The sequence below is a fragment of the Solanum stenotomum genome, chromosome 9 (genome assembly GCF_019186545.1).
Source record: "Solanum stenotomum isolate F172 chromosome 9, ASM1918654v1, whole genome shotgun sequence".
In the NCBI taxonomy this organism is placed as follows: Eukaryota; Viridiplantae; Streptophyta; class Magnoliopsida; order Solanales; family Solanaceae; genus Solanum; species Solanum stenotomum.
The window spans coordinates 20,078,191-20,139,731 of NC_064290.1; the positions used below are offsets into that span (position 1 = coordinate 20,078,191).

General features: G+C 33.9%; 2 protein-coding genes across 2 annotated transcripts; one reads left to right on the plus strand and one right to left on the minus strand.

Moving 5' to 3' along the window:
• The first annotated feature begins 14,901 nt into the window (after positions 1 to 14,901).
• On the plus strand, positions 14,902 to 15,324 carry LOC125877350 (LOB domain-containing protein 23-like). The gene has a single exon (XM_049558673.1). The coding sequence runs from the start codon at positions 14,902 to 14,904 to the stop codon at positions 15,322 to 15,324; it is 423 nt and encodes a 140-aa protein (XP_049414630.1).
• Positions 15,325 to 43,057: 27,733 nt separating this feature from the next.
• Positions 43,058 to 44,607, minus strand: LOC125877351 (uncharacterized). Its single transcript, XM_049558674.1, has 2 exons — positions 44,071 to 44,607; positions 43,058 to 43,981 (listed from the first exon to the last, which is right to left on the minus strand). Exons 1-2 carry the CDS (start codon positions 44,605 to 44,607, stop codon positions 43,058 to 43,060), a joined length of 1,461 nt encoding a protein of 486 aa, XP_049414631.1.
• Positions 44,608 to 61,541: the final 16,934 nt, after the last annotated feature.

The window sequence follows — 61,541 nt, forward strand, 5'->3', positions numbered from 1 at the left end:
ATAACTGGCGATCTTTGAGAGTTTGCAGAACAACTCTCAAATGACTCGCATGTTCTTCCTCATTCCTAGAGTAAATGAGGATATCATCAATAAAGACGATAACGAACAAGTCCAAGTACTGCTTGAACACTCTGTTCATCAAATCCATGAAAGCTGCAGGAGCATTGGTTAGTCCAAATGACATAACTACAAATTCATAATGACCATACCGAGTTCTGAAGGCTGTCTTCGGAATGTCACTATCTCTGACTCTAAGCTGATGATAACCTGATCTGAGGTCTATCTTTGAGAAATGACTAGCACCCTGAAGTTGGTCAAACAAGTCATCAATCCTGGGGATAGGATACTTATTCTTGATTGTGACTTTGTTCAACTGCCTATAGTCAATACACATTCTGAGAGAACCATCATTCTTCTTCACGAACAACACTGGTGCACCCCATGGCGAAATACTAGGTCTGATGAAGCCCTTATCTAGAAGGTCTTTCAACTGCTCTTTCAATTCCTTAAGCTCAGTTGGATCCATTCTGTAAGGAGGGATAGAGATAGGCTGGGTATCTGGAAGGAGATCAATTCCAAAGTCTATTTCCCTTTCGGGAGGAACTCCAAGAAGATCTTCTGGGAACACTTCTGGAAACTCATTAACCACTGGAACTGACTCAAGAGTTGGGGTTTCGGAACTAGAATCCTTAACCCAAACTAGATGATAGAGATAACCCTTAGAGATCATCTTTCTGGCCTTAAGGTAAGAATTGAATCGACCCATAGGCGCTAAGCTACTACCCTTCCATTCTAGAATTGGTTCGTCTAGAAACTGAAAATGAACAATCCTAGTTCTACAATCAACTGAGGCATAACATGAATGTAACCAATCCATACCTAGAATGACATCGAAGTCTACCATTTCTAACTCTACAAGATCTGCTAAGGTGACTTTCTGAGAGACTGTGACAGGGCAATTTCTGTATACCCTTCTAGCTATAACTAGGTCACCGACTGGAGTAGAGACTGAGAAAGGTTCTGAAAGGGTTTCTGGGCTAACACTGAGTTGGACTGCTATATAAAGAGTTACAAAAGACAAAGTAGCCCCTAGATCTAACAATGCATAAACATCAAGATCAAAGACTCGTAACGTACCAGTGACTACATCAGGAGAATCTTCTTGATCTTGACGAGCCTGAAGAGCATAAAGCCTATTTTGGCGCTGTCCACCACCAGTACCAGAAGAGTTGCCCTGCTGAGTCGGGCGACCTGCTGGTGCTGCTGAAGTTGTAGACTGAGCTCTACCATTATTTCTTCCTTGACCTTGTCTTGAAGGACAATCCTTCAATCGATGACCAGACTGACCACACCCAAAGCATCCTTCCTTACCTACAAGGCACTCGCTCGGATGGTTCTTACTACATTTCGGGCAAGTTGGGTAGGTTTTGGTGCCTGAAACACTACCTTGAGACTTAGAGCCTGACACCCTACCTTTCTGATCATTACGGAACCTGGGGGATGGAACACTAGCTGATGAAGGTGCTGGAGTCAAAGACTTCTGCTGAAACTGCGAGCGATTTCCACCACCCGATTTTTGTTGGGAATACTCATAGTTACCTGTTCTTGCTTTCTTAGTCTCCTTAGTCTGTTCCGTAGCTTATCACCCTCAACCTGCTGAGCATGAGTCATGAGCCTACATATGTTCATGTCTCCCAACAACATAGCATTCCTGCACTCTGTCTTCACTAAGTCTGACACTCCATATAGAAACTTATTCACTTGTGCCCTGAAATCAGTAACCATGTGAGGAGCATACCTGGAGAGTTGGTTAAACTTGAGCCCATACTCTTGGACAGTCATGTTATCCTGCCTCAAGTTTATAAATTCTTGGGCCCTTGCTTCTCTCAACTCTATGGGGAAAAACCTATCCAGAAAAGTTTCCCTGAAACAGTCCCAAGTAATAGGAGCGGCATCTATACCCCTGTTCTCCTTCCACTGAGTATACCATATATGAGCCACATCCTTAAGTTGGTAAGATGCTAACTCAACCCGATCATTCCCAGTGACCTGCATTACCTCAAAGATCTTCTGGATCTCATCCAAGAAATTCTAGGGATCTTCACCAGTTTGTGATCCTAAGAAATCAGAAGGATTCATCCTAACAAAGTCACGGACCCTTGCTGCTGCTGATCCACCATTTGCATTCACAGGAGCTTGAACCCGCTAATTGTTCTGGTTAGCGACACTCTGAGCCAACATTTGAATGGCATTCCTGAATTCAGCATTTGAGACTTCCTGATCTGGAACTGGAGGAGCTGCGTTTCCATTCCTGGCATAAGCTCTACGAGGAGGCATGATCACTGAAACGTAGAACGTCGAGTTAGAATGGAATTAGATCATACCTTACGCACGATAAGAGTAACAAGAAAATGAAGTTTTCCTAAATTCACTTTGTAGCCTCCTTCTCATTAGATGTGGTGCACTTCACACCCATGAAAAGGACTCTACTTAGTGCGGCTTTTCAGACATCCTAGGACTCTTAAATCTAATGCTCTGATACCAAGTTTGTCACGCCCTGAGCTACCCCCGAGACGCGGACACGGGACCTAGAACCACAAGTGATCCCAAGCTAACCCTGCTAGCATGATCATGAGCATACTAAAGATAATAAACCGATGCGGAAGCTAAATCATAAATAAATCTGAAAAGATAGGGAATACCCATATACTATAGCTGAATATATCATATCTGAGAATTTAATACAAAAGATATATCAAACTCAAAACACTAAATTGAATCTAACTATGTCTAAAATAGGCCTCTAAACTGACTAGAAATGTTGGGACATGCCCCAACTAGATCTAGCAAAACTGTAACTAAAGACTAAAAGCGATAAAGATAAACATGTCACCAGTCCTCGAAGAATGACGACTCACCACTAGTGCTGCTGAACTGAAGACTGGGAACCGATCTAAGCGTGATCTGGATACTGAGAACCTGAACCGACATCACAAGAAGATGTAGCGCACGTATGCGTCGGTACTTGAAAGGTACTGAGCATGCAGGATAGAGTAAAGCTGAAATAACATATAATTGAACAAAGCAATAAAGCAATGAAATAATCTGAACATGATATAGATACTGAATGCTGAGCTAACTGAATGCAATGACCAATTTATAACATGTTGAGACTAAATACTGAATATACTGATAAATAGTCAATGCAATAGAATCTGACTAAACTGTGGGAGCCACTAATAACCGACATAAAATCACATGAGATAAATGTGGAGTCCGATGTATACGCCCCATCAAGAGGACCTAATATACCCTGCCAGAGGTATAAATGCATGCTGGCGTGATCACTAAACTGATGTTGCCCACATAGGGGACTTACACCTACGTGGCTCGTAGTTCTAGGACTATATGGGTACGCTGAACCCTAGTCCAACTCGGTATTATGCTACTCCCAATGAATTAAGTGGTTAACTGGTTATGACTGAATTTATGTACATACTGGATAGCTCGATTTGAACATGCAAACTGAGAATGCAACAATTAATCTGATAATGATGCATTCATAAACTGAGGCATGTATAACTGAATACTTAAATATTTGACCTAGCATGTGTAATTCAAGAACTAAAGAAATACATAGCTAAGGTTCTGAAATTCATGCGATAAACTGAGCAATAACATGATAATCTGATTTGGAACATTTAAATAACTAAATCATGATAATCTGTTCAAATTTTAGAAACCCTAGGTCTGTTCATAATCATAGAATCAAGAATCTGACTGAATTCTAGGGACCTAATGGGTGAAAGGAACCCACTAGTGAAATCCCACATACATGGTGACGAATTCCACGGAGAAATCTTTCGATTTTGGGGCTGGAACTGAAGAAACCTCGCTGCGTTCTTGAACTAGGGTTCTTGACCTTTTTCTCCTTCTTGATTCTAATTTTCTAAGTTTTGATTAATGATTTTGACTAAGGTAAGTTCTAATTATGTTTCTAGGCTTAAACTGATTAAAACCTCATGATTTAGGATCTAAACGACGTATCTTAGGGATTAAATGAAATAGGAAAAGACCAAAAGACCCCTGAATTAGCTGCTGTCGGAGTGACTGACGGACGGGACTAACGGTCCGTCAATCAATCGACGGTCCGTCGATTGGGTCCGTAGGTCGAGTCTGCCCGACAGGTTTCACTAAAATGGGCATAACGTTTTACTCGGAGGTAGGAATTTAGCAAACTTGGTGGCGTTGAAAAGATAATTCAATTATCTATCTAACCATAGGTCATGGGACACATAATTAATTTTGTGCTAAAAGTTATGACCATCTGAAGTTGACCCATCAATATTTTTCATCTAACTAGCTGCTAACCTCATCTACGGTCAGACCTACGGACCGTGGATCGAATGACGGTCCGTGTTGGTCGACCGTAGTTTGTGTCAGAGGCTGGTAAGGGAAGTCTCGATCCACGGACATAGACCACGGACCGTGGTCTGATCTACGGACCGTGGGTCTGTCCGTGAGTCGGGACTTAGCCAAATTTTCTGACTAAGTTCTGGGGAAGTTTTCTGTCATGAACCACGGACCTGCAGGACGGACCGTGAGTCCATCTACGGTCCATAGATGGTGTCCGTGAGTGCCACCTGTAACACCAGAAATCTGAAATCTCTATTTTCGGATACGGGGTGTTACAGATCGGGTGCATTTTGAGTCAGCCAGGGTTTGCATTTCTCAAAGTCGAGTCTGAACTCACAGTACTTTGCTGGTAACCTGCAGACTCCACAGTATAGTACCTGAACTGGCTGGGGCTTGTCCCCCATTTGAGAACAGCTCAACTTGAGTTGAGCAGCTATTCCAGAAGATTCTGAGGCTAAGCAGACGACGACGTAAGGAGCGTCTTTCGTCCAGTTAGTGAAGTAAATTATGGGAAGAATTGAAGAAATAGAATCGTGAAGGTCTAAAATACCCCTCAACTATGCGAATTGGTACAAAATTACCTTCTTCTACCTTTTGGGCCTAAAATGTCCTTCACATTAATATTTTAGCTCTATTTTGTCCTCATCTTTAACAGCGCAAATTCATTAATGACGTGTCACTATTTTATTGGTTACCCTAACAATTAATTTAACTAATTTAAAAACTCATATACCCACCCAAAAAAGCCCTACCCGTTTTAAACAACTCAACTTTGATTTTCTCTGCAAAAAAAAATTAGGAAAAATATTAGCTTTAGGAGAAGCAATTCCTGAAAATGGAGGTACTGATGAAAAAGAGGAAAAAAACAGAGGAAGAACGAAAAAATAAAACTTCAAGATGATGAAAATGGCAATGATGAAGAAGAAGAAGAGAGACAGAATGAAGAATCGGAATAACGTGAATCATCAAAATTCTGAACAAAATGAAAGTGGAAATCAAGAATCAGGAGGAGATGAAGGCGGTGAAGATGGAGAAAATGATGAAAATCAAGAAGAGAATGATGACAACGAAGAAGAGGGGGAAGAAGACAACAACAAACAAGAAGAAGAAGATGGCGAGAACGAAGTAGATGACGACAACGAAGAAGAAGAAGAAGATGAAAGTTGGGTTAAAAGATTTGGGTTAAAAACGGGTGGGGATTTTTTGGGTGGGTATATGGGTTTTTAAATTAGTTAAATTAATTATTAGGCTACCCAATAAAATAGTGACACGTCATTAATGAATTTGGGTTGTTAAAGATAAGGGTAAAATAGAGCCAAAAGGTTGACGTCAAGGGCATGTTAGGCCTGAAAGGTAGAAGAAGGGTAATTTTGTACCAATTTGCATAGTTGAAGGGTATTTTAGGCCCTTTTCCGAATTCAAAAAAGGTAAAGAAATAAAGATTCTAATCAAATAGATGTGTTAAATAGGCGGGTGGCATGGGTATTCTTGGGTCGGTTTGGATCTGTTATTGGTCAAAATCAGAACCAAACTAAATTAATGGGTTTTAAAATTATCAAAATCAATCTAAATCAAATATAATATACATTTATCTGTTTCGATTCGGTGTGGTCGATTATTCGATTATTAACCATATACAAAATAAAAGAAACAATTCATTCAAAATGTGAAAAAAGTGACAACAACCCAATCAAAATAAAAAAAAAAAGTTAGAATGATTGACATTATTGAACTTTCGATCAATGGATTTACTATGAATAAAGTTTCAAAATTTATTATTTTGGCCTAGAAAGGAGAGATAGTAATATTTTCAATCACACAAAGAATTGTGATAGACAATCATACATGTGAAACCAACAAGATATATGTTCTTACATTGGGCATTTTGCTTTCATAAGTAAATTATAAATAAATTTTGATAAAAACATATATAAGATCTTTAAAATTGTGTATAAAAATTAAGAGAAAATACATAATTACTCCATCAAACTTAGACCTTTTATTGAAGAAGACACCTTAAGTTTGTGGAGGTCCTATTACCCTACGAAACCATTTAAATCCACAATAAATACGACATACCTCAATTTATTTGTACCTTGATAAGCTCCACGTCTTCTACCTCCTCGTTGACCATGGCCACAACCTCTGAATGACTGGTGACTTTTATCTTCATTGTTGAATTTATTGGTATAACTTTTCCTCTTCCACGACCTCCACGGCCTTGCCATAGTACATTTCCTTTGTAAGTTTTCTCACCTTCAAATCATTTGAAGGATGCCTAAGTTTTAAGAAGTTGCTCTAGTGGCTCTTCTTTTCTCCTTTTCATTTTCTCTTTGTGGGCTAGTAAAGAACCTTCAATTGTATACCGTCATAGAGTCTAAATCTTTAGACTTTTCAATAGCGCACACCACATAATCAAATTGAGGTGTTAAAGAATGAAGGATCTTTTCTACCGCATGCACATCATCTACTTCCTCTCCGTATCTTCTTAGTTGATTTACAACAACCATCAAACTTGAACAAAAATTCGAAATGGATTCAGATTCTTTCATTTTTAAAACTTCAAAGTCAGCCCTTAGAGTTTGAAGATTTATCTTCTTTACTCTATCAACTCCTTTGAGAGAATTTTGTAAAATCTCCCAAGCTTCTTTTGAAGTGGTTGCATCAGTCACCTTCTCAAACACGCCATCATCCAAACATTGATGGATAAGAGTGAGGGTCTGTTGATCTTTCCGTTGTCTTTAATAAGACCTCCTTTTCATTTGAGGGAAAAGTTTCCTCATTAACGGGTTTCATATACCCTTTGTCTACAATGTCCTGAACATTTTAAGAACCAAGAATGGCTTTCATTCGTAGATACCATTTTTCATAATTTTTTCTTGTGAGACGGGAGTACTGAAAGGACAACGAACTATTATTTGTCATGGCTTTGATAACATGTTGTTAGACAAAATGATAATCACACCCAGGATAATGTCCACACTAAATAGCACTAGGAAGATAGTAACAATGACACCAAATATTAAAATGGGTGAATATGATACTCGAATAAGTAATATAATAATATTAATGAAAAACTTGGTAGTGTCAAAAAACTACTACTCAACACTATTTTATTTCTTGTAACTCACAATAATATTACTTCCACACTATTTTCTCACAAAGTAAGAAATAACTTGTGGATTACTCTCTATACTCTCTATTGCTTCTCTCAATTTTGGTGTGTCTTCAAGTGTTCAATTACTACTCTATTTATAGAGTTTTTGAACCTATTGATTACATCATTAGTGACATAAATGTGGCAGCCAATTTTCACAAAGTTTGGCTGTCAAACTCTACCAAACTTTGACTACCAACTTCCACAAATGTGGCTGCCAACTTTCACATCTGTGGCAAGTAATTTCAACAAATGTGGCTGCCAAATTAGTTAGTGCCAAGATTTTATTCCCACAAGTACCGCTTAGACTATGATCGAAATTTCAAAGACACATCATAACTAAACTAAGGTCTTGTTACTCCCGAACTCATTTTTTTTTGTAATTTTATACACCTTCTAGCTTACGTGGCACATGTTGTGACTCACATAGTTGAGGCGTGTGAGGAATGTTTGGATGCCAAGTAAGCCAAAAAGGTGTACAAATTATTTTTAAAAACTAGGTTTGGGGGTAATGAAACCTTAGTTTGATTAAGGTATGTCTCTGAAATTTCGATCATTGTCTAGGGGTACTTGTGCTTATCCGTTTTCCTTTTTTGGTTTTCTGTATGTAATAGTTTTTATAGTAAAATTTCAAATATAGCAATGTGATATGACGATTTGAAGAGAAAGTTTAAAAATAAATGAAGAGGTCATTAATTCACAGCAGTAAAAAAACTTTACTCACTCGTATTTGAAAAGGCATTTTTTTAAATGTAATACACTTTTATAGTTTTGTCTAGTAAGTAGTCCTTTATTCCGTTGGAAACATAGGTGTTTTTGCACCTATTTTGGGATGTTAATATCACTTTTGGTATAAATGAAAATTTGTTTACCAAGAAGAATTTATTGGATATTATGGTGTAGACAGTAAATTTGCGTCGAGATAATAATAATCAGGAACGGGAATTTATCCAACAATCATTTAATTGATTCAAAGTGTGAGTGTTACAATCTCTATGATTCCTCTGAATTCGCCTTTCGGATATAATTCAAAGGCTCTTGAGCTTGATCTTGAATTTGTCTTAAACTTGATCTTGATCTTGATCTTATCTTGAACTTGAACTTTATCTTGATCTTAATTTTGAACTTTATGTTGATCTTGATCTTAAACTTGAACTTTATCTTGATTTTGATCTTGAACTTTCTCTTGATCTTGAACTTGAACTTTATCTTGATCTTGAACTTGATCTTGTATTCAAAGGCTTTGGAGCTTGTTCTTGAATCTTCGATGAACTTGAACTTGGTCTTGGATTCAAGGGCTTTGGAGCTTGTTCTTGAATCTTCGATAAACTTGAATTTAAACTTTATCTTGATCTTGAATCTGGTGGTTTTGATCTTGATCTTGGATTCAAGGGATTTGGAGCTTGTTCTTGAATCTTCGATGAACTTGAACTTGAACTTGATCTTGGATTCAAGGGCTTTGGAGATTGTTCTTGAATATTCGATAAACTTGAATTTGAACTTTATCTTGATCTTGATGACTTCTAGTTGAATTCAAGGGCTTCAAGCTTGATCTTGAATCTGTTCGTCTTGATCTTGATTGTTCTTGAACTCTCAAATTCTTGAACTTGTAGAGAAATCTGTGGCTTTTGATCCACGAGCTTTCTCTAGCTTCTTGTTAGAATTTTTGAACTTGTAGAGCAATATGTGGCTTTTGATCCACGAGCTTTCTCTAGCTTCTTGTTAGAATTTTTGGTTGTCTATTCTGAATTATGAGGACCCCTATTTATAGTTTTAGAATAGAGGAGTTGTGATACAAATAGGATTCCCTTCGGCCGATCAGATTTAAGTGGCATAGCATATGGACTTTATGGAGCAGGATTTAATTAAATTCATATTTATTGGATTTAAATAATTAACTCAATTATATTAATCCATAATATTTATTTGGACCAATATATTCATGAATTTAATATAATCCAAATCATTTAATAAATTTTAAATGAATACAAATGCCCCCTTCTTCAAGTCTTGTCGAGATATTTTATCTTTCAAAGACTAGGCTTGAAGAATTTGAAGACTTCAACTTGCAGACTCTTCAACTTGCAAACTCTTCAACTTGCAGACTTGAAGAATTTGAAAACTTCAACTTGCAGACATGGAGTATTTGAAGACTTCAACATGCAGGCTTGAAGAATTCAAAAACTTCAACTTGCAGACTTGAAGAATTTGAAGACTTCAACTTGCAGAATTAGAGATTTTGGAGAACTCAAGTTTTGAAATAACTCATATTCATATGGGTTTGCCCCCATCGAGTGACCACCATTTGGGGCAAGTCTGAAGTATGATGAGAGATTACTCGTAGTTTTAACTTTCATCAGACATATCAAGCAGGAATATTTGGGTTTTTGGCACTCATGCAACTGAACTTAGAATATGGTTTTAAGTGCCTACGTACCTCAATGAAGAGGATCAAGTCACAATATAGTTCTGGGAGAGTGTATTTTTTTGTATTGTACACAGTTTATACTCTTGCGGGCCAAGAGTGACATGCAATTTAGACTCGTACCTTAATGATCATTTTGACTTGAAGATTTAGCTCAAATTTAAAGAGTTTTATGATATATAGTTTAGGCTCGTGTTCAAGAAACATTTTAACTTGAAGATTTAACTCAAATTTAAAGAGCTTTATGATATACAGTTTAGGCTCGTGTATCAAGGAGCATTTTAACTTGAAGATTTAGCTCAAATTTAAAGAGCTTTATGATATACAGTTTAGGCTCATGTCTGAAGAAGCATTTCAATTTGAAGATTTAACTCAAATTTGAAGAGCTTTGTGACATAAAGTTTAAGCTTTCAACTTGAAAATTTAGCTCAAATTTAAAGAGTTTTATGATATATAGTTTAGGTTCGTGTCGCAAGGAGCATTTCAATTTGAAGATTTAACTCAAATTTGAAGAGCTTTCTGACATACAGTTTAAGCTCGTGTTTCGATGAGCATTTCAACTTAAAGATTTAACTCAAATTTGAAGAGCTTTGTGACATGGAGTTTAAGCTCGTGTTTCAAGGAGCATTTCAACTTGAAGATTTAACTCAAATTTGAAGAACTTTGTGACATGCAGTTAAAGCTCGTGTTTCGAGAAGCAGTTCAACTTGAAGATTTAACTCAAAATTGAGAAGCTTTGTGACATACAGTTTAAGCTTGTGTTTCAAAAAGCATGTCAACTTGAAGATTTAACTCAAATTTGAAGAACTTTCAAACTTAGAGATTTAGCTCAAATTTGAAGAGCTTTCAAATTTAGAGATTTAGCTCAAATTTGAAGAGCTTTCAAAAACTTAGAGATTTAGCTCAAATTTGAAGAGGTTTATGATATACAATTTAGGCTCGTGTGTCTAAGAGCATTATAACTTGTAGTTTAGGCTCATGCGATGAGGAGCATTATCACTTGTAGCTTAAGCTCATGCGATAAGGAGCATTGTAACTTACAATTTAAGCTCATGCATTAAGGAGCGTTTAGATATACATTGACTTTCAAAGTCATCTTCGGATGCAGACTTTCACCCCACTTTGGAGTTCGTCTATATCTTCATCTTCATGAGGTCCATAGACAGGAGATCGTTGATCTTCTCTTAAAGTCATGTTTAATTCAACATGTGCACGAGTTGCCAACTCTTCGAATGTATGGGGCTTTAATCCTTGCAAAATGTAGTGAAGACCCAAATTCATGCCTTGGATGCACATTTCAATGCTAGAAGTTTCACTAAGGTGATCTTTGCAGTTGAGGCTCAGACTTCTCCAGCGATTGATAAAGTCAACAACTAGCTCGTCTTCACCTTGAAGAACCTTTGTAAGTTCAATCATACTAATGACACGTCTTATGCTATAGAAAAAAATGAGGAACTCTTGCTCTAACCGCTCCCAACAATTTATAGAATTAGGTTCAAGATCTGTGTACCAATAAAATGCATTTTCTCTGAGAGATCGAACGAACTCTTTAACAAGACAATCATCATATATCCCAGCATCATTGCAAATCTCGATAAAGTGCGCTATATGTTGTTTGGGATTTCCTTTGCCATCAAATTGTTGAAGTTTAGGAGGTTGATAGCCCTCATGCATTTTCAAGTTATCAATCCTTTGTGTGTATGGCTTTGCATATGTGGGAGAAACTTTGAATGAAGACTCAGATTTGTCTTCGGTAGCCTCTGTGATAAAGTCATTCAATTGATCAATTGGAATTATCTTTGTTTTCTTTACGCAAGACTCTCCTTCGTCTTGAATTTTAGGAAGCTTCAAAGATTCTTGAATCGATCTTCTTTCGATCATGCTATCCATCTTATTTGTTAGCTTGGAAAGTCTAGCATCTTATTCGTGAGCACACTTCGCCAAGCCTTTAATTGCTTTAGTCAAGCTTGCTAGTCGTTCTTCTATAGTGGAAGACATTTTAATTTTATTTGATACTTGAAAAGTTGAGATGAGAGGTAGAGATTGTCCCACTGGGCGTGCCTTAATTTGTAAACAGTAAATTCGCTTCTAGATAATAATAATCAGGAACGACAATTTATGCAACAATCATTTTATTGATTCAAAGTGTGAGTGTTACAATCTCTATGATTCCTCTGAATTCACCTTTTCAAATATAATTTAAGGGCTCTTGAGCTTGATCTTGAATTTGTCTTGAACTTGAACTTGATCTTGATCTTGAACTTAAACTTTATCTTGATCTTGATCTTGATCTTGATCTTGGTCTTGAACTTTATCTTGATCTTGATCTTGAACTTGAACTTTATCTTGATTTTGATCTTGATCTTGAATTTGAACTTTATCTTGATCTTGAACTTTATCTTGGATTCAAGGGCTTTGGAGCTTGTTCTTGAATCTTCGATGAACTTGAACTTGAACTAGAACTTGAACTTGGATTCAAGGGTTTTGGAGCTTGTTCTTGAATCTTCGATAAACTTGACTTTGAACTTTATCTTGATCATGACTTCTAGTTGAATTCAAGGGCTTCGAGCTTGATCTTGAACTTGATCTTGGATTCAAGGGCTTTGGACCTTGTTCTTGAATCTTCAATGAACTTGAACTTAATCTTGGATTCAAGGGCTTTGGAGCTTGTTCTTGAATCTTCGATAAACTTGAATTTGAACTTTATCTTGATCTTGACTTCTAGTTGAATTCAAGGACTTCGAGCTTGATCTTGAATCTGGTGGTCTTGATCTTGACATTATTGATCTTGATCGTTCTTGAACTCTCAAGTTCTTGAACTCTCGAATTCTTGAACTTGTAGAGAAATTGGTGGCTTTTGATCCACGAGCTTTCTCTAGCTTCTTGTTAGAATTCTTGAACTTCTGGAGCAATCTGTGGATTTTGATCCACCATCTTTCTCTAGCTTCTTGTTAGAATTCTTGAACTTGTAGAGCAATCTGTGACTTTTGATCCACGAGCTTTCTCTAGCTTCTTGTTAGAATTCTTGGTTGTCTATTCTGAATTATGAGGACCCCTATTTATAGTTTTAGAATAGAGGAGTTGTGATAGGAATAGGATTCCCTCCGGCCAATCAGATTTAAGTGACATATCATATGAGCTTTATGGAGCAGGATTTAATTAAATCCATATTTATTGGATTTAAATAATTAACTCAATTATATTAATCCATAATATTTATTTGGAACAATATATTCATGAATTTAATATAATTCGAATCATTTAATAAATTTTAAATGAATACATATGGATTTAAAGAAAATAATATTTACGGTAATAATTATTCATATAGCTTATCCCGACTAATTTAGGATGGAGGTGTAATTATTGTACACACTATAATTGTTTACCTATAAACTAAAGTGAGTTAATATCTCAAAAGGTCACTCAAGTTTGAGAATTTATCTAGCGAAGTCATTAAACTTTGTTTTGTATCAATAAAATTACTCAACTTAAGTCTTTGTATCAATAAAATCACTTAACTAAATTTATCATTTAAAAAATAACATGAAAAAATAATTTTTTTAGTGTAAGTTTAAGCAGGGGCGGCTCAACGTAATCGGAGGCCTAAAGGGAAATCTTAATTAGAGGCCTAAAATATAAATAAACTTCACATGCATTTATTTAAAATTTATTTTTCTTACATTTTTAAATGCAAAGTATTACTTAATATTTTTTTATATATAAATGATTTATTCGATTTCTTTTTCAATTATTAGTTTAAAATAAGATTTATCAATTCAACGTTGAAAATATAATTTTACTCGGGCAATCATTATATGAATTGTTAACATAGTTCTACAAGTAATAAGTTGACAAATTTCAAATAAGTATAAGAGTTAGAACCATAGCTTTGATGAAGTTGATAATTTGGTTACCCCACATTTTACTATGGTTGTTGTAATGCTTGAAAGTCTAAGAAGAAATGGAAAAAGAATTTACAATTCACTTTGTTAAATATTTTTCAACTATTAATTGATATTTTTGACAGAATATTTCTCTAACTTATCAAAAATTATATAAAAAAAAAGAGTGTAAAAGGAGTTAAAAAGAATAAAGTAATGTGAGTATTAGTGGAGAGAGTGTAAGAAATAAAACAATATTTTCTTGATTTCTTCTATTTGAATGAGGTTGAAGAGAATAAAATAATAATTTTAAATTTAGACTTTTTATCATAAATAATCAATATTTTTTCTATAAAAAATTAACATATAATTTATTCTTGGTAAAAAATTGAGGCCCCCTAAAATTGGGGGCCTAAGGCCAATGCCTTATTAAAGTATGCATAGAGCCGGCCTTGAGTTTAAGATTATGTTATATATCAAATTATAGATTTTTAAAAGGTTTAAGATTCTGTTATCGATTGTCCTATAATTGGAAAAACGATTGTCCTATATTATTTGGAAAAAATAAATTATGATTTTTGAAGAAAATTTAGCATATTCGATAACATAATCTTAAACCTTTAAAAAAAAATCTATAATTTGAACTCTTTTATCATTTGAACAAAAGGCAAGTAACATTTAATTTGTTTTGCTAATATTTCATTCTTTTTTTCTCTCAATTACACACTCTATATTGAACTTAGTTTGATCTATAATAATGTCATATGAGTAATTAACTTAGTATGAACATATTTAGTAACATGAAGGACTTTCCTACTAAACATATCTCTTATTTTTATGAATGAAATCTTTGATTAACATGATCAAATCTTGTTACCTACTTTATATAGAAGTAGTAAATAGTTATATCCCTATATATTTTTGTATATTCACAAGAAAATCATTAAACAAAAAAAGCTTTGGTTATTTTCATTTTCAATCAAGTATTTAAGATTAATTCTCAATTGGAAGGCAGGCATATGAATGTTGATATGATGTTTATTACTACATGTGCAGCGTGCAAGCACCAAAGGAAAAAATGTGAGCCAAATTGTCAGTTAGCTCCATATTTTCCTTCTACTAAAGATGAAGATTTTCAAAATGTTTATAGACTTTTTGGAGTAAATAATACAATTAAGCATATTAATTCTGTTGCTGATGATCAGAGAGCAAAACTTGTTGAAACTCTAATTTTAGAGGCTAAGATTAGGACGGAAAATCCTGTACATGGTTGTCTTGCAATTGAAAGAAAGTTGAGGGCAGAAATTGAAGCACTTGAGAAGGAGCTTGAAATGGTACAAAATAACATTTCGTTTTGTAAGAAAATGTCCATGTTGCAAATGACAAAACAACACTTGGAGGAAGAGCTTGATAGATCTTCCTTAGCTTTGGTTTCTCCATAGCATGACCAGGTATTTACTTCTTTTATTTTAGGGAAAATTTCATTTATGTTTATTTGTTCACAATTAAAAACAAATACTTCATTCACTAATAGAAATTTATTTTTTCTTGGATAAGTGATTAACTTGTTTATATGAATGATTATCGAAATATAGAAAATTGAATATTTTTTTTGGATAAGTGATTAACTTGTTTATATGAATGGATTACCTTGTTATTGCTATATAGTAGTGCTCATAAGGCACTAACCATATACAGACAATCCTCAGCCAATATCGTGCTTCTCTAGTAAAGCAAGTAGTGTGATGGATGTCCTGGTAATATACGTCAACAGACATCTCAGTCAAGGTACTAGGATCGCCTAAAGAGGGTTCTTAATTTGCGGCATAATCTATTAACATTAATCTTTACATGTCAGCCTGGAGTAACACACTCATCGGGCTCCACCAATGGTTATCAGTTAGCATATGACTACCTCACTAGGCTCAAGTTGAATCTGAAAAATATGAACTGCAGCTCCATATTATGTACTCTAACTCAGATATTTGAAAACTCTGCCCATAGTCTTGCTTTATATGTCTTTGCCTCAGGGAGAGAATGTTTTGAACTATTTCTTCCCCTTTATTATCATCCATACTTTTTATGCACTACTTGAGCATCTGGTTTAGCAGGAGCGGCTAGCTGAGCCTGAGTCCGAAGCTTAACTTGTGTGAGTCCATTTTCTATGTTACTCATCAGTGGCCTTTCCCTTTCCGCTAGTTTGGAAGGGATTCTCCATTGTACTATTTTTTGAAGAGTTTTAATGGAGGAGGAGGGAGTATTTTTGAGTATGGGAGAGAAAAAAACAGAAGAGTTTTGGGGGGGTTTAAGAAGTAGAAGGGGGTGTGGGACCTTTAATGGCGAATCTTCCAGGGTAATTCATCTTCCTCAGCAATCTATTTTGGATCCAAGACGAGCATTACTCTGTCATAGCTAGCATTGCATACTCTTTTAGTCTTCACTTAATTGCTGGCCGGCCGGCCACTATATCCTTCAAATAATGGAGAATGTCATGCAGGGCCGGCTCTATGTATACAAAAATAAGTCATTGGCCTTAGGCCCCCAATTTTAGGGGCCTCAATTTTTTACCAAGAATAAATTATGTGTTAATTTTTTAAAGAAAAACATTAATTATTTATGATAAAAAGTATATATTTAAATTTATTATTTTATTCTCTTCGACCCCATTCAAATAGAAGAAATCAAGAAAATATTATTTTATTTTCTTACACTCTCTCTACTAATACTCACATTATTTTCTTTTACACTCTCTTCTTTAAATTGTTGATAAGTTAGAGTAATATTCTGTCAAAAATATCAATTAATAGTCGAAAAGTGTTGAACAAATTGAATTGTAAATTCTTTTTCCATTTCTTTTAAGATTTTCAAGCATTACAACAACCATAGTAAAATGTGGGATAACCAAATTATCAACTTCATCAAAGCTATGGTTCTAACTCTTATATTTATTTGAAATTTGTCAACTTATTACTTGTAGAACTATGTTAACAATTCATATAATGATTGCTTGAGTAAAATAATATTTTTCAACGTTGAATTAATAAAATCTCATTTAAAACTAATAATTGAAAAAGAAATCGAATAAATCATTTATATATATAAAAAATATTAGGTAATACTTTGCATTTAAAAATGTAAGAAAAATAAATTTTAAATAAATGCATGTGAAGTTTATTTAGATTTTAGGCCTCTAATTAAGATTTCCCTTTAGGCCTCCGATTACGTTGAGCCGCCCCTGATGTCATGCAACATATCAATAAGATGTAAATTAATGGTTACTTGCTTCAGTAGATCAAATAATTTTTTTTTAAAAATGCTGCCTCCTCTTTTTGTTTGTTCAACCTAATTTGTATGAATGGAAAGGGGGTCTAGTAGCTACCAGTATAGGCTGCTTTAATACTCTTTCTTTTTTCACCTCAATTGCTCTGTCAGCTAATTTATTTGGTGCTCTTTCGCCTAGATCTTTACCCCTTCGTATTGTCACAACATTAATCATTTTTTGGGTTAGGGTCCACGTAGCACGGTAGACCTCATTAAATTCTAGTGTTCTGAGCTCTAACCATATGACCCATCCATCTTTCAAGATAACGGATTGATATTTTGCAGTAGCTGATTGTTTCTGCTTCTCATCCTCCAACATTTTCATATCTCTTTGAGCTCGCCTACCTGACCCTGACCTGAATAACCTTTGTTCTGCTGATAGCTAGCCTTGTTGTTGGCCCTATGGTCTATATTGGTTTTGATTATGAGTGCTACCCCATCCCATGAGAAGTTAGGGTAGTTCCTCCAATTTGGATTATAAGTTTTTCCAAAGTTTTGATATTGTGCGTCTCTACCTACGTTGTCCATAAATTACATGAATTTTGGATTAGATCTACACACATTAACCATATGTTCACCTCCATAAACATCACACAACAACTAAGGATGCAGCAGCTGCTAAACTAGAGTTTGCATCTAAGTCTGACCACTAAGAATTTTTTCAGATGACTAAATTTTTTGTTCATTGCTGCTATTTGTGTTTGCATTCCAGTTATACCATCTACCTCTATTGGATTCAGTAATCAACTCAGAATTATTGGCTTCCAACCTATTTAAGAGTAGCACCAACTCATCGTTTGTTTTCTCAAGTGTCCGTCCAATTGTAGCTAAATTTAGAGAGAATGTCTAAACATTCAATAGAAGCGTGAGCTAGAACTTCCTGATTCTGATAATGATGGGTACAACTCAGCAATAACGTATTGAAATATTCCCATGATTTCCTTCTGTCTTAAACCCAATATTTCACTTCTTAACTTGGTTGTCTTTCCATACGGAAAGAATCTTGAAATGAATCTTTTTTCAAGATCATCCCATGAAGTGATAGAATTGACAGGTTCCCTTAAAAGTGAGAATGGTAACAGGGTGCGTGCCACATACAGGGGCGGACCTACAGTGGTTCAAGTGGGTTCATATGAATCCACTTCGTTGAAAAATAACACTGTATATATATGTATATTTAATCAGTTTTTTAAATTTTATATGTATATATTAAATTTTGAACCCACTAACACAACTCTGAAGCTTAGCCGAGTGGTTGAGGGGGTTCAATTTTCCCAGCCAACCCGGGATTGAATCCCCATTGCCACATTTTAGTTTTAATTCGTTTTTTTGATATATAAAACGTTCACATACAGTTTTGTCCTCTATGTAGGTGTAACTTTTGTCCTTTTAGTTACTTAGAAACTATAAAAAGTTTTTACTTTTACAATTAAAAGTCCAATAGTCAACAATTTTTGTCCTTTTTGTTTTTAATTTTTTTTTAAAAAAAAACTCAACTAAAAAGACACTAATCCCTATTATTTTCAATTCTAAAAACCCTTTTGTCTTCTTCTTTGTTGAAATCTTCTTGAACCTCTCTTACTTTTCCCCCCAAAATTTTGAGCATATTTTTTTATTGAAGGAAAATAATTCTCCCCGTCTCTCAAATCTCGCATCAATACTCAATATCCATCAAGTTGTTTTTCGCTCTTAATTCTAGTCTTTATATATACATATATGATTATTGTGGTTATTTTTTATTTCTTCAACTAAAAAATCCCTAATCATTTTAAAATCAACAAAAAATTACAAATAATATTTGGTATATTTCTATGTATTCGATTCTGAAATTAAGGTTATAATTATTTTGTTTAATATTTTGTTTTTATTTGTTAAATGTTGAATGAAGAGAAATCATTCATAATATTCTTTTATCTTCTTAGTTTATATTGAAGCCTAGTTTTTCGTCCATCTTGTTATTTACCGTCTCATTCATAAGTCAATGTAATTTTTTTTCAAATGTATTAACATTGTTTAGTATAGTCAGATATGTATGTTGTTAGCCTCATAAAAATTACAAATAATATTAGGTATATTTTTATATCTTGAACCCACTTAGTGAAAATCCTAGGTCCGCCACTGATGCCGGCACATACTCTAACACCTAGATAGGAGAACTCTTAGCCCCAAATGCGGAAGTGAACAAAATATAAGCTAACTCCCTATTTAAAATATAGATATGCAGAACCCTCCCCCAAGGAACTAGTCTAAACAGGTACAAGAGCTTCTAAGAAATTACAAGATTCAAATAATAAGAGACAACTCCCATGATAAAGAAAGAGAATTAGAAACCATCAGAGATCATCTTTGTCTTCGCCTAAGAAACATCACTAATTCTGCAACTACTCTATGTCAAGTGACATAGTAAAAGTAGTATCAATATAAACAATACATACTGGTAGACATCATTTTCGACCAGAATCCACCACATAATATCATGTAATTATTCAAAGGAAGCATGCAATATGAAAGTCACCCAACCCAACCTTTAGCTACACACTCTTACTATCATGACCCATAGACCTTATTTCCAACCTTTCTACCTCATTTATGTTGCCAATTCTACCATCTAGGTCACTTCCCCCTCATATTAGATTTGTGTGTTGCTCCAAATCGTCCGGTTATGCCTCATCTTCGAGGTGGTAAAAATAGTAAAATTCATATTTTTATCACTATGGTTCCCTTAGATAGAGCCTCCAGGATGTTAGAGACAACACAAGGGCTTTAGAGGAGTCCATTAATATGTTTAGCCTTGTTCGATTAAAAAAGATGCATCATTTTTCTTGTTCACATAAATCGTGTGTTGAGTTAAAATATGATATGCTTTCAGACCCCTTTTGGAATCTTGTTGTAGATAATACCTTTAAGGGGGAAAATATATTTGAAAATGCTTGGATACTTTTGTTACCCGAAAAGTAGCGCGATCGATGTTGTTGACACGAAATTTCGATCTGGTATTTTTTAAAATTAATATTTTAAAATAATTTGATCATTAATAGTTCAAAATACATGTTTGCAATTTTAATGCAATTTATTGATAATTATCCTTATTTCTCAAAATTTTAGGATTATTATCGGTTAATTTTGTTTGTATTGTTTGAGTTACAATCGTTTAAATATGTTCAAATATTTTTTTGGTTTGATCAATTCATTATTTTTTGTTAAATTGCATTTTTTATATATCAGACATTGATTACATTTTTTCTATATATATTCATTTTATTCGTCACCTTTGATAATTTTTGTTTTGATATTTTTGCGTAGTCTAGAAATTCATTAAAATATCGATAAGATTGCATGCACATATATTTTAGGATTAATTACTTGAGTGGATCCTTTTACTCTTTAATTATCATCATTTATAGCAATGTATGACAATACTATATATTTTATTAAATATTTCTCTCTCTCACCTCTTTCTCTTTTTCTCTCTCAGCTTTTTAATTTTTCTCTCTTTCTTGCTCCTTTGTTTTTGTTGCTCTTTCTCTCTTTCTTTCTTTTTGTTGTTTTTTCTTTCTTGCTTTCTTTTTGCTGCTCTTTCTCTTTCTCTCTTTCGGTTGCTTTTTTTCCCCTTTTGTTTCTCTCTACTTTCTTTCATAGAGTAGTCAATGATTCGTAGAATGAATAAAATTTGTATCAATAATTAATTAATTAGAAAAATAATTTAATCATAACAAATGAAGAGACATAATAAATTGCAAAATGAATTAAACTTGAATTAAAAATGTATTACACACATATTAAAGTTGAATTAGAAGAGAATTAAACATGAATGCAAAATGTAGCAAACGAAAGAGCATTCTATGATATGTAAACTGAATGAATTTGTATCAATAATGAATTTAACAAGTAATTGAATCGTAACAAATCAACCAATAAATTACAAAATGAATTAAAATTGTATTTAAAAGTGTATTGCACAAATATTAAAGTAGCATTGGAAGAGAGAATTAAGCATGAATAAAAAAACGTAACTAATGAAAGACCAGACAATGATCTATAGAGTAAATTAAACTTGTATTAATAATGAATTAAATACGTAATCCAATAGTAACAAATAAATCAAAAAATTGCAAAATAAATTAAATTGCTTTAAAATTGTATTACACAATATTAAAATTGAATTAGAAGAGAGAATTAAGAATGAATGAAAAACGTAACTAACAAAAGACAAGACAACAATCTATAAACTGAATTAAACTCATATTGTTCATGAATAAAACTTATATCATATGTATCTTATAAATTATCTTTGCTTTTATCACTAAGAAAATGAGCGATGGTTGCAATATGTATTAAAAATGTATTGTGCATGTCTTATAAATGTATTATTAGTGTGTTACCTAAATTATTGTTGTTGGTATCCATGAGAAATGAGTGAAGTGTGCAATACGTATTATAAATGTATTATTCATGAATAAGCCATGTATTATATGTGTTTTATAAATTACTTTTGGTTTGAATCACTAAGAATGTGAGTGATGTTTGCAATATATATTAAAAATGTATTGTGCATGTATTATAAATGTATTATAAGTGTGTTACCTAAATTATTTTAGCTGATATCATTAAAAAGGGAGTGAAGTTTGCAATATGTATTATAAATATATATAGGATGTATTGGTCATGATTTTAATACAATTATGAAGCATATCTAATACAACTTTAATACAAACGCGATATAGTTACGTAAACTTCATCCTTTTCGAGCTTCAATCCAATATTTTTCCTAAAATCAATTCTAAACTTAACCAAACCCTCTTAAAATTGAGATATAAATTCCAAACGATATTTTCAACTATTTGTAGGAACAACATATCCAAACTAATCGCAAAGGAAAGAGCAGTCAATGATTCGTAGACTGAATAAAACTTGTATCAATAATTAATTAGACAAGTAATCTAATTGTAACAAATGAAGAAACAAAATAAACTGCCTAATGAATTAAACTTGAATAAAAAATGTATTACACACATATTAAAGTTGAATTAGAAGTGAAATAAACAGGAATGCAAAATGTAGCAAACGAAAGAGCATTATGTGATTTGTAAACTGAATAAAACTTGTATCAATAATGAATTAAACAAGTAATTCAATCATAACAAATCAACCAATAAACTGCAAAATGAATTAACTTGTATTAGAAGTGCACTACACAAATATTAAAGTTGAATTAAGCATGGATAAAAAAATGTAACTATTGAAACACCAGACAATGATCTATAGAGTGAATTAAACTTATATCAATAATGAATTCAACAAGTAATCTAATAGTAACAAATAATAAGTTACAAAATGAATTAAATTTGCATTAAAAGTGTATTACACAGTATTAAAGTTGAATTAGAAGAGAAAATTGACAATAAATGAAAAACGTAACTACGAAAGACAAGACAATAATCTATAAATTGAATTAAACTTGTATTATTCATGAGTAAAACATGTATTATATGTGTCTTATAAATTATTTTAGTTTGTATCACTTAGAACATGAGTGACTTTCGCAATATGTATTACAAATGTATTGTGCATATGTTATGAATGTACTACAAGCGTGTTACTTAAATTATTTTGGTTGATATCACTAAAAAAGGAGTGAAATTTGTAATATGTATTATAAATGTATTGTTCGTGATTTTAATACAATTTTAATACAATTATAAAACATATCGAATACAACTTTAATACATTCGCGATACCGTTCCATAAACTTCACCTTTTTCGAGTTCCAATCTAATATTTCTCCTAAAATCAATTATAAACTTAACCAAACCCTCTTAAAATTGAGATATAAACTTCATACGATATTTTCAATTATTTGTAGGAACAACCTATCCAAACTAATCACAAATTCGTAAAATTCAAATAATGAATTCAAAATTTGAAGCTTTATAATGACCATCAATGGTGAACTTTTGTTGCTATAATTTTAAAGATTTGAAATTTCTATTTGAGAACATGATATTGTACAATTTTTAAATTTTTCTATCCCTCTTCTCGTTGTGTTTTTGGGTAAAAATAGTGAAATATGGGCAAGAACTGATTTAAAAACAATTATTTAAATGAAAATTTCAAAAAAGAAGAAGAATAAAAAAAATAGGAGGAAGAGAAAGAATGACACAGAAAGAGACGACGAGGAAGAAAATAAAAAATGAAGAGGAGGATGAGAAAAAGGGAAGAGAAAGAGGTGAAGGAAGATGAACCGTACAATTTTTTAATTCAAAAAAATTGTCATATTTAGTTAGAAAAATTATATTGCCATAGATGGTATATATTTTTTTAATATTGCATATTTATGTGATTTACCCTATTTTTTATTAACCGGTGATTTTGGCCCACGAATTTCAAATAATGGTATTATTTTTCAATTTCCTATTTAAATAATAGTTTGACCATTAAGTTAGGGGGTGGTGGATAGTATAACTTACCTAAATCCCATAGTGTAAAGATCTAAATTACATTTTATCCCTACTCTTTTTCAATTTACGAAAATCCCTTCAAAATCAGTGCTATTCAGATACATAGCAAATAAGTCAGATACATTAATTCCAATACGTTAAAACAAATTCAGTTACACTTTTAAAGGAAAGGGAATCAATTTTGAATGTGAGTTCCCTAAATCACGCTAATCAAATTATTGGCAATCTTTCTCAAATGGTAACAACTTCAATTAATTCAAAATTCAAATTTTCTTCTTTCAATTCTCTTCTAAATCCTCCTAGCTTCAAACAATTCAATCAAACGCAAATTCTTCCGGAATCAACAAATTCAAAATTCATTTTTTTCCTCTCTATTCATCGTCTCATGTTCATCGAATAATCATTCAAATCAGATTCAAATTTGCCAAAAATTTGATAAGATACATGATGATTAGTTGTTGGAAAATAATTTCTTTTGTGAATCTCAAATACACCATTACAGTAGATCGATGAGATGAGGAAAAACTTGAAAATCCGATATATAGTAGAAGGATATCACAGTAAAATGTTGATTCTGCTGCTTGGCATACTCTTCATCTCACCTCAATTGTGGCACCACAGTAAGAGATGGTCAAAGAAGTTACTGACCACTTCAATTTGTATTTCAAAATACATTAAAAAAACTAGTTAATGTATCCCAAAATTGTTCTTCTCATTCTTTCTAAAAAATTCTCAATTTTTGAATCAAACTTGTCGATAAATTGTATTGATACAACATGAACATGTCCATCTTGTTGAGACATTCCGAAATCTGAGAAAGTGAGTTGAGGTATGAATGATACAAAGGTGATGAAATTGTTGTTGGTCAAAAAATTGATTTGTGAATCTCAAATCAACCATTGCAGTTGAATTAAAGATTGATGAGTTGAGGAAAAATTGGAGATTTGATACATCGTTGAGGTGAAGAAACAAGAGTTTGGATTTTCAATGTATCCGTTATAAATCGATATAACAAACAGTAAGACTGAAGAGATGGATAGCTTTGATGGATCATTCATACCTTTTATAATGTTGTTTAATCGTTTTCTGAATTTTATTTCTGAGATGGATAGATTTATCAATACATTACTATTTATGTATCTCGTTTAAATTGAGAAGTGTTGTATTTCTACTAGATACATTAAATAAGTAATTGATGTCCATAAGATGTAAGGTTTGATATCGATACATTACTTTGTGGTAGTTGCGATGTATCAAATACAATTAGTATAAATTTGAGTTTACGTATCATGTCTAAAATATTGTATATTTGTTCATGCAATAATAGAATGTTGTGTATCCGATACATTATATCATGTATCAGTTATATGATTTAGTAGCTGTAATATTTGTGTTCCATAAAAATGTGTATCTAACACACAATTTGTGCAGTTGTGTTTGATTAAAAAAAATTGTATTTGATATTAACACTATTTAAAAGACAGAATATTGTGTACATGATTCATTATGTTGTGTATCTAATACATGATATAATATATGTATTAATGCGCTTCATGTTTATTGTATCAGATACATAGCTGCAAGAACTTCATATTTTGCCTCGAACTAAACAAACTTTTGATAAAAACATTTGTGTATCACTGTTTATGAATCTGATACATACTTGTGTGACACTTTAATGTATCATGTACTGTGTATTGTTACATATCCTTCTAAATTTGAATAAGAGAGAAGATACATAGCAACACCTAGATACATGATAAATGATATATTTGGAAGAAGTTTTATATCAAGTATCAAAACTAATTAAGTTTATGTATCAAAATTAATATTTGAACACGATACACTGTGTATGATAAAATTGTAATGTATCATAGTGTTGAAACAAAGGCATTATACATTAATTTTAGAAACAAAACTAACTAGATACATTAAAATCTAGTTAATGTATCTAATTAGTAATTTGAACACGATACATTGTACATAGTGAAATAGTAATGTATCATAATGTTGAAATGAAAACATTATACATTAATTTAAGAAATCAAACAACCTGATACATTAAAAATCTGAACACATATATATCAGAAAAAAGATGAACAAGAAAAAATCGGAAAAAAAATCAACGATCTTATCTATTTCGACTTCTCTTTCTCAACAATCACTTTAGAAGACAAATGTACATCCACTTTTTTCTACATTTACTTTAGAAAACGAAGGTACATCCTTCTTCTCATTCTCCTTCTCAACATTCACTGCTGTAATTTTTTTTTTACTATTAACATAGACGTCACTTATGAATCTTGATCCAAAGTCCTTACAAAAGCCACCAATAGATCGACTTTTTTTGTTTTTTTGAGCATTTTTTCCACAGTCTATTTAGAAGGCGAAGATGCATCCTTCTTCGACTAGTTGAGTAATACCAACACTAAAAAAATGATCCTGATCCATATGCATCAGGAAATAAAGAAGAAAAAAATAAAATTGAAGTTGACGACTGTGGAGGAGACACAATATATCAGTTGAGTAATTTGAATTTGATTGACCGGAGAGAGAATCTTTTTGAAAATAAAATTGATATGAAAATTCTAACGGAAAAGATTGTAGAGAATCCTTTTGAAATCCAAATTGATATGAAAATTGTAACTGATAAGATTATAGAGCAAATTATGGAGAGAATAAAGGAGTGAAAAAAAGGAAGGAAATCATGTGTTAAGGATGGGATACTTATGTATCTGGTTGACTTGAAAATTTGGGGAAAATAAGGGATTTTGGAAATATTTTAAAATGGTAGGGAATGATGGAAATTATGGAAAATAAAGATGTGTATATAGGTAATTTATCCTAAAATTTTAGATAAGGGGTTTAAATTTTAGATTTTTGTGTTTAAGAAATTCTTTTATTGTTTATTATTTCCGATGACAAACTCACCCCAGCTCTGCCGACCACCAAAGCGACCCCCAAGACCTCCTCACACCTCTCTATCCTCTCATCATTGTTAGCCCTTAACTTCATCAAACATCTGTTCTTTTCCCCTCTTTAACGGTGACCACCATTGTTCTCTTGCCAATGTGAGCCAAACCCGTCCCCTAGCTATCTTCTCTGACCTGAAAACAACGAACACAACACCTATTTCCAATGACCAAAAACCCACAAACCACCAAACCCCTCCCAATATCTCAACCAGAAACACCATCAACCATCATCAGCTCCGGCAAGGAGCTTTAGCTCCAATGAACCGGAGGAAATAAGACTACGCTGCCAGTCACATTCCCCTTCCCCTTTCACATTTTCTTCTCCTTTTTACAGACGTTTTGGCTCGATGGTGAACCACAACCAGTCCTCAAGCTCTTTCTCCAGCAAAACCCCAAAGTAATTTCATTCTCTTTTACGTACCTTCTGTGAAGATATGACACCTGGGCCTAACTCAACCTCAAAAGTTAGCTCATGAGGGGAGGTTTGTCCAAGTCCATATAAGGAGACCAAATTCTCATCCCTCTACCGATGTGGGACTTCTTAACACTTTTCCGCACGCCCAGACCTCAAATTAAGCATGAACACTTCTAAATGGGGGCCCAACATCCGTGAACAATAAATTGGGATGGACCTGGCTCTGATACCATGTGAAGATATGGCACCTAGGCCTAACTCAACCTCAAAAGCTAGCTCATGAGGGGAGGTTTTTCCAAGTCCATATAAGGAGATCAAATTCCCATTCCTCTACTGATGTGGGACTTCTTAACACATTTTGTTGCCTTTTTCATATAATTGTTACTTTATGTTTGTTTGTATGTTGTAAATCTCCTCTATTTTAATCATTTTTTTATTGTTTAAAATATCATTTAATCTATTCTACTATAGTAGGAGCTCAAACTCCAATCACTCTTACTTCTTTGGTTACCCAATGACTACTTTTCTAGTAGAAATCTTTTTGTTTTAGCTTATTATGATCCTATTTTATTTTGCCTTTAAATGTCTTATTATTATTTTACTCAGTTTTTATTGTTCTCTGATGACCTTAGTTTTTGTGTTTACTTTATTTTATTTATGGTTGTTTTTTCTTTATTTTTATCTAATGTCTTTCTTTATTTAGATGTAACTTGTGCACTTTTCTAAAAAAAAATTGTAGGGAGATGTTTCGTTTTATATATATATTTGGTTACAGTTTATATGGTTTTGTGCTGATAATTGTTTGAAGTTTGTTCCAATGAATTTATATTATTTTAATATTGCCAAATCTTGATTAATTCTATATTCTTTCTTTTGTTAAATTTTGCTTATTGCTATTATTATTGATTGTATTAGTGGAAGGTTCACTTGGCCAATGAGAAAATTCCTCTGTCGGCATTCAATGACTCTTTATTTTAAAGACGGAAATTTAGTTTAAGTTCGTATATATTTTAAGTTAAAATTGGCTGATGAAGAAATTACCGTCGATTTCTAAGGCCTCCGATCCCATGTTAATAAGATGATTTTTTTATTTTTAATTATTATTTGATTCATTTATTACTAATACTTTTACTAAGTGTTTTTATAGGTATCCGGAGTTGCTTCCCATTGAAGCTATTCGAATGAAGTTCGAATTATACTTTTTATTCATTATTTTGTATATATTGATGTTAGGCAAACCTTAGGTCGTTTCTTATATTATTGTTTTATTTTATTAGTTGTGTATATTACATGTTTATTTTACTTGTATATTATATTTATCTCCTCCTCAATTTGAAAAAAAGAGTTCAGCCAGGACCCACAATTGTGGATTTCAAAGGATACCTAACACCTTCCCTTCAGAATAACTTGAACCCGTACCTATAATCTATTGGTCTCATAAACATTCTTTTCAGTTAATTAATTAATTGGTTTCCTAGTTTTCCTAAAATTAGGTGGCGACTCATTTTTACCCCTTTTTAAAAGTCTTTTATTCTTTAAACTCTTTTATTCTTTTTAAAATTATTATTTTTGGTGAGTCACCACGACGTTGCGCCCTCTCAAAGGATATTATGAGATATAAGTAGTAGAATTACTCAAAGTTAGAAGTATGAATTAGAAGTGTAACAACTTAAAACACTTGGGATAATGATTTAGTAGAGTATATAGTTAAAGCCATGTACCTACTAAGTTAGTAATTAGGTGGTATGCCTTTATGTGTGTGTTATGGTGTAATGAGTATGCACATATTTTGTGATAGTTGCATAAAGAGAATTATTGGTTAAGGTGACTTAGAGTATATCATTGCATTAGTATAGATCAAGTCTAGGTAATGAATAGAAGCTAACATGTTAGGAAATATTAAGTTGATAAGCTTTAAATGAGCATGATGGTGAAACTAGAAAGTATGTATGCTATCTATGCGAGGTACTAAGTTATGGTGAAATCTTGAGGTAGAACAAAGCCTTAAGACTTAGGAAAATATGTGTGTACTCAAGATAGTATATATTTGTATGAGACTCTAAGTTTATGGTTTGCTATGTGTACCTAGTTAGTATCCTTGAGCTGCCAATGTTGAGTAGACTGATGTAAACATAATATAGTACCCTTAAGAGTTGGTCAAAAGGTTTATAATTAGATAATGATGAGTCTCTCAATATCGTTAAAGTTCCCTTCATCAAGGTAGATATGAACTTAGAAGAGTGGTGTTACTAGACTAATGAGAAGAGGCCAAATTATTAGGAGTTAAAGTAAATGGCTATACATGCAAATAAGAGTTGTGGTTATAGAAAGATGGCTATAAAGGCAGGAGAAAATTAAGAGAAGTATCGTAGAAAGAAATCTTAGTATCTGTAGATATGATCCATCAAGAAGGGTTTGTAGTCATGTGATCAGCAATGCTTTGACAGTTAGAGTAAAGTATATATATCTCAGTTTAGAGAACATGGAATAAGTCCAAAGACAATATTAGTTTCATCACTAAGAGGGAGATGAGAGAACGGAGAGCCAAATTAGGACTTTATGATTTAATAGTATTATGTTCAGAAAGAGTTATGATAAGGTATATATCCATTCCTATTCTAGTACTTATGTCTCGCATATCACCATTTTGATGATGACTCATGCTCGTGCGCTTCATACAATTTTACGTCCTTGACTCAATTATTCCTCATGTCCTACATCTACAATTTTAGTTAATAAGATCAACACTAGGGTTCTACCCAAAGTCTACAAATTTTGATTTCCCTCTAATTCTTACTTCTCATTGTTAAATTCTATTATTGAAACTATTATATGTCATATTCATTGATAATTCTTGAGTGATGGCTCATGCTTATCCTACCACATGGACCATTTTTAACTAAAGTTATTTAAACACTTTGTTATAATATTCATATGCATTATTTTTATGTGTCAGGTATATTTCATGAAATTTCTTATACCTATTTTACAAATCATGTTTTGAAAAGCCCAATCACTTGAAAGATTTCTTACGAAAGTTTACAAATTATGTTTACAAACATAAATATGATTTTCAAGAAAATTATTTTTATTATTAAAACTCAAAATATCAGCATATTTTAGATAGTTGTGAGCATAAGCTCACCAGTAATATAGTTTTATAGATTAGAGCGAAGTTGTAACATTTCGGAAACTAGTAGGCTAAGCTAGGGCTCGCCGTTAGGATTAATGCCTAGAAAGTACCTCCCCGTACCTTAAAATTCGTGTTTTCATGTTAGAACATCAAGGCTTAAACCCCAAGGACCAACCATAGGTCCTTGAGGAAAAGCCTCAAAAGTGACCTGGGCAGTGACCCACGTGGGCAACCCACGCCCCGTGGGTAGGGTTCATGGGTCAAGCCCCCCAAAAACAGGCCACAGACCACAGACCATGCCCAATCGGAACTGAAACGACCCCAAAAATGCCCGAAAATGTGCTTCGAAAACACCTAAAATTGTAATTTCCATATATCTCAAAATCCGTGCATCATTTCGGAAATTCGACTTCATATTCTTATTCAGGGGGTCAAATTGAGTGGGAAATGAGTCTAACCCGAATTTTAGAACAACCGTATCAAAATTCGAAAATCGCAAAAAATGCGATTTTGAGGGTCAACTTTAAAGGGGCATATCTCTCAGCACACAAGGAACTGGAAGGAGCTCAAACTATCAAAATTAAAGCTCTGTGAGTTAGCTTTCCAACGCAATTTGTTTCACCTCATTCCGAGTTAGGATGAAGGAGTTATGACCATTTTCGTAAAACCTGTCCGGCAGAAAATGCAAATTCCAGTAGCCGAAAACACTGTTCACCCGCCTCAATTTTTTTTCTAAGTGTTGGGACGTTTTTTTATAAAAAGGGGACATATCCATACTTAGTCATTTAACTTCAAAACATCCAAAAACTCTCTCTAAACCCTCTCCAAAAATTCCACCAAGATCATCAACCAAATTCAAGGATCCCAAGCTTTAATTCCGGATTCAAGATTCAATCTCAAGCAATTCTCCATTCCAATCTTCATCAAGAATTCTCCAAAGTTGAGGTATGTGGGTTGATTGTGGAAACCTTCCTTTCCACAAGTCCAACCATTTATCCTCTATTTTACTTCAAGTTTATGGGTCCTTATGATCATTTATGAACTCTTGAATTATGGAATTATTACTACACATCCTATTATGGTCTATTTTTGTATATTATCATGAAATGGAATGATTATATGATGTTTATGGTTTTCATGCCTCCATGATCAAATTATGAAGGTTGTTATATATGTATATATATATGTATGTTGTTGGTGGGCTGTTTTATATGGATTTTGAAATTGGTTGGACTTAGTACTCTTGAAACACATGATTTTATTTACATGAACAAGTAGCCCACCATATGTTTGATAAAATGCCATTTATAGAATTCTTATGAAATGGAAGGTCCAATGTACGTCCTATGAGTCGGATGATTATATAAGTATTGAAATGATGATGAAATGGATACATGTATATGATTTTCTCTATATAGTGTGTGAGTCGACCAAGCCTAGCTCGGGGGGTTGTAGGCCCGGGTAACCGTATCAAGGGGTTGGTACCTTGGTTGCCTAGTACGGGGGGTAGTAGGCCCGTATAACCGTATCGAGGGGTTTGTACCTTGGTTGCCTAGTACGGGGGGTAGTAGGCCCGTATAACCATATCGAGGGGTTTGTACCTTGGTCCCTAGCTCGGGGGGTGGTAGGCCCGGGTAACCACATTGAGGGGTTTGTACCTCTTTCGCCTCTCCAAGGGGGTGGTAGGCCTTGGAAATACTATATTGATGGTCACTCACTACACATATACTATGCCCTACTAAATATGATTTTTATATAAGCATCATTATACATATCATCTCATTAATATGCTATCTATCGGGTACGATTATGCATTTTGCCTATGATGTCCATCCCTTGTTGCATTGCATTGCATCCCATATACTTAGTACATTCAAACGTACTAACGCATACTCTATGCCTACATGATGTCACCATGTAGGGACCGGAGCACCGCTTGACCCTCGTCCTCCGCGTGGCTAATACGATTTTCTATCAAGGTTATTGGTGAGTCCTCCATTCCGGGGACGTTGCTTATGATCTTTTGCTATGTATAAGACTTTTCCTTTTAGTTATGTTTTGACTATGAGGGTGAGCCCAGTTGTTTGTCTTGGCCCCCGCTAAAGTACCTATGTTTAGAGGTGGTGTTGGACAAGTTGTGTATTATGTTTGAGCTTGATTCATCTATGGTATTTATGTATCATTTCTTCTTCCTTTTTTCTTGCTCCCTTAGTCCCGATTTCCCCTTTGATTATGCTTATTGCTTATGGTCATTTTAATTGCTTCCGCGACCAAGGATGTGTAATGATACGCTATGAGGCTTGTTTGGGGTTCCTTCGGGTTCCCCATTCGCCGGTCACGTCTAGGCCCTAGGCTTGGGTCGTGACAGGAACGGTCGTGGTCCCACCCACGGTCCGTGGGTGGGGGTCGTAGGTCTTGCCTGTAACTACCAAAAGGCAGTTTCACTTAGGGGCATTAGGGGAATTTCCTATTTTAAGTGGGGATTAAGTGACGTCGTTTTAAACTAAATTAGGACACCTATATAAAGATTTTTAGTCACCAAATTAAGTCTTCTAAATCATAATTTCTAAATCCCCAAATCAAAACTAAAACCCTCTCTAAAATATTCTCTCTAGAACTCCAAGGAAGAAGAAGAAGAAAGTTGAAGCTAGGGTTAAATGATCCATCTTTTCTCCTCAAATTCGTGGTAATTCTTCATCAAGGTATGGTAGTTCTTCATCCATGGGTAGAGGCTACCTATGGATCCCCTTCAAAACCCCTAATTTCAAAGTTAGAAAACCCAAAAGTTAGGGTTTGACTTCAATCTCATGAGTGCCTTTCAAATTCATTTTAAATGATTGGATTATGTTTAATTGTGGATATATTGGTGATTTTATATGATTTTAAGTTGAATTCCCTAAGAATCCATGAATTACCCTAGACTCACCCATTGAATCTAAGAGCTTTAGTATGAGTTATGTTGGATTGAGTGTCAAGACATTCTTCCATAATAATCAATTTAAGTCAAGAATTAATATGTACTCAATGGGAATTAGGCTTAGTATCGAGAGGATATTGACAATGAGAGGGAAGCTCCTCTGTTAGTAGAGGGCGGGTTTATAGAAGCAATCTCATTATCCCATAAACTATGTGCCCTCATAGGTCTTGAGATAGTGGATCCACCTAAGCTAAGAGTATGGTTCTACCTTAGGCAAGTAGGACAACCCCTTTTCGGTGTGGGGTAGACATTGGATTCCATGATTAAACTCACATGGTCTATGTCGGTTAAGGCTAATCCCACTATGATAGTATGAACAAGAATATAAACTATAGTTACTTAAGAAGCTTTCCTTAGTGTGGGTAGGATTATGGGATCTTATTCATGAATTGCACACTGATGCTTTGAGAGTATTTATGGTATGTTTCCATTATGATATGATGAACTATGTGTTGAATATGCTTATGACTTATGCTTTTGCACTAATCTTCATGATGATTCTTAAGCTTGACAAAGTGCATGCTTTTCAACTAAAATGTCCCTTTTAGCATGTCTTCATGATTTTATGCATGACTACCATACTTGGTGCATTTTTGTGCTAACCCATATTTTTTACATTTTTCTATGAGTGTAGGGTCCGGTGTTTGAGGCGATCTTCCTTCTTGTTCAAAGCTTGGACCAACTATTCTCCTTGCTTGTGGTGAGTCCTTATGGATTCGAGGACGAGTGGTATCTTGTAGTTCATTTATTTCATTGTATTAGACTTTTGGATTTTTGTTTGTAAGGGATGTGACCCTATTTGATACTTCGATTGTAATAGATGGCTAATTGAGACAAGTCTAGTTGCTTTTATGAAACTTTTGGACTTAAATGCATTTTTACTCTTATTATTCTAATGCTTTATGTTATGATATGCGAAGTGATTTACATGGTTCCTTTCGGGGTCCTATGTGTCATGTTACGTCTAGGAGATATCCTTGGGTCATGACAAATTTGGTTTCAGAGCACAAGGTTTAGAATGATTCTAGGATAATGTCTCATAAGCCACGTCTAGTAGAGTCTTGTTCATGAGTGTGAAGCGCGCCACATTTATAAATGAGAGGCTATAAGATGTTAGGAAATTTCACTTCTTTCATTACTCTTAAATGGTGCCTTAGAGTTTAACTCTATAAAAGTCCCTCTATTAATATTTATCTTGTGTCTTCAGGAAATGAATACACAAAAGGCTACCGCAAGAAGAGTGGAGGGTGACAATGTGAATGAGGAAGCTCTTCAAGGTAATCAAGCTTCTCAAGTAAACCAAGCTCTGGTTAATCCTCCGGCTATGTCGGATGTGGAGGTTAGGTCGGCTTTTCTAATATTGACCTAAGCCATGACGGCTCAAGCTCAAGCCGTGACAACTCAAGCCCAAGCCATGACGGCCCAAGCCAATAGAGATGTTGGGACTCATGTGAACACTAATGTGAATGTCGCTTCAAGGGTTAGGGACTTTTCTAGAATGAACCCTCCCGAATTTTATAGCTCTAAAGTGGAAGAAGATCCCCCAAAGGTTTGTTGACGAGGTTAATAAAGTGATTGATATTATGGGAGTGTCTCCACAAGAGAAGGCGGAGTTGGCCACCTACCAATTGAAATATGTGGCTCAAGTTTTGTATGAACAATGGAAGGGTAAGAGGCCAATAGGACGGGTCCTATAGATTGGGAGATGTTCAAATCGGTATTCCTTGATAGGTTCTTTCCACTAGAGTTAAGGGAACGAAAGATGCAAGAATTCATTAACTTTCGTCAAGGAGGTATGAGTGTGAAAAAGTATGCTCTTAAGTTCACCCAGCTATCCAAGTATGCTCCAACTATAGTGGCAGACTCAAGGGCTAAATTGAATATGTTAGTGATGGGGGTGTCCGACTTGGTAGAGGAAGAATGTCGTTCGGCAATGCTCATAGGTGATATGTGTTTTATTTTAAAAAGAAAAAAAAAGACGGGTTTTTAAGAGTCGCCACTTAATTTTTAAAGTAAAAATAAGAAAACTAAACAGAAATCTAATGAAAATGTTAAAAGGGGGTTCGGGGTTCATATTATCATTTCGGAAAGGATTTAAAGGCGCCCAAAATGCCCGCTAACATGCGGTTATCCGGTAATTAACTATTTGGCTAAATATTTTTAGAAAATAGGCATGCTTTACAAATTTAGGAAATTCATAACTTAAACTTTAAATTATTTTAAGGGGAGGGAAAATATTATGATATTACCTTTGCAAAATTTATTTTTTAAAGTCAAATAAAGGATAACTAATTTATTAAATTTTAAGTAGTTAATTCAAAATGGGTGTCTTTTGGGGAGTTGAATTTTTGAAACCTTAAGATTAACAACACAAAATAACAAGTAAACAAACACAAATAAATGAAAAAAAAAAAAAGAGAGAAACTTGGGCCCAAGTCTGGTTATCTGACCGTTTGGACCAGCATTTGGGCCTAATTTCATTTTGGGCTTTATATCCCATTTGCACCTGTCTTAGAGGAACTAAAGTGAACTAATTTCACTATAGGGCCTCAGGCCCAATTTTTGCATTTGATACATGTTCTAAACTAACAAAATAACGACAATTAAAATGTGAGGGGCTTAGGCCCAAAATAACAAAATACAAGAACTTAATTTGGAGGCCTTTGGACCCATTTCTCGAAATTATATACACTAGGTGTATACAATCTCGGATCAATATCAATTCATGTTCGTCAATTTTTTGGGGACTTTGATTTTTATAGTTGGTTGACTCGATAAAGGAGGAAATGAGGTCTCCTTCTCCTATTTCGAGATGCAAGGGAGAACATGTGGAGTCCAAATGACTCAATCCAAGAGAGTTCATGCATAAACAAAATAAAATATACGAATTAAAAGTTCATCATGAAATCTCGAGTATAATTTAGAAGAGTCAATGATACCAAAGCAAACAGGCGTAGCCTTGATAAGAAAATTGACTTATACTCATGATAATAATACGAGGGACCTAACTCTGAATAATAAGATGCAACACCATGTATCCAACATCTTTGATGTAACAAACATAAAATAAAGAAAAAACCGAGATTCTACTTGGAGAAACATACTTAGTGGTTAACAATTAATAAAGAGGAATGTGAGAGTACTACTACATTAATTGTTATTAACATAGCAAAAGGAACAAAAACTTGTTAAACTCCATGAAAATAAATGAACACTGACATGTGGATGGTGGCATCTTATTGAGGTAGTAACACATGATAAGGAAGAAGTAATTGTTTTCTAAAAGGTTGTTATACACCGGAAGCAACAGGCAACCCCAAAGTAAGGATGTAGTTACGAATATAACATTCGAATAAAGGCAAGTAGCAAGCTAAAAAATACAAAAGACATAAAAAACTAAGATAAGTAATGTTAAAAAATCTGAAGTAGATTGAAATATATTTCAAAATAAGGAGAGGCATTACAAAGGAGGAACTCAATTTTTATGGAGCATTTGACCTAGAAAAGAGTAGCGAAACTATTTAAAGAGGTTCGGAAATACCAATGCTACACTAAAGAGAACAAATACAAAAGGAAGCCAGCAATTAGGAAATCAAATATTTCGAACAATAACAAGAACAAAGACAAGGCATCACAGGGAACGAACAAATCAGTTACTAAAAAGGAGCTGTAAACTTTGATGTTAAAGATGTAAATCACATTAAAGACCTCTAGGTTACGATAAGCAATAATCACGTTGTCATGTGTCGAAGCAAAATAGGACCTAAATAACACTCAAGCTACACACGAACATATATGAATTCTACAATATTGGGCTAATACAATGAGAGTCTAAGCCAAGGAATCATGAACAGAAAGGAAAAACAACCCAAAGTCATGGTTGTACAGTAAAGAAAACACATATGTATAGCTGATGTATTAAAACTTGAAATCAGACGAACATCAAACAACTCGAACGAAACAAGATAGAGATTCAGCTAGCTTTCAGAATAAAATCGAGAAACTGATTTAAGAAATATCACTTCATCATTTCACTTAACAACTTCTAACATTCTAAATTCCAAAATAAACAGAGGAAAAGCTAAAGGTAAAGAAACTTTACCTCTTTTGAGGCAGCGAACTGAGAATTCGAGCGGAGCAAAGCTTTCCACCACCAGCAACAAAGAATTCCGATGAAAGCTTAAACTCCAATGTAATGAACTCAGAAACTTTAATTATATAAGAGTGATTGCCCTAAAATATACTTCTGTTTTTCCTCTCTATATTGGATTTTCAATTCCCTTTTATGTTTTTTACTTTCGTTGTCTCCCTTCAATTCCCCCCTCCCCCCCCCCCTCCCCCTAACAATGAAAGAGAGCAAAGCTTTTATAAAGGAGACTAAATTACAAAAAGAGGGGTAAAATGGATGAATTTTTTCAATTGTAATTCGAATTCCCTGTCAAGCGATAAAGCTGTTGACTCGATTTCGTACCCATTTTCAACGGATTGAGAATGAGGGCCGCTTGATCTTAGAGCAAAGATGCTTGAAGCGTGGAGATGGAGACATCTGGATGATTCTCGAACGGTTCTTGTACGAGATGGACACGTCGAGAGGAATAGAAGACACGTGCTGGGGTCGGGTCACATCTTTTCGGGCTGGGTTCGCGATTCTGGTTGCAGCTTTTCTGGGTTCATATTGTTGGCATGAAAGAGGAAGAAGAAGAAGAACGCGTACAACATTCTGGTTTCTGTTTTTTATGGTAGCTGTTGATGTATTATGTTTGGGCCTGAGTTTCTTTGGCAGAAAAAAAGAAAAAGAAAAAAGGGCTGGGAATATTGGTATGATGGGCCAAATATTGAATTGGATTTTGGCCCAAAATTTGGTCTCAAAAGTGAAATAAGGATAAGGTGAGAAATTGACTAGCATTGCAATTACACGATAGCCAAATGAATTTCAATTGTAACGAAATTTTAATTTAATTGCTGAACTTGGTCACAATTTAAACAAGACAATTTTACATAAATTAATTAATGAGCTTCTTAACCTTAACAAAATAAAACAATTAACTTAACTATACACTAGTTAATTCAAAAAAAAAACTATTATATAACTAAACTAATTGACCAAATACTTAACTAAAACAAAATCTTTTTTTTTAGAGATGATTTTCAAATATTCATAAAATATACTAATTATATACAAAATTATATAAAAGATATATTATTAAAAAATTATAAAAGCAACAAACCATTTAAAAATAACTTGTAAACTAATATTTATTTATTTATTTATTTGTTTATATATTTTTTTTTCTTTTTGAAATTTTCTAAAACTAATTATTTCAAATCGTTTGAAATTGAAGAAACTCGATGATTAATCTATATTGTGGAGGTCCAAATAGGGTGTGAACAACTGTCCCTCGTTTGACTTGGATTGATGAAAGAAATTTGAGGAAAATGAAATTAACAAATTCAATTTTGACCGACCACATATCCATCTCTTTAGAAAAGGGATTTTGGTACGGACTTTAGGAATTATGGCCAAACCCCGGTGTCGGGTCTCCTACATATCTCAGGTTATATGAGAATTCAGGCCACTTGTAGTTCGATATGCTTGATTTAACGTACGATTATGAAAGAATTCAAAAGCTATTCCGATATCGAAATATAAAAAGACCAGAATGCTAGGGAATAAGATTTAAGAGAGAATGTCAGATTACAACCGAGTTTTCAACATTGAACCCGCCTACATATCCCTCCACTTAGGGAATCAGGCTGTTTGTAGTTCGACTCGATCGGTTGAAAAGGAAATCTCTTATGCTAAGATAACCTTCGATTGGGAGGAGTGACAAAATAAGTCGAGTATGAAAAAGAGGCTTGCAACCTCTAAGACATGAATGTGGTTCACTTCACACCTATAATTAAGAACTTACATGGACATAATTTCCAAAGCTCTTGGTGCATTGCCACTCGGATTGGAAAGCCGTTTCCGGTGAAAACCAAATTTTTCCTGATGTGAAACTGAAACCAATAAACCTAAATAAAACCCACATGTCTTCTGATATGGGTGTGGTTTGATTGTGGTGGAAGTCGTTTCTCTGCTCGTGTCCTAAGAGTTTGGCACTCCTCTTCGAACTATGTCTCAGTTCGCTGCTAAGAAAACGTTTCACGTTGTACTGCATCTTTGTTGATGTCATCCGCACCTGTGGTTTGACTTGAGAATTCATCCTCTTGGATGCTCTCGACAAGATTGAGATAAAACTCATTAGAATAAAAAATGTAATTCAAATGGGGAGATAGTGTCTTTTACCGTGTTGACACTTAATTGCTCTCCTTGAACATTTGACGTCAGCTTGCTCTATTCTGACGTAAAGCAAATAAAGCTCGTATTTCATATTTGTAATATAATCTTCAATGTACTCTTTCTTTGATATCGAAGTAATAAAACATAGACTGATGTAATATATTGATGGATATCTTAATGACGTTCTTGCAAATGAAAATAATGGTGATGATTCTTCATGGGAAAGATGACGATAAACCATTGGTAGGATAATATTGATCCATTGGTAGAATAATTCTGCTACATGATAGGATGATGATGATGCTCCATCGATAGGATACTGATGTTGATGCTTCATTGGTAGGATAATGATTCTTCATTGATAGGATAACGATAATGATATGATGATTATGTTGCTTCATCGATAAGATGATGTTGATGCTACTCCATCAATAGGATGATGATGATGCTTCATTGATAGGATGACGATAATCAATTGGTAGAGTGATGTTGATCCATCTATAGGATGATGCTACTTTATCGATAGGATGATAATGCTCCATCGATAAAATGATGATTAACAATGATCCACTGATAGGATAATATTGATGAAGATCCATTGGTTGGATGATGATAATAAAGATTCGCCGGGATGATGCTGATGATGATGAAGATCCGTCGGTAAGACAATGTTGATCCATTGGTAGGATAATTTTGATGATCCATTGGTAGGATAATAATGATGATCCATTAGTAGGATAATGATAATGAAGATCCGTCGGTACGATGATGTTGATCCTTTAATAAGAATATATTGATGATCCATTGGTAAGATAATGTTGATCCATTGGTAGGATAACGTTAATGATCCATTGGTAGAATAATGTTAATGAAGATCCGTCGGTATGATGATGTTGATCCATTGATAGGATGATGTTGATGATCCATTGGTAGGATAATGTTGATCCATTGGTAGGATAATGTCCATGATCCATTGGTAGGATAATAAAGATTCATTAGTAGGATAATAAAGATTCATTGGTAGGATAAAGTCGATGATCAATTGGTAGGATAACGATAATGAAGATCCTTCGATAGGATGATGTCAATGAAAATGAAGATACGTTGGTAGGATGAGGATATTCCATTGATAGAATGACGATGATGTCCCTATGGGTGATGGTATTATCTCATTTGATAATACTCTATGAATGTCCATTTGGGTGGTAAAGATGATGTCCCTCATGGTAGTTCACATTACCGCGTCTGATATCAGTGAGATTCGTGAATAGTCTTCAAATGTTCTTGATGCTAAAAAGTGTAATCTCGTGTCATCGAAGATGCTTGTATATCCTGAGAGTGATGCTTTCACTTGTTCCCATTTTGAACACTTTGTTTTCGTTATGACTTATGCTTTGCTGGGAATTTAAACGAGGTGGTGTTGCTCATATTCTAAACTCTTTCTTTTTCTTCTGAAAAACTTAAATGACTTTCCTGCATCCACAGAAAAGTTGTCAATTTTGGAGAGCTCCTCGCCATTTTGACTTTTCCATATTCTTTGAATGGAGAAATATGATGAACTTGAGGCAATCTCATAGACTTGCATCCACAGAAAAATTGTTAATTTTTAAAACAAACTGATTTGTGTTGCTTTTTTCAATCACTTGCTCCTCGTCTTGCTATCTTCAATTGATCGCTCTGATCTCTTGCTTCTCGGTAGACAAGACAAAACTTTTTATACAAAATATTTGAAACATTTAGATAATTTCTTTAAGAAAAAGGTTTTCAAAAAACTGTAATTGAAAAGGTCATTGCCAAGTGTCATGTCACGTCAAGCTTAAACGAACGTCCTTGGTTCGAAACTTTGGTGTGTTCGATAGCTAGTTCTGGAGAATTCAAAGAATCCTTAGAGCTTGAAAATTTTCTAACATTGTTCTCCCAAAATCGACTATAATCGGGAAGTTTTGTAGTTGACTCTGAAATTTAAAGTTGTCGGAGATTGTTGTAGTTGACTATGAACTTTAACGATGCCAGAGATCATTTGAAGTTAGTTTAAACTTCAAATCATGCTCGAAATATTCAAAATTGACTACAAACTTCTAGTGTTGCTTGAAGAAATTTTGAGGGCATCCTAAAACTTTTTATCCCATTTAGATGTATTAGAGTATCTCGAACTGTTGATATATGACTTGTAGAATTTTTGAGACCCTTTTAAAAATTCTGTCCCAATTAGATGTATTAGAGTATCTCGACTGTTGATATATGACTGGTAGAATTTTTGAGACCCTCTCAAAAATTCTGTCCCAGTTGCAACTCTCAATGTATCTTCAGTCTCGACTTATTAGAGAGATCCTTTTCTCTAGAATTTTTGAGTCCCTCTCAAAAATTCTGTCCCAGTTTCTATTGTAAAGGAAAAAAGAACTCTTACGGGAGATATGACCGAGCCGTTGTGGCTCCTACGTATCCCGTTAAGGCAGAAATCAGGTCAAACGTAGTTCCCCTCTCGAGGATGAACAAAAATAGAAAATTAAATGAGAAAACGACCGAGGCCGACATAGGCCACCTACATATCTCATTCTTGAGAATTCAAGTCAACGTAGTTCAAGTACAAAAGGAAACATTAAAAAGGGATAAAGGGGTGACCGAGGCCGACATAGGCCGCCTACGTATCTCATTCTTAAGAATTCAGGTCAGACATAGTTCATTACAAAGGTATATATTCTAAGCATAAAGGATTACAAGTAAATAGAGGTGGTTACAAGGAAAAGATAAAAATTGAGTCTTCAAACATGGTATTTTTTAACAATATTTAAGCAGATTGACGACTTGTGAGATCCAATGTTCACGCTCAACCATGTAATGTCATCAAACAAATGTATTAATTTGTTCTTTAAGCAAATTGATGAGTTATCTCTCCTGTGCTTTTGTCAGATAGGCACCAATTTTGATTTCTTTGATGCATTCATTATTTTCCTGATTCACTATTCTAATCTCTCCTAAATTCGGCTCATTGTGACTCTCGAATTGTCTGAATTCCTCAACTAGGTGTTTAGGTACCATGATCATTTCATTGTAGTCATTAAATTCGTCTGCATCAACCCTATTTTGTTCATTCATCTTGTGACATGACATGCTATTGGCAGATTTGAAAATATTTTCACTGAAATCATAGACAGATACTATTAGATGGAGAATATAAGGCAAGTAAAGCAAATTTCTGCATTAAATGAGGTTTTCATTTGAAACAAGAAAAATAGAACTTTGGCCATGACGATAAATCATTTTGTCTTTTTCAAAATATGAGGAGGGAGATTAAAACATAGTGAGGCAAAATTAGAGTAAAAGATGGGTCTCGGGCCTCATTCGAAACACTACCAATTTTAGAAACAACATAAAAACATATTTATGTCTACCAATACGAGCTAAGAATCAAGAGCGAAGTGGATGTCCAATTAGGCATTTTTTCATTTGACTCGCTGTCTGGTATGACGGATGTCTCAATTGTTTCTTCAAGCACAATATCACCTTCTTTGAACCAATTTTTGATCCCTACCCCTAAACCATTTTGCACTGGAAAAGACTGATATAAGTGAGACAATGATTTTGGAAAAACTTGATCGAACTTCTGCTTGTTCTAACCCTCCTTCAGCACTAAAGCAAAAGCTTGATGAGGTGTCATGATCACAAATTTGGATTTCTCTCTTTTGGTTGGAGAGGCGACAACTTTCTCAAGCTTTTCAAGGTAGGCTGAGATTATAACTTTCTTCACATTCAAATCTTCTTCGACTTTAACCATATTAATAGTTACCCCTCTATGCTTTGGCATGGGGTTACTATTGACATTAGGAGTGGCAGTCTGAAGAGTGACGACCTTTTGATCTATCAAGTCTTGAATTTTATGCTTCAAGTTGATACAATCCTCAGTAATATGCCCAGCACCTCCTGAATGGTAAGCACAGTGAAGATCGGGTCTATAAAGCTTGGAGTTGCCATTTATATTTTTTGGATCAATTGTCTGTATCAGGCCAGCTGATTTCAATCTTTCAAAAAGTTGTGTTCGGCTCTCAACCAACGGAGTAAAGACTTTTGAAGGTTTCTTCTCAAGATTTAGGCGAGGATGATTGTAATTATTTCTTGGATATGAAGGTATTTGACAGTAGTTTGGAGGATTTTGGTGAGTTGGTGCTTGCGTTTGGAAATTTGGGTATTGTGGAGCTCGATAGCTGGGAGGGGTATTTTGGTAGTGCGGGGGTGGAATTTGGTAACTTGATTGGATATTTGAACAATTAACTGATGGAGCTTGGTAATATGGATAGGTATTTTGGTAATGTGGAGATGGAGTCTGGTAAACAAGAGATGGAATTTGGTAACTCGCTAGTGGAGTTTGGTAATTAGGAGGTAAAATTTGGTAACTCAATGGTGGAGTTTGATAACCTGATTGGGTATAACAAACTGGATATGAATTTTGAGGAGCTCGAGGATAACCTTCGTAAGGTGAGAATTTTGTGAAGTGTCCTTTTCCATCAGATGCGCACGAAATAGAAGACACACCCTCCCTCTTTTTTTTCAACAATCCTAAAGATTCGGTTAGGGCGGCAACGCGAGAAATCTTTCCAGTTTTAATCCCATGTCGATAGCTTCACTCACCTTGACTATCTCCGCAAAATTTGCTCCAATGAGCAACATTACACTGTCATAATACTCTGGCTCTTGAATGCATATGAACACTTCAACGATCCCTTTCTCAGACATAGTAGATCGAACCCGGGAGGCCTCTTTCCTCCACCTATACGCATATTCACGATAGCTTTCAGGGGATTTCCGCTTAATTCTCTCTAGAGAATAGCGATTAGGAACGATTTCCACATTATAGGCGAACCGTTCGATGAAATCTTTAGCTAGTGCATTCCAACTAGACCACTGCTTTATCTCATGGGAAGTAAACCATTCCAAGGCTTTTCCATTCAAACTTCGGCTAAAGAGCCACATTAATAAGGCTTCATTCCTTCCGACTCCCACGAGCTGGTCACAGTAGGCTCTCAGGTGTGCCAAGGAATTCTTTGTTCCTTCGAAAGTGTCAAATTTTGGCACTTTAAACCCTTTCGGGAGATCCAGATTCGGATGGGTGCACAGATACTCATAACTCAACCCATTGACTTCAGGAATACAATGCAGCTCCTTCATGGTTTTCCTAATCTCTTCTTTCATATTCAACTTGTTGCCTTTTCCATTGGCCTCCACTCTCCCTCTTGTTCCTCATAGTGATCAAGCTTGGAACAGTTGGCATAAGGTTCATTTGGAATTGGAATTTGGAAAGTAGTCTTTTGAGGCAATGGCAGAGCAATTGAGGGATTCTGGGTATTTTTAGTGGTTTGGTAATTTTGGGGGAAAGTCTGTGGGTTGGTATGTTGATTTTGGTGATGGGGGAAGGTTTGGGGATTGTTAACATTTTGATTTTGAGGGGGAGGGCAAGCTTGCGGTTTGGCATTTTGATGAGGAGGAAAGGTTTGGGGGTCGGTACCTTGTGGAGGAGGTGGCGCTTGGTAAGAGACAGAGGCATGATGGGGATTTGGGGCTGTTAGATCAATGATTAGGGGATTTTGAGCGGGGTTAGAGGGCGGGCTATGAACCTGTTATGCGCTTGGTGGAGGAAAGTGGAGTGGAGGTCTTCCATCTCCTGGAGGGTTGAAAGCGAAAGTTGGATTAGATAAATCTTGTCTTCTTTGCATTTCGATCCTCATTTCGGCAATCTATTGCATCAACTGCATAATTAATTCATTTTGATCAGCGACGGCGTACTGAGCCACGACAACATCAGTCAAGCTAATCTCGTCATTGTTATCACCCATTACTGTCTTTCCTTTTTGCAAACTTTGATCGGGGAAGGAATCTTAGGGGGCCTTAGATCTTGTGAAATAAGGATAAACAACCAACTTATCAACACAAATCAGTTCTAAGTACTTGACAAAGAAAAATAACTCAAAAGATAAACGTGTTAGTCTATGTAGATGATAAATAATACAAAATATCACACATACGACCACAAACACATAAGAGTTGCTCCACTTGAAGATAAACTTGCCCACGTATTTAGAGTAATGACTAAATGGACAAGAATTTGTCTATTTGATTTTGATCTAAGTGAATAAGAAATGTTGACTCGAGTCGAGACAAAGTCGATTGTATCTTTCATAAACATACTTCTGATTTTCAATTGATATGAAACTATAATTTCTTTGTAAGAGTTGGAAGAAGATAAAATTTCTCAAAAATGGGGATCGAGTCTTGAAAGGCTGCCTACGTATCTCACGAGGGAGAATTCAGGTCCTACGTAGTTCGACTGCCTTGAATCTCTTTTTGAGTTGAGATGGCAAATTGACTATTTTTCCGAGATGAGAAAGTAAGATTTAGAATTTGAAAGAGAAGTTTGATTCTAGTTAGGAAACTAAAGACTCGAAGAGTATTTGGACGTACTTTTGATAGTGACTTGATATTTATGCATAGGGGTTCTAAAAAGATTCGAAGAGGAGTGAGCTAGAATATCTCCAAATGAAGCAACATATTCACACAAAAAGTTATAACACATAAACGAATATTGTGCGTTCTAAACGGATATGTGACCCTTTTATTCCAAGGGTAGGCCTAACGATTTGAAAGATGTATACGTCATTTGAAACATTCCATTGCCCCAAAACCCATATTTATACAAGTTTTGCGAATAAACCGAATGGGGATACATAATAGGGAAAAAGAGATAAAAAATAATCAATCTCGCGCAGGAGTACCATCCTAAACTAAACTTCCATAAAAGGTCCTTCGCTCTTGAGTTTCTTGTCGTCTCTGGATGTCCACACTTTTGTATAGAATAGTCGCTTGTACAACTCTTTCTTTGACTCTAACAAACTAGTAAACTCCCAACCCCCAGGAACAATGATTTTCAAACAACGTATACATCCTTTAAATTTAAACACATAAGTATAATAGTCTGTTTAGGCCGTGGGCCATTTTGAATTCAAGGTGGTCTTTTTAATGGGTCCAACACGTGTTGGGTGTTGGGTCATCTTAGTTCAAAATGCGCTAAATTTTGAGATTGAGTTCATCTCTACACTACTTTGACTAAGAGTGAGTTTTATTTATAGTAGATTGCTGACCCAAGCGGACTACTAGGGCTGGGACAGTTAACGACCGTTGACCATCCAGTGGCCAACTACATTCGCCAGGGTGCCCCGAGAACAATTTGATTAACGAACTATTGCGGCCCATATAATCGTCATTTAAGTAAAAAATAAAAATAAGTATCGTTTGACGAAGTATATGTCATGCCAATAATGCAACAGTTTAATATTGATTAAAATTAAACAAATAAGCAAATAAACAACAAATATTTGCCAAACAAATTAATTTTAAGGCTAGAACACAATTCAATTCCACAGCAGAGTCGCCATTCTGTTTTATTTTAAAAAGAAAAAACAACGTTTTTTTAAGAGTCACCACTTAATTTTTAAAATAAAATTAAGAAAACTATTTTTTCCAAAAGATTAAAACAGAAATCTAATTAAAATGTTAAAAGGGGGTTCGGAGTTCATATTAGCATTTCAAAAAGGATTTAAAGGCACCTGAAATGCCCGCTAACATGAGGTTATCCGGTAATTGACTATTTGGCTAAATATATTTAGAAAATAGGAATGCTTTACAAATTTAGGAAATTCATAACTTAAACTTTAAATTATTTTAAGGGGAGGGAAAATATTATGATATTACCTTTGCAAAATTTATTATTTAAAGTCAAATAAAGGATAAATAATTTATTAAATTTTAAGTAATTAATTCAAAATAAATGTCTTTTGGGGAGTTGATTTTTTGAAACCTTAAGATTAACAGCACATAATAACAAGTAAACAAACACAAATAAATAAGTAAATAAATAAGAGAGAAACTTGGGCTCAAATCTGGTTTTCTGTCCGTTTGAGCCAGTATTTGGGCCTAATTTCATTTTGGGCTTTATAGCCCATTTGCACATGTCTTAGAGGAACTAAAGTGAACTAATTTCACTATAGGGCCTCAGGCCCATTTCTTGCATTTGGTACCTATCCTAAACTAACAAAATAACAATAATTAAAATGCAAGGGGCTTAGGCCTGAAATAACAAAATACAAGAACTTAATGGCCTTTGGACCCATTTCTCGAATTTATATACACTAGGTGTATACAATCTTGGATCAGCATCAATTCCTGTTCATCAATTTTTCGGGGACTTCGATTTTTATAGTTAGTTGACTCGATAAAGGAGGAATTGAGGTCTCCTTGTCCTATTTCGAGATGCAAGGGAGAACATGTGGAGTCCAAATGACTCAATCCGGAGAGTTCATGCATAAACAGAATAAAATATACGAATTAAAAGCTCATCATGAAATCTCGGGTATAATTTAGAAGAGTCAATGATACCAAAGCAAACAGGCGTAGCCTTGACAAGAAAATCGACTTATACTCATGATAATAATACGAGGGACCTAACTCTAAATAATAAGATGCAACACCATGTATCCAACATATTTGATGTAACAAGCATAAAATAAAGAAAAACCGAGATTCTACTTGGAGAAACACACTTAGTGGTTAACAATTAATAAAGAGGAATGTGAGAGTACTACTACATTAATTGTTATTAACATAGCAAAAGGAACAAAAACATGTTAAACTCCATGAAAATAAATGAACCCTGACAGGCGGATGGTGGCATCTTTTTGAGGTAGTAACACATGATAAGGAAGAAATAATTGTTTTCTAAAAGGTTGTTATACACCGGAAGAAACAGGCAACCCCAAAGTAAGGATGTAGTTATGAATATAGCATTCGAATAAAGGCAAGTAGCAAGCTAAAAAACACAAAAGGGCATAAAAAACTAAGATAAGTAATGTTAAAACATCCGAACTAGATTGAAATATATTTCGAAATAAGGAGAGGTATTAGCAAGGAAGAACTCAATTTTTATGGAGCATTTGACCTAGAAAAGAGTAGCTAAACTATTTAAAGAGGTTCAGAAATACCAATGCTACACTAGAGAGAATGAATACGAAAGGAAGCCAACAATTAAGAAATCAAATATTTCGAACAACAACAAGAACAAAGACAAGGCATCATAGGGAACGAACAAATCATTTACTAAAGAGGAGCTGGAAACTTTGATGTTAAAGACGTAAATCACATTAAAGACCTCTAGGTTACGATAAGCAATAATCACGCTGTCATGTGTCGAAGCAAAACAGGACCTAAATAACACTCAAGCTACATAAGAACATATATGAATTCTATAATATTGGGATAAAACAATGAGATTCTAAGCCAAGGAATCATGAACATAAAGGAAAAACAACCCAAAGCCATGGATGTACAGTAAAGAAAACACATATGTATAGCCGATGTATTCAAACTTGAAATCAGACGAACATCAAATAACTCGAACGAAACAAGATAGAGATTCAACTAGCTTTCAGAATAAAATCGAGAAACTGATTTAAGAAATATCACTTCATCATTTCACTTAACAACTTCTAACATTCTAAATTCAAAAATAAATAGAGGAAAAGATAAAGGTAAAGAAACTATACCTCTTTTGAGGCAGCGAACTGAGAATTCGAGCGGAGCAAAGCTTTCCACCACTAGTAACAGCGAATTCCGATGAAAGCTTAAACTCCAAAGTAGTGAACTTAGAAAATCTAATTATATAAGAGTTATCGCCCTAAAATATACTTCTGTTTTTCCTCTATATATTGGATTTTCATTCCCTTTTGTGTGTTTTACTTTCATTGTCTCCCTTCAACCCCCCCCCCCCCCCACAATTAAAGAGAGAAGAGCTATTATAGAGGAGACTAAGGTACAAAAAAAGGGGGAAAATGGATGAATTTTTTTCATCTAAAATTTGATTTCCCTGTCAAGAGGCTGTTGACTCGATTTGGTACCCATTCTCAACGGATTGAGAATGAGGGCCGCTTGATCTTGGAGCAAGGACGCTTGAAGCACTAAGATGGAGACATTTGGACGATTCTCGAATGGTTCTTGTACGAGATGGACACGTCGAGAGGAAGAGAGGACACGCGCTCAGGTCGAGTCGTGTCTTTCTGGGCTGGGTTCGCGATTCTGGTTGCAACGTTTCTGGGTTCACGCTATTCGAGTGAAAGAGGAAGAAGAAGAACTCGTACAACATTCTGGTTTCTGTATTTTATGGTAGCTGCTGATGTATTATGTTTGGGCCTGAGTTTGTTTGGCAAAAAAAAAAGGAAAAGGGCTGGGAATATTGGTATGGTGGGCCGAATATTTAATTGGATTTTGGCCCAAAATTTGGTCTCAAAAGTGAAATAAGGATAAGGTGAGAAATTAACTAGCATTGCAATTACACGATAGCCAAATGAATTTCAATTGTAACCAAATTTTAATTTAATCACTGAACTTGGTCACAATTTAAACAAGATAATTTTACATAAATTAATTAATGAGCTTCTTAACGTTAACGAAATAAAATAATTAACTTTACTATACACTAGTTAATTCAAAAAAAAAATAAACTATTATATAACTAAACTAATTGACCAAATACTTAACTAAACAAAATCTTTTTTTAGAGACGATTTTCGAATACTCATAAAATATACTAATTATATAAAAGATATATTATTAAAAAATTATAAAAGCGATAAGCCATTTAAAAATAACTTGTAAACTATTATTTATTTTGTTTATATATAATTTTTTGTTTTAGAAATTCTCTAAAACTAATTATTTCAAATCGTTTGAAATTGAAGAAGATCGATGATTAATCTATAATGTGGAGGTCCAAAATTAGGTGTCAACAATATGAATATCTCACGTCTTATGGTGCATGCCCAACAAATTGAGGAGTCAAAGCTCAAAAGAATGAATAGGGAGGGGAAAAGAGCAAGGACCAGTGATGGGAATTTCTCTAATGCTAAGTTCGATGGACAAGGTCGACAAATGTTAAAAAAAATGTTTTCTAATCAAGGCTCCTCTAGTGCTCCAAGGGTCGACAAGGATAGGGTTTCCAACTCAAAACCTCAAGGAGGTAATAGTGGTGGTTCTTATGTTGTGAGGCCTAATTATGCAAAATATGGTAGAAAACATGATGGCAAATGCCTAGTTGGCTCGGATAGGTGCTATGGTTCTGGAAAGAGTGGCCACAAGATGAGAGATTGTCCAACACTTGCGGCAACAACAAAAGAGGGCAAGTAAGCTCCTCCAAGTGGTTCAAACTCTAAGGCCCAAAAGCAAAACCGTTTTTATGCTCTTCAATCTCGAGATGACCAAGAGAGCTCCCCCGATGTGGTGACCAGTATGTTAAAAGTCTTTTCTATTGATGTTTATGCCTTGTTAGATCCCCGTGCCACTTTGTCCTTTGTGACACCTTTAGTGTCCATGAAGTTTGAAATACTCCCCGAAATGTTGGTAGCACCTTTTTTGGTTTCTACCCCGGTTGGTGACTCGGTGGTGGCTAAAAGTTTTTATAAAAGTTGTCCCATTTCCTTGTCCTATAGAGTCACTTGGTGAATTTGGTAGAGTTAGACATGTTAGACTTTGATGTGATTTTGGGTATGGATTGGTTGCATGCATGTTATGCCTTTATTGATTGTAGGACTCGGGTAGTTAAATTCCAATTTCCAAATGAGCCTATCTTAGAGTGAAAGGGGGGAAATTCTATCCCTAGATGTCAATTTGTTTCTTGCCTTAAAGCCAGGAAAATGATCTCCAAAGGGTGCATTTACCATCTTGTTAGGGTGAAGGATGTTGAATCTGAAACCCCTTCTTTAGAGTCGGTTCCGGTAGTAAACGAGTTTTCGGAAATTATCCCCGATGATTTTCCCGATATTCCTCCTGAGCAGGAAATATATTTTGGCATTGATCTTTTACCGAATACGCAACCTATCTCCATTCCTCCTTATAGAATGACTCCGGCCGAGTTGAAAGAGTAACTAATGGATTTGTTAGACAGGGGCTATATCCGATTGAGTATATCTCTATGGGGTGCTCCGATGTTGTTTGTTAGAAACAAGGATGGGTCTCTTAGAATATGCATTGATTATCGTCAATTGAACAAAGTGACCAACAAGAATAAATATCCCCTTCCAAGAATTGATGAGTTGTTTGACCAACTTCAAGGGGGTAGCTATTTCTCCAAAATTGACCTTCGTTCGGGTTATCACCAATTGAGAGTGAGAGGGGGTTGATATTCCCAAGAAGGATTTTCGAACAAGATATGGTCATTATGAATTCCTAGTAATATCGTTTGGGTTGACTAATGTTCAGGCGGCATTTATGGACTTGATAAATAGAGTGTTTAGTCAATACCTAGACATGTTTGTGATTGTGTTCATCAATGAAATTTTGATCTACTCAAGGAGTGAGAATGAACATGTGGACCATTAAGTCTTCTAAATCATAATTTCTAAACCCCCAAATCAAAACCAAAACCCTCTCCAAAATATTCTCTTTAGAACTCCAAGGAAGAAGAAGAAAGGTGAAGCTAGGGTTGAAGGATCCATCTTTTCTCCTCAAATTCGTGGTAATTCTTCATCAAGGTATGGTAGTTATTCATCCATGGGTAGCCTTCACCCATGGATCCCCTTCAAAATCCCCAATTTCAAAGTTAGAAAAACCAAAAGTTAGGATTTGACTTCAATCTCATGGATTCCTTTCAAATTCATTTTAAATGATTGGATTATGTTTAATTATGGATATATTGGTGATTTTATATTATTTTAAGTTGAATTCCCCAAGAATCCATGAATTACCCTATTTTCTCAAATTGGATCTTAAAGTGTGGTTATTGATTGATGCAAGCATAATGTTATAGAATTATGAATGTAATGAATTCACTACTTGAATTATGCTATCATCCGTGTGTAAAGTAGTAATTCTAGATGTGTTGATGGATTGTGATCTATGGTCCTTGAAGGGCAAGGTATATGAATTATGCATGATTATGAGATGTAGGTATATGTTTTATGCACACTTTGAGAGTAAAGTGATTATAATTGTGATCTAGTTGTTGTGTTGTTGGAAGTTATCCTCATGTACACACTTTTGTATGAAAATGATATAATGTGAAAGGTTGGTCACATGTAATGATTCTAAGGTTGGAAGACTAGTCTCACCCATTGAATCTAGGAGCTTTAGTATGAGTTATGTTGGATTGAGTGTCAAGACATTCTTCCATGATAATCAATTTAAGTCAAGACTTAATATGAACTCAATGGGAATTATGCTTAGTACCGAGAGGATATTAACAATGAGATGGAAGCTCCTTCGTTAGTAAAGGGCGGTTTCTAGAAGCAATCTCCTTATCCCATAAACTATGTGCCCACATAGGTCTTTAGCTAGTGGATCCACCTAATCTAAGAGTATGATTCTACCTTAGGCAAGTAGGACAACCACTTTTAGGTGTGGGGTAGACACCAGATTCCATGATTAAGCTCACATGGTCCATGTCGGTTAAGGCTAATCCCACTATGATAGTATGAACAAGAATATGAACTATAGTTAATTAAGAAGCTTTCCTTAGTGTGGGTAGGATTATGGGATCTTATTCATGCATTTCACAAGGATAATTTAAGAGTATTTATGGTATGTTTCCATTATGATATGATGAACTATGTGTTGAATATGCTTATGACTTATGCTTTTGCACTAATCTTCATGAAGATTCTTAAGCTTGACAAAGTGCATGTTTTTCAACTAAAATTTACCTTTTAGCATGTCTTCATAATTTTATAGATGGCTACCATACTTAGTGCATTTTTGTACTAACCCATATTTTCTACATTTTTCTATAAGTTTAGGGTCCGGTGTTTGAGGCGATCTTCCTTCTTGTTCAAAGCTTGGACTGACTATTCTCCTTGCTTGTGGTGAGTCCTCATGGATTCTAGGACGAGTGATATCTTGTAGTTCCTTTCTTTCATTGTATTAGAATTTTGAATTTTGTGTTTGTAAGGGCCATGACCCTATTTGATACTTCGATCATTATAGATGACTAATTGAGACAAGTCTAGACTATGGCTTTGCTTTTATGAAACTTTTGGACTTAAATGCATTTTTACTCTTATTATTCTAATCCTTTATGTTATGATATGCTAAGTGGCTTACATGGTTCCTTTTGGGGTCCTATGTGCCATGTTATGTCTAGGGGGTACCCTTGGGTCGTGACATAAGTCTTAATTAAAAAAAAAACAGATAATTTATCTCTTTATGATCATATCAGTATATATAAATTATTTTGGGAGGATTATTTAGCACCGAAAGGATGCATATTCATACCAGGTTCCATAATTATGGCCATCGTACGATTTTTAGCACACTATTATACAATCAACTCACTTGACCCAAGAGACTCAGTAATAGATCCATATAACACATAATAATTTTATACTATGACAAGATGTAGGGCAACCCTCCCAACTGAGAGCATAAGTTGGACAACATAAGCTCACATGGTGTATATAAATTGTAAGAAACTCCCCACTTAAAGATATTATATATTTTTCAATTAAAGTTGATATGATTATTTATGCATCATAAATATGATGATTTCTCATATTTATAGTTTTAGAAAATTTTCAACTAAAGCCATAGAAATTGATTTTTTATCATCTGGAAATGAAAGTGATTTAAAAATAATTACACTGTAATACCTCGAAAGTGGAAAAATGTAGAATTTGGCTGTCATCACTGGACTACGAGTCCCATCTACTGACCGTAGGATGTCCTACGGATCGTAGAAGGGAAACCATAGAAGTTGGGTTGAGTTTTGAAAAAACTAAGTTTCTGAAGTTTGGCCTACGTCTAAACATGATGAACCATAGGAGTTATGACAGATCGTAGAAAGGTCTCGTAGGAAAGTCCAGACTTAGTGAAATTTTAAAGTCAAAGTTGAGTTCTATGGTTGGGGTCACTACAACAAATTCGATTATCAGGGACAAATAATTTCGTCATTTATAAATCATATTTCGTCACTAAAAATCTTGTGAGACGAAAAATAATTCGTCACTCAGTCGTCACTAAATGTGTCTCTAAAAGTATACAAAGACGATTTAGTGCTTCGTCGCTGAAAGTATTATACTAACTACAAAAAGAAAAATCGTCCCCAAATGCTTAAACATTTGTGACAAATTTATTTGTCGTAAAAATTATATTTTTTTGTAGATAATAGTATGTTTTATCACTAAAAAGGTTATTACTATCGACAAAATTATATCGTCGCTAATTATTTTACTTCAATCAGTGACGATATCAGTTGTCTCTAAAGTTATATGCATTTCGTAGTTGAACACAATTTAATTTCGTCACTAATGACTATATTTTATATACCAAAAATTATTTTGTTATTAAATGTATTAATTAGGGACAATTTTATTATTATAAAAAAANCCCCCCCCCCCCCCACCCCCCGCCATCTCAAATTTATTTTGAACTCCTCCCCAGGAGCTCCCACATTATGCTTTCTTGGGAATTCAAACTCACAACTTTAAGGTTGGAAGTGAGGAGTGCTTACCATCATATCAACTCTCTCTTGTCTCTCATTTTTAATTTATTTTCTACTTCATTTACTTCTTTCAAATTTAACTTTTGTAGATATAATATATTATATGATTATTTATACACGTACACAAGTGCATGAAATTTACCACCCACAATTCATTCAAATGTAGATTATATTTTAATTAAACTGTATATTTTTTAACATATCTTTAAATATATTCAATACGATTCTGTTATTTTATTCAGTTATTTTTATAAATTTTAAAAATTATATAGTACAATTATAAATTTATATAAAATTAAACTTTCGATTTTATTTAAAAAATTGAATAATCGGTTCAATTTGGTCAGTAAATCAATTGTTTTGTAAAAAAAAACATCGATACCCATAACTATAGTATTTCATCATAATATATTTGAAATCCTAGGTTGTTCGTTTCTTTCATTTGTGCTTTCATTTTTTTAGTTTATTTCGATTTTCACACTGATGAAAAAATTAATAGAAATTCATGAAATATTTCGCACCTTTGCAAAGTCTAAGTTTGTAAGTTGATGTTATCTTTGTAAAGTTGATCTTCGTGCATTTGTGGAATTACTATTAAATATCTACATATTTTTAGACAGAAGCAAATAGATCGACTTAGTCTATGCAGTTTACCAATCACAAATCAATAGACATGCACAAAAATTAGCACCAAGACTTGAGAAATTATTTTTTCTATCGTCTTTATCGATGAAAGTGTATCAAATAAAAAATAAAAGTGTTAAACCAACAAATATTAGTGATCTAGTGGCAAAATCGTACCCCACTCACGATACTTATAACCTGGATTGTATTTTTGAAATGATGCATTTTACAATTGTGTAATTTAAGAAAAATCATGAATTGAACTTTTTCATTTTTACAAAATGGACCGAATTCGTTGGTTTTAATAGTTTTCCTCGCCAATTAACGAAAGGACTCTGTCTATTTCTTATGAAGCACTTATATTATTCTTTTTGTAAGTTGTCACTTGTAATTATGAACAATTGTAGCAAAAAAAAATTGTATTTAGCTATGAATTTTTTTCGTAGCAAATAGTTGAATTATTCACTACAAATTTTAAGTCGTCGCTATTTAACACCTTACATATTTTGTGACAATTTTTTCGTTGTCACTAAATCACAGATTGTTTAGAGACAATAAAATCTTTGTCACCAATTATTTATACTATTAGTGACGAAAATAAATATCATAATTAAAGCTAAATTCTTATAGCTAAAACTTATAATATTTAACTACGAATTCTAATTTGTCGATATTGTAACAAAATATTTTTTTAGATGAATTTTTTTTGGGTAAAAAAATCAATAAATTTGAAGACAAAAAATAATTTGTTATGAATTAGATACATTATTAGTGACGAACTAATGTGTCACCAATAACTTTAAATTCGTGACTAACACTACTTAACAAATGGCGCCAATTAGTTTTTTGGGGGGAATCTTTAGTAGATGAAACTTTGCTGATTTTTTTTGTTTCGTCACTAAAAGTATGTGTCTCATATATTTAAGCATGAAAAGTAAATTTTGTCACTAAAAGCGAACAATTAGTGATGAATTTGATGTCGTAGCTAATAATTTCGTAGCTATATATCATATTTATTGTAGTGAGTCTACGGACCGAGAAAGGTCTCATATAAATTTGGTCCAATTTTAAAATTTCTAAACTTTTCTATGGTTGAACAGTTTTCGTAGAAAGTCCTACGGACCGTAGGTCAAAACCGTAGAAAGGGGTCGACAATTATTTTAGGGGGGTTTTGGTCTTTTCCCTAGGTGTTTAATGCCAAAGTCGTGGCGTTTTAACCCTTATTTCAAGACCTATATAAGTGAATTAAGTCCTAAAAATACTAATTCTAAATCGTTCACCCCAAAATTCTCTCTAAGGCTAAGGAAGAAGAAGCTAGGGTTTCACTTCAAGATTTTCAATTATCGATAGCTTTTGGGGATTGATCACTAAGGTATGTTAGTATTCACCAATATATTCTTTTCCTCTATAGGGTTCCTAAAATCTTCAAATTTTACAAGTTAGATTCTCTATTCAAAGTAAGAGTTTTACTCCATCTTCATGGGTTCTTTTCAATTATGATTATATTACTTGTTTCTTATCTTTAATGCATGAATTAAAAGTATTTATATGATTTTAAATTGAACTCATACATGATCCATGATTTTTAGACTATGAGCACATGATGAAGCTTATGAACTATGAAATATGAATTTATGAAGATATGCATAATTTTATGAAGTTGATGTAAATGATTTGAGAATGCTTTGAGAGTAAAGTATCAATGTTGTTGTGAAAGCTTTTCTCACACACCACTAGATTGTGGAAGGATTTCTCACATAAAGAATTCATAAGGTTGAAAGGTTTTCTCACCTAAGTTGAATTAAGTTTAAGAGTTATTCTAAATGAACTCTAGATTGATATTGATTACTTAATTGGGTCTTTCCATGGATGGTAATATGACTATGACTAATGACTATTCTGTGGAATTTACTTAGCATCGAGTGGACTAGCGGTAATTACCCACATCCCATAAACTATGTGCCACCATAGGATGATTTCTCTCAGATAGACATTAGCTAGTGGATCCACTTTAGCTCGAATTCATGGTTCTTACCTTGAGAAGTAAAGATATCTCTTTTCGGTGTGGCACCAAATTTCATGTTATAGATCACATGGTCTATGTCGGTTACATGGTAAAATTCCCACAATAATGAACTAAGGTTACTTCTAAATATTTCACAAGTGCATCAAAGATGTTTAGCTTGCATTGACCATGATTATGATTTATGTTTTCTAACCTTTTATCTTATGATTTAGCTTGGTCATTGCATGTCATGTAAATTACCTTTTAGCATGATTTCATAACTTTTATGCATTGCTATCATACTTAGTACATTCCATGTACTAATGCATACTTGTGCATACATTGTTTCACTAATGTAGGGTCTAACACTCCTACCTCTCACAGTCATGGAAATTTAATCTTTTGGCATTCAAGGATTGATGAGTTCTCATGTTCCAAGGACCAAGACAATTTTATTGCTTTCTTTATTTCAATTTTTGGACTTTGTATGTGATGTATGAGTTACGTCTCATTCACTTCCTTATGATGTAATAGATGATTTGTGAGACTATGTTAGACTTCCGCTTTTGTTAAACTCTTTTATGATATAAGATTCTTTTTTTGAAATCTTTATTTCTATTATCTTGTATGATGTATGCTAAGTGACTTGTGTAGAGCCTCTTAGGGTTCTATTCGCCATGTTACGTCTAGGGTATACTTTGGGTTGTGGCATACATACTATTTTATGTATTCCTTTTCTCAAATTTCAAATATTCATCTATCATGTTAAGTTAATCAATTTTAGAACATGTCCCACCTTTTCCATTTAAAAGTTTTATTTTATACTATTTAGTCTACTTTATTTTAGTTTATCTTCATATTCACTCTCATTTAACTCAGTATTTAGTTTTAGCCAGTTGTTTAATTTAGTTGTTTTATATACGTACATTCCATGAAGTAACATCATTTAGCGTTACATTATTTTATGATGCAAATTCTAGGATTCAGGATCGACAACAAATGCATCATAAGGATCTCACTCTCACTTAGATTTGGTGAGATTTCCTTGCTCTCCAGAGGGATCTAGTCTATCTAGAGTTTTGATAGGATCTAGATATTGTCTGTAGAATATTCAGGTAGTTGGGGATCTTGTCTCGATACCTATCTTCAGTATTTAGAGGCTTCATAGACGAGTCAGTGGAGTTATAGCTTTCATCATTGTTAAACAAACATCATTATGTAATATTATACAAATTTGGGATTCTTAATTATTAAGTTATTGTTTTTTTTAAAAAACGTATATACAGTATAAGTTTTTACAGGGGTTCTGGTTCCTCACTACCCTATAGATCTACCCCTACTTGTCGTAAGTCACCTTTTGATTCGTCCACCCATCAAGTCCGAATTTTATCCTATACAACGTGAACGTGAGCGCAATAAGCCTCCTTCCGTGAGGTCATCTAAGGAGTGAAAGCTATCAAATAACCAAGTGGTGGGGATAATTAGCTAGTGTTTGGCCATAGATTTTCAAATATTTTTGATAAATATTATTTGGATGAAATTTCACCATGTGTTTGGCCATAATATTTGAGAAATATATTTGACCTTTTCAAATAAATATAATTTATACTCATAAGTTTTAAAGACTATCAAAACTAACCACATGTTTGTATTACATAGCAAGATAGAAACGTCGACGTAACAAGATTCATGACTTCCGCAACAAGTCAATTGGATCTTCGTTGCAATAACTAACAAGTAGTGTCCATGACACTGGAGCAATGTGGTAGTTCGGTGTGAGTGCAATAACCATCATTCCATACATCATGAAATAGACGAAGCACATGACTTTATTCCCCTAAGCCAATTATTCGTCCATTTCATCAACAATCATATCATCACTTTCATACTCACTGAATATTTCATCACTACTTTGGTGTTCACCTAAAAAATTATGTAATACAGAGCAAACAACTACTATAGAGAGTGTTTTTGTAAAAGATAAAAGTTTGGTGAAGAACTTGAATTTTTTAAAGCTCTCAAATAATGAGATTTGACCCAAATACTATTTTTTCTAGTATTTGAGAATTTGGGCCATTTGTCAAACTGTATGGACAAACACTATTTGCCAAATTTTAGCCCAAATTTTACTTGGGAAATCTATGGTCAAACGGGTACTTAGAGCCAAAAATAATTTAAGCATATACACAGAATAAAACATGCCAAATTTGGGAGTCAGAAAGTATCATGCCAATAATTTAATCACTAAGGGCATCTCCAACCCTAAACTCTATTTTACTCTCCAAATTTTTTCAAACAACCAACTCCAACCCATTTCTCTATTTTACTCTCTAAAAAAGAATCATTTTCTCTCTCCTTAATATTATATTATTATTTCCATTTCATTCTTGTCTCTTATTTCATAATATAAATTCTTTGTTTCTTTTTCCTAAATAATTATTTTATATAATTTTCATGTGATATAAAATTTTGTTTTTTTCAAATTTTTTATTTAATATAAAATTATATAAATTTATAATTAACATAAATTGCAAGCAAATATTATATAATATACAAATTAATAGACAATTTCAAACCAGAGATTTTCATCTACCATCATACCCTATTTTTTTCCGAATATTGCTAAATTTGGAAACAACCTACCGAATTTAATCATCACACCGTTTACTTAGGCAAAAGGGGAAGATAGAGAGAGCTAGGGTTACAAGTTGCAAACAAGTGAAGGACAGTTTCTATTTATAGAGTAGAGTGAAGGGAAATAGTAATTGGACAGGGAGGAAGGAAGGAAGATGCTTAAATTTACATACATATAAAAAAAATCTAATTATGTGTATTTAAGATTCTATTTAAATTGATTTTTAGCTTTTGACTTATAAGCCAAAAATTATAAGGTGGAAATTTGAAGTTATTATTTTTTATTTATTTTTATTATTTAGCTTAAACAAGTACTTAATAGACACTTTTTCATTTACTCAAACATTCCAAATCTACATACAAGTTGACATAAAAACAATTAATTTTATACATGCACATGTGACTGTTATAAAATAATATAGTATGGATGTCCACTACACCAAAAAGTTACTACATAACCTCCTCCATTACGAAGATAACCTCCACCTTTATGATCATTATTCTTGTAACTTTTCACCTCCATAACCTCTTCCATTATATTCATGTTTAATGTGATGTTTATGACTAACATTTTGTATGCCTCTATGTTACACTATAAATAGAGGCATAAGGGTTCATATTGTACACACTTGAAGATTTGGTGAATTCTTGAAAGAAAGAAAGTTATCTTGTATTCTTCTTCTTGTCTTATATTCTTATTGTCTTCATCTTTATATTGTTCTTTTGTTTTTAAATTTTACAACACGTTATCAGCACGAATGTTTTACCATTGCAGGATTGAAGCAAAGTAAATAAAAGAAGGTAAAATAATTATGTTTATTTTTCTCTCGGGAACAAGGTAAATTATTGTGCAATCTATATTATATTTTACTTGTGAACAAGGTGAATGATTAATATTATTGTTACTGTGCATTTTTTTTCAACCTATGACTATATATGCTTTCTTTTTATGTGAAACTTATTTATATTTCATTTATGATTATGCTCACTGTTTTGGTTATTACATAAGCTTTTTAATTTATTTTGTTTTGTGTGTGAAATATTTTCGGTTCACATGAGAATTGAAAAACGGATGGTGGTAGTGATAGCATCCAAGGAAGCTCTACTCCATTGAAGGACAAGGATGACGCTTTAGAAACTCCAAGGAGGCCCATAACAAGATCTCAAACCAAGGAGTTCAATGATAAGCTCAATGGGCTTCAATCGCTGATCCAAAGGTTTCTTATTGGGGAAGAAGAGCTCAAGCCCAAGGGAGAGGAATTGTCCAAATGCTACAATTATTTGGTGGCCCAAATTCAAGCCCAAGAT

Bases quoted from the DNA above. Each gene is read 5' to 3' on its own strand.
- LOC125877350 (XM_049558673.1), top strand. From the start codon at position 14,902: ATGAATGTTGATATGATGTTTATTACTACATGTGCAGCGTGCAAGCAC.
- LOC125877351 (XM_049558674.1), bottom strand. From the start codon at position 44,607: ATGAAGGAGCTGCATTGTATTCCTGAAGTCAATGGGTTGAGTTATGAG. The intron at 43,982-44,070 runs GTGAGTGAAGCT...TTGAAAAAAAAG, and splicing joins ATTTTGCGGAGATAGTCAAG to AGGGAGGGTGTGTCTTCTAT.